Source organism: Mustelus asterias, chromosome 6 (genome assembly GCF_964213995.1).
Source record: "Mustelus asterias chromosome 6, sMusAst1.hap1.1, whole genome shotgun sequence".
NCBI classification, from domain to species: domain Eukaryota; kingdom Metazoa; phylum Chordata; class Chondrichthyes; order Carcharhiniformes; family Triakidae; genus Mustelus; species Mustelus asterias.
In genome coordinates this window covers 66,010,575-66,082,663 of record NC_135806.1, presented here as the reverse complement: position 1 = coordinate 66,082,663, position 72,089 = coordinate 66,010,575, and the positions used below count along the sequence as shown (strand labels likewise).

At 40.5% G+C, this 72,089-nt stretch overlaps 2 protein-coding genes across 11 annotated transcripts in view; one reads left to right on the top strand and one right to left on the bottom strand.

Moving 5' to 3' along the window:
• Nucleotides 1-3,105, top strand: part of LOC144494914 (putative gluconokinase) — a 12,674-nt gene extending 9,569 nt beyond the window's left edge. For all 9 annotated transcript variants that reach the window (XM_078214485.1, XM_078214492.1, XM_078214490.1 and 6 more), the window contains 2 exons: nt 194-237; nt 2,237-3,105. In XM_078214485.1, coding sequence (XP_078070611.1) covers nt 194-237; nt 2,237-2,585 — 393 coding nt within the window. In that variant the 3' untranslated portion in view covers nt 2,586-3,105. The remainder of the gene's footprint in view (nt 1-193; nt 238-2,236) is intronic.
• A 24,214-nt stretch (nt 3,106-27,319) lies between these two features.
• Nucleotides 27,320-71,274, bottom strand: ubqln4 (ubiquilin 4). 2 transcript variants are annotated; one of them, XM_078214481.1, is made up of 11 exons: nt 70,777-71,274; nt 50,153-50,304; nt 47,653-47,747; nt 45,635-45,897; nt 44,975-45,133; nt 40,807-40,996; nt 39,965-40,113; nt 31,946-32,029; nt 31,111-31,226; nt 29,049-29,196; nt 27,320-28,388 (listed from the first exon to the last, which is right to left on the bottom strand). In XM_078214481.1, exons 1-11 carry the CDS (start codon nt 70,885-70,887, stop codon nt 28,230-28,232), a joined length of 1,626 nt encoding a protein of 541 aa, XP_078070607.1. In that variant the 5' UTR covers nt 70,888-71,274; the 3' UTR covers nt 27,320-28,229. The 2 variants fall into 2 exon arrangements, with proteins under 2 accessions (XP_078070607.1, XP_078070608.1); XM_078214482.1 differs by having other exon boundaries at nt 39,965-40,110; nt 70,777-70,983.
• Between the last annotated feature and the right edge of the window lie 815 nt (nt 71,275-72,089).

Genomic DNA, 72,089 nt, shown 5'->3' with positions numbered 1-72,089 from the left:
AGAGTGACGTTATAGGAGGCCCACGTCACCTGATAAGTATTCCATTTTAAACTTGGGCACACTGCATGGAAACCCAAGGAGAGAAAATAACATTTTTATAAAGGAGTAGGTTGGAGAAATAAAATAAATTGTATAAAAATGACTTTTACACTCCTTCCAGTTTCTTAAGACATTTGTTTCTGTTGCTCATTAGGACAGAATCCCCTGGTTGTGCACTTTGCAAGAAATATTAATGAGGTAAACTCAAATTAAACACATTTTTTAATCAATACGTTAAAATTTTTATCAACTGTAGTAATGGAACTAAAGCAAACGTTTCTAAAAGTACAATTTCAGCATCTATATCAGATCAAATGTGCAATGTCAGTAAGTAATAATATTGGTTTTAGTCTGATAACCTCCGTCCACTTTTCTTTGGAAAAGTTCTTCATTTTTTTTCCCCTTTGTAGGACATGGACGTCGCTGGCTGGCCAGTATTTATTGCCCAACCCCAGTTGTCCGAGGGCAGTTGAGAGTCAACCACATTGCTGTGGCTCTGGAGTCACACGTAGGCCAGACCAGGGAAGGACAGCAGATTTTCTTCCCTAAAAGCATCAGTGAACTAGATGGGTTTTTTCGACAATGGTTTCATGGTCATCGGTAGATCCTTAACTCCAGATCTTTTTTATTGAATTCCATCATCTGCCATGGCAGGATTCGAAGCTGGGTCCTCAGAACATTAGCTGAGTTTCTGGATTAATAGTCTAGTGATAATGTCACCAGGCCATCACTTGGGTTTTACAAATCACAGTGACCAGATTTCAGTGAATCACAAGCAGCTGTTCAATAAGTGCATTTGAGTTTCAATGCAGTTGGAATCTACTGATTTCATCACCACGGCCAGGGTTCGATTCCCGGTCAGAGAAGTACATGTTACAATCTTTGTGATCAATGACAAATGTTATTTTAAACGTGATACAAAATAGTGGAGTCTACTGACGGAAAACAATGTTTGAATGTCAGATTTGTTCCACTGATACATTAGAATTAACAGCATGTTTTTTAAAGAATTCCAGAATAGGTTTGACAATTATAATGGCACTTGAAGCCACACATTTTGAATTTTTGCACACTATTGCCCCAATAATTACACGGGGTTGGATTTTCAAATAGCAAATCCTTAATTCCTGTTTTCTCAATATCCTGCAGAAATTAACTGAAGGACGTCTTTTAGATTTTCTCGATTTGTTTCGCATCCAACAGTTAATTAGTTGACAGTAGAAAATTCTGGAAATACTCAGCAGGTCAGGCCGCAGCTGTGGAGAGATAAACAGTTGTTTCAGGTCAATAACCTTTAATGAGAAAAGTTAGGACCTTAGTAAGTTTTAAGCAGGTGAAAAGGGGGTCTGGTTGTGAGGGTGGCAAAGAATAAAGGAGAGTTTAAATGAGCCAAAGGAAGCAATAATGGAATACGTTTTTTAAAAAGTTCTGTGGGTGAGGTGTGAATGGCAGAATGAACAGCTGCTGTCTGAAAGTAAAAACTGAAGAAAATTGAGTGTAAAACAAAAACCTGCAAAGAAAAAGGAATCAAAATGGGAGTTGAGATTACCATCTCAAATTGTTGAACTCAGTGTTGAGTTCGGAAGGCTATAGGGGGCCTAATTGAAAGATGAGGTACTGTTCCTCAAGCTTGCATTGAGCTTCGTTGGAGCACCTCAGGAGGCCAAGGACAAATAGGTCAGCATGAAAATGTGGTGGAGAATTAAAATGAAAGCTGACCAGAAGTTCATGGTCATGTTTGCAGGCTGGACAGAGACATTCCTCAAAGTGGTTGTTCAATTTGCATTTGGTCTCCCCAATGTAGCGCAGACCATATTGTGAACAGCCATCTTTGCTGCTTTTTTTTCCACTTCCTTCTTTTGATTTTGGTTGCAAGAGCCCCACCCTCTTGTCAGATGCTTTAACTCATTTGCCACTTACCTAGATGGCTGTTCGATTAACATCGCTTTTGGCCAATTTCAACATTACAGTTAAGTCAGATTCTGCAACTGAATGTTTGGAATAAATGTTATTATTAGATTGTGTGCTAAACGGGATCAGAAATTCATTATAATTTTGGTATTGATGTACAGTAATTCTATAATCCACAGGGAACCCGGAATATAGATAGACTTTAGTGTTAAATCTCGCATTTAAAAATAATACTGAAGTTATTTGAATATTTATAATTGCTTTAATTTTTTTTGCTCAACCATAGGGAAAAATCATTTGGAGCTAATATAATCCTTGCGTGCTCTTCTCTGAAGAGAGTGTATCGAAAAATCCTGACTGGTGAGCAAAGTACTGTCAACACAGATTCAGAACAGAATCAAGAACAATCACAGCTTGGCTGCAACAAGGAGATCTTGTTTGTGTATCTTCGTGGCTCCATAGAATTGATTACCAAGAGGCTAGAGAGCAGAAAAGGACATTACATGTCACCTTCTTTGTTACAATCTCAGTTTGACACTCTGGAACCACCAGAGGGGACGGAGAATTTCATTGATATTAATGTTGAAAAAAGCATTCCAGAGATAGTGGCTGAGATTGGGAAAAATCTGGGTTAGAATCTTTGATTTTTAAACAGAGCATCAGAAAGAAATGACTGCAAACCACTGCAGGGAAAATATGTTCCATGCCTGCAATTTGTTGTCACATAGCATTTGCATAACTGGAAACAAAAGTGGAATTAAAAAGCATTTTTGATGGATAAGACAATGACAAATTGGCAACAGAGCATTCATCGAGCAGTTCAATTTGTTACCAATAATATAGTGCTTTATAAATTAAATACATACATGTGATAATAGAATTAGTCACATCTGGCTATGACAGCAGTATTTCAATATTTATTTTTAAATAGTCTATGTTACTTTAAATAAAAGCACAATAAATGGCACGGTTTTAAGATTTATTGTACAAATGTTCAGACATAATTTATCCAAGTATGTGCAGAAAATCCACTCCTGCTGTGGTTTGCAAATCATTAGATTAATCAGAAACAAAGTATATTTTTTGTAAATAAAAGTAAATAGAAGTAGCATTGATAGGCAGTACCTCTGTGCATATAATAAAAACAACCTGTGTAAAAGATCACTGCTGTTAAAAGCAAATTACTGCAGATGCTGGAATCTGAAACCAAAAGAGAAAGTGCTGGAAAATCTCAGCAAGTCTGGCAGCATCTGTAAGGAGAGAAAAGAGCTGATGTTTCAAAGCTTTGACAAAGGGTCATCTGGACTTGAAACGTCAGCTCTTTTCTCTCCTTACAGATGCTGCCAGACCTGCTGAGATTTTACAGCATTTTCTTTTTTGGGATCACTGCTGTTAAATCTGACGTGCCTCGTGCTTTTGCTCAGATTTTAAGTTTTGCTTTGCTCATTTGGATTGTTTGACTTTACTAATTTTGAAACATTCATTATGATACCAATGAAACATCGGCTGAAGTATGGGGTAACTTGTTAATGGACATTGTGGGCACCATGATAGAGATGGAAGAAACAGATCCTCTGCAACTCGACTGTTTTCCTGTCCACTAAAGCCAAGAACATCACGAGCCTGTACACTGATCTGCTGAAAAAGCTCTGTTGCTATTAAGATCCTCAGGGGCAGAAAGTGTCAGTGCTGACCTGTGTTTGCATCTGTAACAGTAACAGTTGTCTGTTCTAGTGACAAATACTTTTTTTGGTCAGCCCAACAGCCTGGCATGCACAGCAACATGTTTGTGCCTCTGAATGAAGCTGCTGAAGAGTGCTCGCTGCAGAATTCAGTATCCCTGATCTCTTGTCTTTATTCATTTTTATCCCTTCAACCCACCCTCCCACACCCAGGAACATACCGTGAGGATGTGTAGTAATGTCACTGAACTAGTAACCTAGAAGTCCAGACTAATGCTCTGGGAACACATTCAAATGACATTGGTGGAATTTAAATTCAATTAATTAAAATGGACTTAAAAGCTAATTGCAGTAATAGTGACCATGAAACTGTTGAGTTGTTGTAAAATCCCATGTGGTTCACAAATGCCTTACCTGATCTGGCCTACACATGACTCAAGATCAGCAGCAATGTGGTTGAAAGTTAACTGCCCCCTCAAATAGCCCAACAAGCCACTCAGCTGCACCAAATCACTACAGAAAAGTCAAAGGAATAACACCATTCAGACCACCTGGCATCAACCTAGGCACCGTAATTGACAATGGTGCACCCTGCAAAACCCTCCCTACAATCATCTGGGGGCTTGTACCAAAATTGGGATTGCTGTCCCACAAAATAGTCAAGCAACATCCCTCCGCCATACTTACCAAATCCCACCTTACAGCTAAGGTACCCTATTGCTTTTCCTGGCTACGTCCTGTACCATTGGCAGGACAGACCCATTAGAGGTAGCAGCACAGTGGTATACAGTGAAAAGGGAGTTGCCCTGGGGGGAGGGGGGTCCTCAACACTGATTTCAGATCCCACGTCTCACTGAGGTGAAAAATGGGCATGCATTCTACTGCCCTCCCTCAGCTAATGAATCAGTACCTTTCCATGTTGAATACCACTTGGAAGAAGCACCGAGGGTAGTAATGGCACAGAATATACTCTGGCTGGGGGGCATCAATACTCATCACCAAAAGTAGCTCAGGAGCAACATGACAGGCCAAGCTGGCAAGATCCGGAAGGACATAGCTGCTAGACTGGACTAGTAATGAAGGAACCAAGAGGGGAAATTGTACTTGACCTCCTCCTCACCAATCCACCCATCAGTGATACATCTGTCCCTGACAGTATTGATAGGAAAGAGACATCCTCATTGCGTGCTCCTGGGTGTGGGAGAGTGAGTTGGAGGGAAGAAAATAATAGCACGATAGACAGGACACTGATAGCACTCTTCAGTAGCTTGGTCCAGAAGTACGAACATGTTGCTGTGCATGTCAGGGATTTGGGCTGACCAACAATAAGTATTTGTCACTAGGAAAGACTAAGCATGTCATCAAGGAACTCTAACAAAATTAAAGTCAAAGGGAATCGGAGAAACTCTCACTGGTTGGAATCATACCCAGCAAAGGGACGATGCTTGTTGCTGGAGGTTAATCATTTCAATCCCAGGACGTTGCTACAGGAGTTCCTCAGGGTTGTGTCCAAGGACCAATCGTGTTCAGCTGCTTCAAATAAGTGCAGAAAAACTTGCCAGAAGCAGCACGGGGCAAACCCAAAAATGAGATGCTAACTTGCTAAAGTTAATGTACAGGATTACTTGCAATGCAAACAGCCAAACCAGCATGCGATAGAGCCAAGCAACTCCACAAACAATGGATCTGATCAAGGCTCCTGCCACATCCAGTTGTGAATGGTGGTGGACAATTAAACTAACCAGGACAGAAGGCTCCAAAAACATCCCTATTCTTAAAGATGGGAGAGAGCAGCACGTCAGCGCAAAAAACAAGGTTGAAACATTTACAACTACCTTCAGCCAGAAAAGCCAAGCAGATGATCCATCTTGGCTCCCGAGATCCCCAACATCACTGATGCCAGTTTTCAGCCAATTCAATTGACTCCATGTGATATTATGAAATGGCTGAAGATACAGGATACAGCAAGGACTGTAGGCCCTGAAAACATCTTGGCTTTATACTGACAACTTGTGCTCCAGAACCAGTTGCATCCCTAGCCAAGTACTTCCACCTGCCAATGTGAAAAATTGCCCAGGTGTGTCCTGTCCACAAACAGGATAAATCCAATCTGGACAATTATCATTCCATCAGTCTACTCACTATCATGAAAGTGATTTGATTTGATTTATTATTGTCACATGTATTAACATAGTGAAAAATATTGTTTCTTGCGCACTATAGAGACAAAACATACCGTTCAAAGAGAAGGAAACGAGTGAATGCAGAATGTAGTGTTGCAATCATAGCTAGGGTGTAGAGAAAGATCAACTGAATGCAAGGTAAGCCCATTCAAAGGTCTGACAACAGCAGGGAAGAAGCTGTTTTTGAATCGGTTAGTACGTGACCTCAGACTTTTGTATCGTTTTCCTGACGGAAGAAGGTGGAAGAGAGAATGTCCGGGGTGTGTGGGGTCCTTAATTATGCTGGCTGCTTTGCCGAGGCAGCAGGAAGTGTAGACAGAGTCAATGGATGGGAGGCTGGTTTGCATGATGGATTGGGCTACATTCATGACCTTTTGTAGTTCCTTGCGGTCTTGGGCAGAGCAGGAGCCATACCGAGCTGTGATACAACCAGAAAGAATGCTTTCAATGGTGCATCTGTAAAAGTTGGTGAGAGTCGTAGCTGACATGCCAAATTTCCTTCGGCTGAAAGTGGTAGAAGGTATTGTCAATAGTGCTGTCAAGTGGCACACGGAGAGCAATAACCTGCTTATTGATGCTCAGCTCCTGACCTCATTATAGCCTTAGTCCAAACAAGGACAAAAGAATTAAATTCAAGAGGTGAGGTGAGAGTAACTGCTCTTGACATCAATGGAGTGTGGCATCAAGGAACTCTTTAATGTCCACGGGAATCAGGGAGAAACTCCACTGGTTGGAGTCATACCTAGTAGAAAGGATGATGCTTGTGGTTATTGAAGGTCCATCAGTTCAGTCCTAGGCTATTGCTGCAGGTGTTCCTCAGTGTAGTGTCCAAGGACCAACCCTCTTCAACCGTTTCAATTACCTTCCTTACAAAATAAGGCCAGTAGTGTGTCCGCTGATGATTCCAGTGTTCAGTACCAATCCCAACTCCTCAGCATCCATGTTCAAATTCAGCAAGACCTGAACAACATTTAGGCTTGGGCTGATTAGTGGCAAGTAACATTGACACCACAGAAGTAGTGGGAAATGATCATTTGCAACAAGACAAAATCTAATCATCTCCCCTTGACATTTAACCGCATTCCCACTGCTGAATCCCCAACTGGCAACATCCTGCGGGGGTTACCATTGACCAGAAACTTAACTGGGCCAGCCATTATCAGCACTGGCTACAAAAACAGGTTAGAGATTGGGAATTTTATTCTGATTCCCAAAGCCTGTTCACCATTTTCAAGGCACAAAGCAAGAGTGTGATGGATTACTGTCCACCTACTTGGATTTGTGCAGCTCCAACACCACTCAAGAAGCTCAATCCAGTAAAATGCAGCCCTTGATCAGCACTCCCTCCACGACTGGTATACAGTGATAGCAATATGCACCATCTACAAATGCACTGTGGCAACTCGCACAGCCTCCTTGACAGCACTTTCCAAACCTGTCATCTCTACCATCTAGAAGGACAAAAGCAGCAGGTGCGTGGGAACATCACCAGCTGCAGGTTCCCTTCCGATCCACACACCATCTTGACTTGGAAATGTATTGCTATCCTTTCACTATCACTGGGTCAAAAATCTCGAACTTACTTTCTAATAGCACCATGCATGTACATACACCAAGGCTAAGATCAAGTGTAGTATCGACATGCTGTGCTTGGTTGAAGTCATTAGGTTACATTTTAGCTTCATTTGAAGCAATTTTTAAAAGTGGCATCTCGGCCTATTGGCTCAGATGCAAATGAGATCAAGCCTTGGAGGAGGAGCTATGCCTACTCCAATCAGCTTGGATCATGTAGATCAAGCCCAAGACAGGAGGTGAGAGCCCTGTCTTGTCAGCTTGGATCGGGAATGTCTCAACTTGTTGAGACTCTGAATTGGACTTGATTTGATTGAATTGGAACAAAAATACAAAACAAAATGGCCTGCAGGGTTTAAAGAAAGCAGCTCGCTCCCACCTGCTCAATTAGGGATGGTAACAAATGTTGGCCTTTCCAGGGGCACTCATATCCTCTAAAGAGTAAAAAAAAATAACCCCATTTATCCAAGAGCTTAAGCACAAGTTGGCAGAACCGAGGATCGAGGACCCCTGGACTTTCACAGGATGCTGCAAAAACAGAATATTCTAGTGCAAAACACTAGGCTGGAAACCAAGAGAGAAAATGCTGGAAAATCTCAGCAGATCTGGCAGCATCTGTAAGGAGAGAAAAGAGCTGTGTTTCGAGTCCTTTGTCAAAGCTAAAAGGTGTAGAAATTGGGAGATATTTATACTGCAGGGTGAGGGAATGAAAGATGAGTCATAGTCACAGAAACCAGGGGAAAAGACTGCTAGTGGCTGTCCACAGAGAGAATAAAGGGTCTGAATGGCCAAACGGCAGAGAAGCTAAAATGGGAGGGTAAACTGTGACAGATGAAAATGTTGGGGGGCGGGGGGGGGGGGGGGGGGGGGGTGGAGGAGGGGAGGGATGGATGGGACAGAGGTAAAATTTAGAAAAGGGGTAGAAAAGGTAAGGGGAGGGAGATAAAATAGGGGGAAGAGTGGAGGGGGGGGAAGAAAAATGAAGAAAGACAATAAATAAAAGGTAGAGAACAGTAAAAAATTAAATAAAATGAAAACAAAGGGGTCGAGGTGGGGTAGAGCAAATCATCTGAAGTTGTTAAGTTCGATGTTGAGATCAGAAGGCTGTAAAGTGCCTAGCCAGAAGATGAGATGCTGTTCCTCCAGTTTGCGTTGAACTTCACAGGAACATTGCAACAAGCCAAGGACAGACATGTGGGCCTGGGAGCAGGATTGTGTGTTAAAATGGCAAGCAACTGGAAGGTCAGGGTTCTGATTGCGCACAAACCGAAGGTGCTCAGCAAAGCGATCAACCACTCTATGCTTCGTCTCTCCGATTTAGAGGAGACCACATTGGGAGCAGCGAGTGCAATAGACCAAATTGAAAAAGGTGCAAGTGAAACGCTGCTTAACCTGGAATGAATGTTTTGGACCTTGGATGGTGATCATGGAAGAGGTAAAGCGGCAGGTGTTACACCTTCTGCGAATGCATGGGAAGGTGCCATGAGTGACGGGAGAGGTGTTGGGTATAGTGGAGGAATGGACTAGGTTATCCCGGAGGGAACGGTCTCTACGGAATGCTGACAGAGGGATTGAAGGGAAGATGTGTTTGGTGGTGGCATCACACTGGAGTTGGCAAAAATGGCGGAGGATTATGCTTTGCATGCAGAGGCTGGTGGGTGAAATGTGAGAACAAGGGGGACTCTATCCTTGTTCTGGGAGGGGGTGAGGGTCGTGGGCGGGAGATGGACTGCACGCTGTTGAGGGCCCTGTTGACAACTGTAGATGGGAATCCACAGTTGAGGAAAAAGGAGCACATATCAGAAGCACCACTTTGGAAAGTGGCATCATCGGAACAAATGCGACGGAGGCGAAGGAACTGAGAGAAAGGGATGGAGTCCTTACAGGATAGCTGTGGGAGTCAGTGAACTTGTAATGGAAATTGGTAGATAGTCTATTGCCGGAAATGGAGACAGAAAGGTCAAGGAAGGGAAGGGAAGAGTCTGAGATGGACTAGGTGAAGGCGATGGAAGGGTGGAAACTGGAAGCGAAGTTGATGAATTTTGAGGTCTGGACGAGAGCATGAAGCGGCACCAAAATAGTCATCAATGCACCGGTAAAGGAGTTGCGGGAGGGGACGTGGGTAGGCCTGGGACAAAGAATGTTCCACATACCCCATAAAAAGACAAGCGTAGCTAGGACCCATGCGGGTACCCATTGCTACTCCTTTGATTTGGAGAAAGTGGGATGAGTTAAAGGAGAAGTTGTTGAGAGATAGAACGAGTTCAGCCAGGCGGAGGAGAGTGGAGGTGGATGGGAATTGTTCAGGCCACTTTTCAAGAAAGAAGCGAAGAGCTCTCAGGCCGTCCTGGTGTGGGTTGGAGATGTAGAGAGATTGCACATCCATGGTGAATAGAAGGCAGTTAGGGCCTGCGAACTGGAAGCTGTCAATATGACACAGGGCATCAGAGGAATCCCAGATGTAGGTGGGGAGGGAATGGACCAGTGGAGTGAGAATGGAGTCAAGGTAAGAGGGAATTGGTTCAGTAGGGCAGGAGCATGCTGTCACAATGGGCCTACCAGGACAGTCCTTTTTGTGGATTTTGGGAAGTAGGTAGAAGCGGGCTGTCCGGGGTTGGGAGACTATGAGGTTGGAAGCTGTGGGGGGAAGGCATCCGGAGGAAATGAGGTCGGTGACGGTGTTGAAGATAATGGCTTGATGTTCAGTGGTGTGGTCATGGTCCAGGGGGAGGTGGGAGGAAGTATCTGAGAGTTGGCGCTCAGCCTTTGCGAGGTAAAGGTCAGTACTCCAGACGACAACAGCACCCCCTTTGTCGGTAGGTTTGATGACAATGTCAGGGTTGGACCTGAGGGAGCGGTTTCAGATTCCAGCATCTGCAGTAACTTGGTTTTAACTAGGCTGGAAAAACTGTCTAATCAATCCAAAATATCTGAACTAAGTTACTGAGAAATCTACACCAGAATTTCTGCTCATTGGTTACAAAGAACATACAGCAGAGTATATAGACAGTCAGTAAATGAAAATCCCTTGTGGAATAAATTAAATTTTATATTTGAAAACTGACCGCAATTACCATCAGCCACTGCTTATGTTTGTACAAGTGGACCTTTACACACAGCTCACACTGATGCCAGCAATGAGAGCATTAGTTAATAAGATTACTTAAAAGCTGAGCTAAATGTACCCCTCTGTTTCACTATGAGACAGGCTGCTTTTATGGATCCACCTAGCTCAAGCATGTCATTTTGGAGACATCTTGATCTGGAAATAACCTCACCGAGATCCTTTCAACTTCACCACACCTTTTCTACATTAAGCAGTTGATGATGACAGTCATGTTCTTATGTGAGAAATAAAATGACCAGGGTGAGGTTAGGGCCGGTCAAGGACAGTAGTGGGAACTTGTACATGGAGTCAGAAGAGATAGGAGAGGTGATGAATGAATACTTTTCTTCAATGTTCACCAAGGAGAGGGGCCATGTTTTTGAGGATGAGAGTGTGATACAGGCTGATAGGCTGGAGGAGGTAGATGTTCTGAAGGAAGATGTATTAGCAATTTTGAAAAACCTGAGGGTCGATAAGTCCCCTGGGCCAGATGAGATATATCCTAGGAATCTTTGGGAGACAAGGGATGAGATTGCAGAGCCTTTGGCTTTGATCTTTGGGTCCTCACTGTCCACAGGGATAGTGCCAGAGGACTGGAGAGTGGCGAATGTTGTTCCTCTGTTCAAGAAAGGAAATAGGAATGACCCTGGTAATTATAGGCCGGTTAGCCTTACTTCGGTGGTCGGTAAGTTAATGGAAAAGGTCCTGAGGGACAGAATTTATGACCATTTGGAAATATGCAGCTTGATCCGGGATAGTCAACACGGATTTGTGAAGGGTAAGTCTTGCCTCACAAATTTGATTGAATTCTTTGAGGAGGTAACTAATTGTGTAGATGAAGGTAGAGTAGTTGATGTCATATACATGGATTTTAGTAAGGCGTTTGATAAGGTCCCCCATGGTCGGCTCATGAAGAAATTGAGGTGGTGTGGGATAGAGGGAAATTTGGCCGATTAAATAAGTAACTGGCTATCTCAGACAGGGTGGTGGTGGATGGAAAATTTTCAGACTGGAGACCAGTTACCAGCGGTGTACCACAGGGATCAGTGCTTGGTCCTCTGCTATTTGTGATTTTTATAAATGGCTTGGAGGAGGGGGCTGAAGGGTGGATCAGTAAATTTGCTGATGACGCCAAGATTGGTGGAGTAGTGGATGAGGTGGAGGGCTGTTGTAGGCTGCAAAGAGAAATTGATAGGATGCAGAGCTGGGCCGAAAAATGGCAGATGGAGTTTAACCCCCCTAAGTGCGAGGTGATTCATTTTGGTAGGACAAATTTGAATGCAGATTACAGGATCAACCGTAGGGTTCTGAGGAATGTGGAGGAACAGAGAGATCTTGGGGTTCATATCCACAGATCTCTGAAAGTTGCCACTCAAGTGGATAGAGACGTGAAGAAGGCCTATAGTGTGTTAGTGTTTATTAACAGGGGGTTTGAGTTTAAGAGCCGTGGGGTTATGCTGCAACTGTACAGGACCTTGATGAGACCACATTTGGAATATTGTGTGCAGTTCTGGTCACCTCACTATAAGAAGGATGTGGAAGCTTTGGAGAGAGTGCAAAGGAGATTTACCAGGATGCTGCCTGATTTGGAGGGTAGGTCTTATGAGGAAAGGTTGAAGGAGCTGGGGCTTTTCTCTTTAGAGCGGAGGAGGTTGAGAGGTGACTTAATAGAGGTTTATAAGATGATGAGGGGGATAGATAGAGTGGACGTTCAGAGACTATTTCCTCGGGTGGATGTAGCTGTTACTAGGGGGCATAACTATAAGGTTCGTGGTGGGAGATATAGGAGGGATGTCCGAGGTAGGTTCTTTACTCAGAGAATGATTGGGGTGTGGAATGTACTGCCTGCTGTGATAGTGGAGTCGGACACTTTAGGAATTTTCAAGCGGTTATTGAATATGCACACCAGAATGATAGGGAGTGGGATAGCTTGATCTTGGTTTCGGACAAAGCTCGGCACAACATTGAGGGCTGAAGGGCCTGTACTGTGCTATACTGTTCTACGTTCTATGTTAGGGGATTAAGCAAATGGGTGCGTCTCCTATGAAGCCTACTCTCAACTTCTTCAGTTGTTGTCGGCTGCAACCTGCTTACCTTTCTGCCCCTCCCATTTTTTCCATAAATGCATTTCACTATTTCACTCTGGATTCTGCACATGGGCCAAAGGGAAAAAGCTTTTCCATTACGTGGCTCAGATTTATGAGGATATGCCTTCCCCAGCACAAGCTTAACCTGCACTGGGACTTCATTGCCATTGAAAAAAGATGATCGAATGGTGTTGGCTAATTGCCAGGATGTATGGAGATTAAAACAAAAATGAATACTGGCACACGGATTTGTACAGAATATGGAAAATGTGGTTGCATCAGAACTAGAAGCAGTAGGCTTGCCTATTTGATATTACTGCGTAAATCAGCTATCAGAATTGGCTTGGTTGCTGTAGGCTGAAGTATCCACCACCCTAGTGAGCCAGATGTGAAAATCTGAACCAACTTTAAGGTCTCTTCTTCTTAGGCAGCCCCTTGGGATCGGGGATGACTCGCTTCCACTCCAATACAATGGCTTTTGAGATGGCTGATAAGTCCAACGCACGAACTGCAGACTCAGCCACACGCAGAGCAGATGGTGTTTGAAGGGCCAGGTAGGTGAGATGTTTGGAGGTTTGTGTACTGTCCAAAGCCTCAACTTCACCTCTGCATGTTCCTGATGATGTCTCCTGATATGTTCATGAATGAACCTCCTGCATTTTGATCATTCTCAAGCCAGGGATGTATGACCTCATCAGGATGGTTTCGAGACATCCCTAAAGTCACATAAATACTGTGGCTACAAGAGATCAGGGGCTGGAAATTCTGCAGTGAGTAACTCGCCTCCTGACTTACCAAAGCCAGCCTACCACCTACAAGAACGTCAGGAGTGTGGCTGGATGAGTACAGTTTCATCACCAATCAAGAAGCTCGACACCATCCAGGACAAAGCAGCAAACTTGATCGGCTCCCCATCCACCTTTTCCTATATTCACTCCCTCACCACCGACACATAGTGGTAGCAATGTTTCCCATCCAAGGCCCCTTAAACAGCACCTTCCAAACCTGCGATCTCTACCATGTTGAATGATAAAGGGCAGCAGATGCATGGGAACACCAACTACAAGTTCCCCTCCAGGCCACACACTATCCTGACTTGAAACTATATCACTGTTCCTTCAATGTTGCTAGGTCAAAATCCTGGAACTCCCTCCCAACCAGCACTATAGGTATACCTACACCATATAGGCCGCAACAGTTCATGAAGGCAGCTCCTTCTCAAGGGCAATTAGGGACGGGCAAGAAAAACACTGGCCTAGCCAGTGAAGCCCACGTTCTAGGAAAGAAATAACAAAAGGTGCCATATAGTCAAATGCTGCAAACCTGAAATGAGGGACTTTTTTAGTAGTGTTTCTTTCTTAAACATTTTATCAGTTCTCATGGGCCAGAGGAACATGTTTACACAGCCTCCAGAAACTCACTACTTTGAGTGATGAGGGACTCAAGTATTTTACCTGAAATTGTCCTGTCTTGGTTGATGCAGATTTGTCACTACTCTGGACCAGTAAATCTCTGGAGATTGTGTGAGGAGTAAGAAGTCTCACAACACCAGGTTAAAGTCCAACAGGTTTATTTGGTAGCAAATACCATAAGCTTTCGGAGCACTGCTCCTTCGTCAGATGGAGTGGATATCCACTCCATCTGACGAAGGAGCAGTGCTCCGAAAGCTTATGGTATTTGCTACCAAATAAACCTGTTGGACTTTAACCTGTGTTGTGAGACTTCTTACTGTGCTTACCCCAGTCCAACGCCGGCATCTCCACATCATGATTGTGTGAGGCACAGGGTATTCGGTTCAGGATGGTAACCGTTTGTAATGGTAGTGACCTCAACCTAAAATATTGGGCATAAAGGCCTCAGTATCAGACAGGGAACAGACCAGCTGAAAACTAGACTGTCCAATATAAAGTCAGACTAACGCAACCCTCCCTAATTTCACTGTCAGTACATGATTAAGCTCAATATGGATACACAGTTAGATAAATGGATGCAGATTTTGTGCAAGGAAATTAGTTTATTTTGGTGTAATATGGAATGTGGAGATTTGCAGAATGGTACCATATCAATTTAATTTGATTTCAGAGGTTAACATTTTCATTAATCCAATACGTTTATAGGTGGAGCTTCTTCAAATTCCTGGTGCTACACTACATTATAAACAAATCAAGCCTTTCTAAAGTATGCAAATCCTGCCCTCTTGTGTCAGCAAAACACCCACGTTATAAACTAGCATATTTCCTTGCATGTACAAAATAATCTAGACGCACACTAACATGAGGGCTGTAGTCCCTATGCTGCAAACGGAATACAAAATTACCATAATTTGTTGCCAATTATGTCAGGAGGTTGCAACTCATTTTTTCTAAAGGTCTGTTCAAATGTTTATGCATTTGGTTTGGGCTTCAGATAGCAATAGACATGGCTGTTTCATGACAAATTGCTTTGAGGTGAATGGGCTACCTGTACCTTAAAATGATAAATTTGTTCTGAAATACATTTTCTGTTTCAACTAAAACTTGCATTAAGATGTACAAGGATAGCGACTCAAATGCTCACCTTTTCAGTGATATGAAAGGAGTTCCACAAGTGATTTTAATTGAAGTACTTTAAGGAATCCTAAAGTACCTATGAGAGAAAAATATGCATCATACAATCAGCTTCATTTTTTGCCACAGAGTATGCATGATTGAAAAAGTAGTTTTCCTCACAAATTATGGCCCATATGTTACGTTAATGAAAGATATCCTCGGAAGCAATCAAACGATTCAATGAAAAGCATTCTAGGTATAACAGAATACATAAGCAGAAAAACTGATCATTTTCACTAGTCAGTAAATTAGCCAGGGGCAATGAATTTAAAATCACCACAAAAATTCTAAATTAATAAGTTAGGAGAATTCATTTTTATATATAAATGATGTAGACATGGAATGCCCTATCAACACTATTGAAAGCAAAATGCATAACCACTCTTAAAGGGATAAGAGCAAATATATTTTTAAAAGTGGATGAGGAAAGGTATATCATGGAGAGCTATGAGAATTGGCACAGCCAGTGTGTGTGCTGCAATATGATCATCGACTAATTTGAACTTAAGAAATTTAGTTTGTCCCACTCAAGTTTTGAAAGCATATTTCAGGCCGTTTTGTTGCAGTTGAGTCGTCTAACATCATCATAGGCACCCTCTACAGTCCTAGAAATGTCAGTACCAGGCAAGAGGAGCCAGGCGATCAGTATTTACATGCAGTCAGGAGAGAAGGGCATCTTGTCACTGGAGGTTGGGGTGGGGAATTGGCAGTAGGCCTCATTGCTCCATTTTCCTGCCATCTCTACAGTACCTTCTGGCTCCCCTTCTGTAGCCGAAGCTAAGAAATACAATACGAAAGCATTACATTACCCCTTCTGCTAATGTTACTGGACTAATAATCCAGATGACACAAGTTCAAATCCCATCACGGCAGTTTGAGAATTTGAATTTGGGTTAAGAAAAAAATTAAGAAATACAAAAGCTACGAGTGGTAAAAGTGACCACGTCATTGTCAAAAAAATGATCCAACTAATTTACTAATGCTCTTTAGAAAAGGAACTCACTGTTCTTACTCAGTCTGGCCTATATGAGATTCGAGTCCCACATCAATGTGGTTGACTCTTAACTTCTCTTTTGAAGTGTCCTATGACACCATTGAGCCAAGATCACCGAGGATTGGCAATAAATATCAACCTCACCAATCCACATCTGGAGAAGGAATTTTTTAAAAAACTACTTCACATTCACTTCCAGATGCAAATCAACAATTAACTGGCAGCCTGAAATGGACACCTTCCATAATCCTAAAACTGGCCTCTCAAAAAAAATCACCCCCACACTCAAAAAATCAGGAGTCATCAGGAAGACAGATGCATTTAAAAGAGAGATTTGCTGATTCACTGAGAAATTGCACAAGAGATCAGCATATTCAAAAATGTGCACCTAGAGTGCATTTCATTCATGTCTTGTTTTCACACTATAAAAAGTATTTAAACCCCAGCCACCTGCAATGTACAAAGGACAATTCTGAAGTAAAATATCTATAGCTTCCGATTGAGATTAGTTGGTTCCTTAATCCCCCAAATGTTTTTGGACTATAACTTGAAACTTACTCACAGTCTGCAAAGTTCTCTGACCAAGCAATAGTTAAATGCTCATTAATTAATTGTTTACCAAATAATTATATTTTGAGGCCTTAAGGAGACATGGATCCGATTTAACTGTTGTCATCATAAGACAGTATCCAAGTTACCACAGCATGGGGTGGGGGAAAATCTTCAGGCCTAGTGTCCCAAGAATTGCAGAGAAGAACTTAACAATCTCCTGTGCCCACCCAATTTTACCCTGGAAATGCCAGAGCAGCACAATGTTAATTTCTGAATTCATATCAACCTCATCAGGGCCATGTTGCTGTTTTCGGACTGAACTGAAGGAAGAGTGCGTCATTCACGTATCATTAAATATCAGCTGATAATGCAGCCAAAGAGCCTAAGATAATGCAGCCAAAGAGCCTATCTGGGCTGCCCATCAGCAGAATTTAGTTCTAGTTAAAGGTCACAATCTGGTACGTTAACTCTGTATTTCCAGCATTTTCTGCTTTTATTAGAGCACGATTCAGTGACCTGGCTGGCCACCTAAAAATGCAGAAAGGAACAATTTACTCCATTGTGTCGGTTGCATATCATCATTCCTTTTATATATACACACACACACTGGGAGATAATTAGCAAAAAATAATATGTTCATAAAATTATAAATTAAGCAAAGAATGATTATGCTAAATAACATAACAGCAACCATGAAAAAAAATCAATGAAGTTCAATAAACTTTGAACGAAAAATAGACAACAAAGATCAATACAAAGGTAAATCAGTCAAATCCAATACTTTGAAAACTTTGCAACTTTTTATTTTTGCACTAAGATGAGTACTTACTTCTGAAGATAAGTTCTATAATATAATAAAAGCACTAAAATGTTTGCAGAAAATTACACTAATCTTACAGAGCGCTTTCCATTGGTTAATATTATTGGTGCCATTTCCAGAGACCTGTGGTGGAGTAGCTCGAAACTGGACTTCATTTGGATTGTCCGATGGACAATTATCAGTTACAATAGAATACAGCTGACAAGCTCCCAAGGTGCACTTCTGCTTATGCACATTTTAGAAATCATCATTGAACAAGATTGGTCATTCAGAATACCTAAGACTGCTTCACATGCCAATCTATTCATAGATAATTGAGAGCCTTCTTATATAAAGCAAAATACAACTTACATTACACTCCACAGGAGCATTATAAAACAAAATATGACACCAAGCCACATAAGGAGATATTAAGTCAGATGCCAAATAGCTTGGTCAGAGATTGGTTTTATGGAGTATCTTAAAGGAGGAAAGCATGGTAGAGAGGGGTAGAGTTGAAGGGAGATAATTGCAGAACTTTAAAGCCAAGGCACCTGCAGACATGCCCATCAATGGTGGTGTGATTAAAATTGTTCAAAAGCCTTGAATCAGATGAGCACAGATATCTGAGGGTTGTGGGGCTGGAGCAGATTATGGAGATAAAAAGGAAATTGGAAACAAGAATGAGAATTTTGTAATGAAGACGTTGCTTGACCAAGACCTAATGTAGGTCAGAGGGAAGCGAGGTGATGGGAGAACAGGACTTGATAAAATTTAGGACAAGGACAGCAGAACACAAGAAACAAGAATTCGGAGGGGTGGGCCATTTGGTCCCTTGAGTCTGCTCCACCATTTGATAAGATCGTGGCTGATCTGATTGCAGCCTCAACGCCACTTTCCTGTCTGTCCCCCATAACCCTGATTTCCTTGCCAATCAAAAATCTATCTAACTCAGCATTGAATATCTTCAATGACCCAAACTCCACTGCTTTCTTGGGAAGAGAATTCCATAGACTAACAACCTCCTGAGAGAAACAATTTCTTCTTTATCTTAAATGGGATCCGTCTTTTTGAACTGTGTTTCCTGGTTCTAAACTTCCCAAGGAGAGTACATCTCTCTGCATCCATCCTGCCAAGTCCCTGTTGTATACTGCACTTGTTGGATAAAAAAAACATAAAGTGATAGCATGTGGGGTTGAGTGAAAACAACACAGGTTTATTGATAAGAAATCGACTCTACCGAGGCGTGATCTAGAAGCAGCCGATTACATCACAAACCATACACGTGACTAGACACTTAAAAGTGACAAGGCAACTACAGCCCCAAATATATAACATCCATCCCCCTTTACTTTGAAGGTCTCATAACAAATAACCATGGTATTTTACATGGTCATCAAAACAGATATCAAACAAGGGCAGGCAATGCATCATTACATAGTAATAACATTAAATAGGAAAGACGATCAGATGGGCATCTATTCCTTACTGGTTGCCTGTGTACTTCAGGGATTTGAGTGTTCTTGACCTTAGAGGTATGTTTCTACCCTGGAAGGTATAGAAGTCTCTTTTGCAGAAGAAAGACAGGTAATAGCAAGAGATTCTTCAGCAATCTCGGTTTCTGCCGATTGATTCGAAGTCGCAGATACTGTATCTGACGGTATGGATGGTGGTTCATCCAGTGGTAGTTCTGGCATACATGGTACTGGTACATTGGTTCATGTAGCTAACAGCTGATCCATGTCATCCCCACACCAGTTCATTTTCAGTTTGTTCTCGATAGGAGATGGGGCCAGTTTGAGCCAATTGGAGTCAATATAGATGCAAGAACCCACTTTTCACTGGTGGTATAGCTGCATGCCAAAACTTGCTCTCATTGTCAAAACAAGCATATTTCGGAATTACCTTCTCTGAAGCTTTGCGACTGCTGATTGCATTCTACTATCACAGATGTCTCGTGTGTTAAGAGCAGATCAAAGGTAGTTTTCAGCTTCCTCTTCAGTAATAGCAAAGCTGGGAATCTCTCATGTGTGCTGTTGTAATATGTCACCAAGAAACTGTTCAGACAGCAATCTAATGAACCTTGGTCCTTAGAGGGTTTCAGTGAATGCTTCAAGCACTGACAAATCTTTCGGCTAACCTGTCTATTGATGGGTGATAAGTGGTATCTGCACATAAAATTAGCACCTTGTCTTCAAATAATCTTCAAACTCTTAAGCAGTAAATTGTGGCCCATTCTCATTCACGACATGTTCTGGGTTCCCAAATCTGGTGAAAATCTCATCAAGCTTTTCAATGGTTTGTTGCATAGTTGATTTAATTCACACAACTATTGGCCATTTGGAATGTGCATCAACTATAACCATGAACATGTGCCTCTCATATGGACCTGTGAAGTTAACGTGTAAATGTTGCCAAGATATTTTGGCAGTTCCCACAGATGCAATGGGGATAATGGTGATGCATTCTTTACTCAGGCACATGACTGGCACAGTCCTGGTTTTTCCATGACCTGGATATCTAATCCAAGCCACCAGAAGAAGCTCCTTGCTACTCTGGATTTCTTTAACTGATTGATGTGCTTTCTCACAATCTGGTGTCCAATGCCATGCTCGTTTTGTGCACAACAAATTATGCAATGACTTAATAGGGTTGCTAGATTTGAAACAAATTTGCCATAACAATTCATTAATCCTAGGAATAATCTCAACTGTGTTACATTCAGTGTGGTCGTTGAGCCTCAGTGATAGCCTCCAACTTCCTCAGTGTCTTGTGCAAACCCTTGCTATTGATCACATGGCCTAATTATAATATTTTGAAGTTACACTTATCTTTCCTGACACAAAGACCATACGTCTGAGGGCACTTCAATGGGGTTTCTAGGTTATGTGAGTGTTCCTGTTCATTGACAATCGATCACTGCTACCAAGGTAACATTGTACGCGTGCAGACCATTGGAATAAAGCTAATGCTGAAGTTATTCTAAAAGATCATCTCTGATAGCGGAACAGCCTTCATTTGTTGCATATTATGAAACTCCGCTGATGTTACATGCGAGCGTGTTTTAAATGGTGTATTTTCTTTGGATATTAGCAAGAAATGTTTGTAGAAACAGAGAGAACTCAAACCTCTCTTTTAAAGTGGAATAAAGATTTTAAAAATTACAGAGAACAATCTTATACTTCATCAAATTAACAGTAAGCATTTAGTCCCTCAAAGACTGAAAATCCTAAAGCATATTTTCCCCCATAATCCTAAACTCTGCTGAGACCCAGTTTCCCGAACCATAACCATAAACGTATTGGTCAAATCTAGCCAGTGATTACCACACCATACAGCTCAATTGATCAGGACTTGGGAATGGTCTTCGGTTCAGCAAAAAAAAATTATTTTGCACAAACTGGCTTGCCTTTAGCTGAGTTGTTTCCTGAAGATGGCTGCCTCTATTTCATTCTGCTGCTCCAAGTGGCAGGCAGTGACTAATGGGGTACTGCAAGGATCTGTGCTAGGACCCCACTGTTCACACTGTATATAAACGATTTGGATGAGGGAACTAAATGTATTATCGCCAAATTTGCAGATGATACAAAGTTGGGTAGGAGGGCGAGCTGTGAGGATGTAGAGATGCTTCAGTCTGGGCGAGTGGGCACACGCATGGCTGATGTAGTGCAATGTAAATAAACGTGAAGTTATCCACTTCAGTAACAAAAATAGGAGGGCAGATTATTACTTGAATGGATGTAAATTGAGAGAGGTGGAGACTCGGACCTTGACGTCCAAGTGCATCAGCCACTGAAAGTGAGCAGGTACAGCACGCAATAAAGGCAGATGGTACATTGGCCTTCATAGCGAGAGGATTTGAGTATAATAGGGATGTTTTATTGCAATTGTACAGAGCATTAGTGAGGCCACATGTGGAGTATTGTGTGCAGTTTTGGTGTCCTTATCTGAGGAAGGATGTTCTTGATATAGAGGGAGTACAGCGAATGTTTACCAGGCTGATTCCTGGGATGGCAGGATTATCACACAGGGAATTACATCAGTTAGGATTATATTCATTGGAGTTTAGAAGAGCGAGAGGGAATCTCATAGAAACTTATAAAATTCTAACAGGATTAGACAGGTTAAATTCAGAACATTCTCAATGGTGGGGGAGTCCAGAACTCGGGGTCATTTTTAGGACGAAGCCGAGGAGAAATTTCTTTACCCAGAGTAGTGAATTTGTGGAAATCACTACCATAGGATGTAGTGGAGGCCAAAATGTCTGATTTTAAGAAGGAATTAGAAATAGCCTATAGGGCTAAAGGGAGCAAGGGACCATAGAAAGCATTCTTTCTGGTTGTATCTCAGCTTGGCATGGCTCCTACTCTGTCCAAGGCTGCAATAAACTACAAAGGGTCATGAACGTAGCCCAATCCATCACGCAAACAGCCTCCCATCCATTGACTCTGTCTACATTTCCCACTGTCAGCATAATTAAGGAGCCCACACACCCCAGACATTCTCTCTCCCACTTTCTTCCGTCGGGGAAAAAGATACAAAAGTCTGAGGTCACATACCAACAGACTCAAGAACAGCTTCTTCCCTGCTGCTGTCAGACTTTTGACTGGACTTACCTTGCATTAAATTGATCTTTCCCTACACCCCAGCTATGATTGTAACACTACATTCTGCACTCCCTCGTTTCCTTCTCTATGAATGGTATGCTTTGTCTGCATAGCGTGCAAGAAACAATACTTTTCACTGTATACTAATACACGTGACAATAATAAATCAAATCAAAACCAAACATGGAGAGGGGGAAATCAGGGTATTAAATTTGATGACCAGCCATGATCATAATGAATGGCAGAGTAGGCTCAAAGGTTGAATGGCCTACCCCCGTTTCTATTTTCTATGTATATTTATTTCTTCAACACCTCACCTGTATCCAAACTGCTCTCTGGCTCACAGCACTCTTAATTGCATCAATTGCAAATACCCTGTACCCTATTCTTTCCTTTCTCTTAAGTGCTGCCCAGACATAGTTTACAAAATACAAGGCAGTTTGATTTTATTTGTACAAAAAAATGCATTTTAATAAGATCCTATCATTTTGTGACATAGGATGGTGAACAGGTAGAGATTCAGCTGCAATATTAATTTGCAGGTAGGCCTGTGATAGGTTGATTTTACTTAACTTCTGTCCTCCTGCTAGGTTGGCAAACAAATAGTCAATCAAAGGTAGCAGGTATTGATCTGCACACAGAACCAAACTCATTGTTGTTTTGAAATCTCCACAAATATGTATAGGTCACATTCTATTTCATTATAGGCACAATTGAGGTTGCCCAGTCACTAGCGATGACGGGTTCTAAGACTCCTGTATCTAAAAGTTTCATCAATTCAGATTCAACCTTTAGACATATGACTTAGGGTACTGTTTTTGCCTTGGGCCACTTAGGTTGACTGTTTGATCTTAAGTGGCACCTGTACTCTTTTCATGGATCCTAGAGTGAAGTTCTCATTTTCCCACATTGTACTTCACCTGACAGAATTTTGCCCACTTACTACTAAATCCCTTTGTAGACTTGATATTCTCTCGACAACTTACTCTCGTACCTTTGTGTCATCATCAAATGTAGCTTTCATGCATTCATTATAGATCGTAAATAGTTGTGACCCCAGCACTGATCCCTATGCCACTGCACTAGTTACAGTTTGCCAACCTGAATATTATCCATTTATCCCCAATCTCCGCTTCCAGTACTCTATTCACGCGAATATGTTACAGCCTTTACTTACTTGTTTTAAAGTAATCAGTAATAAAAGTCAAATGCCTTTTGGAAATTCAAGTACACCATACCTAGATTTCCCTTTACCCATTTGTTACTTCCTCAAAGAACTTTAATAAATTAATTAAACATGATTTCCCTTCACAAAACCATTTGTCTGATTGTATTATAATGTTTTAAATGTCCTGCCATTACCTCCATAGTGATAAGACTCCAGCATTTTGACAGGTGTTATGCTAGCTGGCTTATAATTTCCTGCTTTCTCCGTCCTTTCTTGAATAAAAGGTGTCAAATTTGAGATTTTCCAATCCATAGGGACCTTCACAGAATCCTGGGAATTTTGGAAGATCACAACCAACACACCTATCTCTGCAACCACTTCTTTTAATGTCCTAGGATGCAGGCTCTCAGGTCAAGGGGACTGTCAGCCTTTATTTCTACTAGTGCCCTTTCACAAGTGATTGTTTCTCCTTCCTCCCTTTTACCTGATATTCTTTGGATTTTTGTGTTTTCTATAGTGAAGACAGACAAAATACCGGTTCATCGCTTCTTCCATTTCCTTGTTTCTTATCAAGAGCCCTGTATCACCCTTTAAGAGAACACTCATTTTAGTTGCTCTTCTTCCTTTTTAAAATACTTAGCTCTACTTTCCCCAATATGGGTGCCTATGCCCCATAAATCAAAAACTTTTTCACCCATACCTTTGAGTCACGCATTCAATTCTAAGCCTATTTATGCTACTCCAGTCCACTTATGGTTCCAGTAATAATCCAGAGATTACCATCTTGTCCTATCGATGTCATTGGCACCCACATGGACCACAAGATTTTCTCCAGCCTCAAGCAGATGTCCCTAACCCTGGCAGCGGGCATGCAATACAGCCTTCTGGACTCATGCTCTTGCTTGCAGAGAACTGTGTCTATCCCTGACTATACTATTCCCTACTATTTTCACCTTCCTATTTACTCCCCCACTTGAATAGTTCTCTGCACTACGGTACCATGGTCAGTTCACTCGGTCACAGAATGCAGTGCAGAAGGTCATCATTCGATCCATTGTACCTATGCCAACTCCTCCATTCCACACTCATCCATATAAACTGCAATACCTCAAATCTATTGAACAATTGCAAGGGTTGAGGGCCCTCCACTTCCACCTTCCTAATCTCCATATCTGCCTTAGTTGCAGGTACGTCCTTATGTCCCCGACCACAGACCAATTCAGAAGTATCTAGCCAAAGGGGTGTGACTGTCTCCTGGAATAAAGTGTTCAGGTAACTTTCCACTCCCTGATGCATCACCATATCCCAAGTTCAGATTCCAGCTCATTAACTCTAAGCCCAAGCTCCTCGAACTGCAGACTTGCTGCAGATTGCCATGGATCACATGGTGTCCACCAGCTGCCACATACAACAGCTACAACACATCAGCAGTCTTGCCACCTTTAGTGTTTCAATTATTTTAAATTATTGCCTCAAGTCCTTCTTGTGCTTATATTCTTAATTTAAGTTAATATTCTACCTACTCCAATTGAAATTCCTTCATTTACAGAAGGCAAAAAGAGAAAATACTTTATCTGTTTTCCCATGATGCCACACCTTGATTTTTCTTTCTGATCATGGGCTCTGAAGTCTTGTCTCAGGGTTTTGGATGATCTCAAGCTTACAGAGGATAGAATGTAGGAGTCCAGCCAGGAGCGTACTAGAGATCAAGGCTAGCATAAAAAGCATGAATGTCAACAGATGAGCCAAGATGAGTAAAATCAGGCAATGTTACTGAGGTTGAAATAGGCCATTTCAATGTCAGTGTAAATAGGTCAGAAGCTATTCTTGGGGCCAATAAATAACCAAGGAGACAACAGTATAGTTTAGTCTCAGACTTTTGCCAGGAAGAGGGATAGAGTTGGTAGTTAGAGAATGGATTTTGGATTGGGGACTGAAAACTATGGCTTCAGTTTCCCCAATATTAAATTGGAAGAAATTTCTACTTAATTGATAATGCATGTCAGATAAGCAGTGAGGTAACTTAGCAACAGGAGGAGTCAAAAGAGGTGCTGATGAGATATAGCTTGGTGTCTTCAATGTACTAGTGAAAATTAAATCTGCATTTTTGGAAGCAACGGGTATATAAGAAATAGGAAGGGGCCAAAGGTAGAGCCTCGAGGGACACTAGAGGTAGCGATGCAGGAGGAGAGAATCATTGCAAATGAAATTCTGGTTACGATATACAAGAATGGAAACAGGTAAAAGCAGTCTGACCAAGCTAGATGACAGTGGAGGGGCATTGGTGAATGTCAACCGGTCAAGGAGATCAAGGATGGATTGCTTACCTTTGTCAGAGTCATTAAATTGCCATTTGTGACCTTAAACATCACTTTTTGTACCTTGGCAAGGGCATAAACATGATTGGAGGGATTCAAATATGGAGTTCTGGGAAAGATGGGGACAGATTTGGGAGGTGACACATAAGAATTTGAGAGAAAGGGGAGCTGTAGCTTGGATGGATGTTTGCAAGATGGGGAAGGATTGTTCTTTTTGAGGAGAGGGACAATATCTGAGGAAAAAGAACAATGTCTGCTAAAATTGGAGCCAGAAGGGAAGTTGGATGATCAACAGTTTAGTGGGAATAGTTTGAAGGAGCAAAAGATGGGTCTCACAGACACGATGAGCTCAGACGGCATATGGGGAGATTGAAGAGAAGAGAGAAATATGCCAGTTCAGGGCTCGGGCTGACAAGCCAAAACATTAACTGCTAAAGCTGTTCAGATCATTTTCAAATAAAAAAATATACATACTAAAAAGACAATATCCCATAACTGTCAAGTCACCATGCTGAAAAGAGACACAGTAAAGAAAAAAAACTGCCACGTTGAAAAAGACTCAGATCATGGGCTGGATTTTATGGCTTCGTTTGTCCCAAAACCAAAAAATCCCGCTGAGGTCAACAGACATTTCCATTGTCCGCCCCTCGCCCACTCCGATTCCGTGGCGGGCGGGACGGTGAAATTCCGGCCCAGATATTTACGTGTTGTAATGCATTCTAAGTGGCTATAATAGTTGAATTTGTGTTTATATGAACGATCACAGTTTTGAGTACAGGCAATTGCAAACACTATTATGTGGTGTTGTTCTGAAATGGTGGCGCATCTCTAGACATTTCAATTTATGATAGTACTGAATATTGTTGCAGCGATAGTAGAGAAAAAATGCAAATTACTTGAGCAATGCCTACAAAAAGCCCTGACACTGCACAGATGGATAGTAAAGAGCTTAAATGTAGAGTCATTTACACAAATGTAGTAAGGAATAAACATTACCCACAATAAGAAAAACGCCAGTTTGTTTCCATTAATCTCTTAATATTTACTTCATCTTCTTGGAGATCTTTTGAAAACTTCTTTCCAACCGTGGAAATATGCTCATTTTTATAGAATCACAGAATAATAGATTGCAGGAGGCAGCCATTTGGCCCATTTAGGCTATCTTAAAGAGTTGCCCTAAAGCTCCCACTTCCCATACTCTTTCCCCATAATATATAAATATATGAACTAGTACACAGGAGAACTGTTAATAAAGGATATATAAACACGTTGCATTTAGCACATCACACTCCACCTACATGAAAATTACATTGTTAAAAATCTAGAACAATTAAAAAAAATACTCCGTACCTATCTGGAGCTTAAAACACATGATACAAATGTGCGCTGACTGATTTCAGCAGTTTAGTAGTTAAAATTACCTTGATTTACCTACAAGGCCCCAAAATGGAATAGCCAAGTTAGCAGCCCAATATTACGTATTATATGGAGGAGTCGATCCTTCCATTATGCCAATGTTAATTCCAAACTTGAGCTGTCTTCCCAAGCCCCAGATAATCAACACTTTCCTCTGTGTTTATCTTAAGTGTCATGACAGTAATTTTCAAAAGCCACATAATCAAATGACAGCTGCAAGATTACTGACCATAAATCTTCTCACAGGAATAGTTAAGAGATCGAATACATTGTTTTTTAAGAAACGGCACAAAACAATTTATTTTTAATTTGGTTTTAATGGTCTGTGCACTTAAGTAATTACTACTGATAAAAACAGACAGGTTAAATATTTTGTACAAGGCAGTTCAGAGAAATAATTAGATTAATATCACAAATGACACTTGGAAAGAAAAAGTGACATCCCAAATTATAATGCACATACAGTATGCTAGAATTTTACTGGCCAAAGCCAATCTGCTGTAGTTGAAAGCACACTGTTTACAGTAAGGTGCTTATTAAAGCTGCACAAAGAATTGAAGTCATCCAAAATTAGGAAGCTCAAAACCACTGCAATTGCATTCAACAAGACTAGAAAGGTATTGAATAATTTTCAATGAAATAATATGTAATGAAGTACATTTCTATGCATTTCATTTTGCATATAAAGCAAAGTAATAAATATTAGATTCAGTGGTATTCTGCATTTAGTCTTTTGGATGTATTTGCTTTAATGCATGCTTCGTTTACAATATGCTATGGGCTGTCAGACACTGCAGCTTTGATCAGTTTTGTCTGCATCTCTTGCAAGTCTTCTTTGTTCTATACAAATTGCTATCAGAGGCTGCTAGTTAACAGCAAAACTTGAGATTTAAACAGATTTTCAGGTCAGACCAAAAAAAACTATTCACATGACTCATCTAAGTTTTCAAAAGTTACAAACGGAACAGAAAATTTCTACGCATGCAACATCTTGGCCTGACTCAAAAAAACATTAAATCCCAATGCTCTTGTACTATACAAATGCCTCTGTGTACTCACTTATTATAATGCAATTATCTCCATCTCCAACTCCAACTGCAAGACTGAACCTCAAAAGTCAAGCTGAAAAGAGCATTTGTTTTTAAAGATTTAACTGCTGTTATATCAAAAATAAATTACAATTTATTTGCAAGCTGCAGAAAGATTGCTAAGACGGTTGAGAACCCAGTAGCCTTTCTATGGCTGCATTGACATCTCCACCAGTTGCTATTAGAGCTTGAAGGTTGGCTTCACGATTCAGAAATCCCATTGCACTGAGCTGATCAAGTTGTTGCTGAAACTGTACTTCAGGATTTGGAGTCAAAGTCTGCTCAGCAGCGACATGTAAAGGCAACAAAAAAAAAAAAATCACTGCATCACTGGTGTTCTGTGAACAATTGATTATTTTTATTGAAAACAAGAGCATAACATTTTTAGCCCTTCAACCCTCTGGCACCAGGTCCCTAAGGCATGGAAGATTGTGGCCAGAACTTCTGCAATTTCTACTCTTCCCTCAGCAACCCAGGATGCATCCCATCCAGACCGGCTGTCCTTTCTACTTTTGAGGACATTTAATCACCTCTTCTTCAGTCTAATCCTAACCAAATTCTCTAATCCCACCCCCCACACTATAACATTGGCACTATTCTCTTCTCGGGTGAATACAGACACAAGTGTGCTATATGGCATGACTCGCTACAAAGTTCTATTCCTAAAATTGCCCGTGTTGATCTCAATAAAGGTGTTGTGAAGAAGCCACAAAGAACTGCCAGGCTTTTCCCAACTAGGATTTCATCCTAGAAATCCAATAATGCTCCAATATTAAAGGTAATTATAAAATTATAATTATGATGCAATTGTTTTATGAACAGCTGGATTTCATTTTGATACCATAATTACAGCTATCCTTCCTTGAGACTGGAATTTGGTGCATATTATGTCACACCAGAATTACTGACCAATTGAAGTTTCACTCATTTCATACTACCTGGGAGTTTGTTCCAGCTAATGCTTGCAACATCTGCTGCACAAAATGCTGCTGTCCGCTATCAGTTCCTGTTGTTCCACCTGCTCCGCCAGTATTTTCATTTGCACTGGGGGGAACTGTGCCAATTCCTCCAATACCACTGCCATATCTTAAAAGAGAAAGATAGAACAGAATACTTTGAACAAACCTGCCAACATGGGACAAGTGAGATATTAACATTCAGTTCACAGTACAATGTAGAACATTTCCCAAAGCTACATCACAAACAGTGTGCCTAGAATAGAACCATAGAAAATTACAGCTCAGAAACAGGCCTTTTGGCCCTTCTTGTCTGTGCCGAACCATTTTATGCCTAGTCCCACTGACCTGCACTTGGACCATATCCCTCCACACCCCTCTCATCCATGAACCCGTCCAAGTTTTTCTTAAATGTTAAAAGTGACCCCGCATTTACCACTTTATCCGGCAGCTCATTCCACACTCCCACCACTCACTGCGTGAAGAAGCCCCCCCTAATATTCCCTTTAAACTTTTCTCCTTTCACCCTTAACCCATGCCCTTTGGTTTTTTTCTCCCCTAGCCTCAGCGGAAAAAGCCTGCTTGCATTCACTCTATCTATACCCATCAAAATCTTATACACCTCTATCAAATCTCCCCTCAATCTTCTACGCTCCAGGGAATAAAGTCCCAACCTATTCAATCTCTCTCTGTAACTCAGCTTCTCAAGTCCCGGCAACATCCTTGTGAACCTTCTCTGCACTCTTTCAATCTTACTTACATCCTTCCTGTAACTGTGCCACTTTTAGGCTAATATTTGTAATAAGCACAAACTCTTCAGTAAAAAACAACTTTGGGATATGTTGCCAAGAGTTCAGAACATTTTCTAATAAACTTTGTTATTCTGCATTCTACCAACTGGAATTTCTGATGTTTCCCTAATATGAACAGTCACTTAATCAACTGGAAGCAATTACAAAGTTATCTGGAACATGTATCTGTATCGTGTATTATTTTATATTTTGATGTACTGTTAAAGATTTAAAAGCAAAAAGAATATTGATCTTCCAGAGTACTTGCACATTAGTTCATGCTGCAAGTATTGCACATTAGTTCATGCTGCAAGTATTGCACTGTATTCCATTGGTAATTGTAATTCTTTATTTACTGGCATTTTTGATTTACCAGCACAATCCATTCTCTGCTCATGCCAGATAACGATTTGACTATATATATTAATGAAATTGAAATGGCAGCTGTTAGAGTAACAAGTTAAACATAGCAGAAATTAAATCATATCAAATCATTGAACAATAAAAACTTTAACAGAGCAAAAGCAATATAGCAAGCTTTTTTGCAAAAATGGTTACAAACGCACGAGCAGAACAATGTCCTGTGAAGGCATATACAGTAACATATTCACAACTCGCATTAAAATCCTCCAAAAATAATCTTCACTGAAGGTGCAGGGCACTTGTATCAAGGAAGTGGACAGTTCCTTGGTTGTTTTTTGTTCTTTGCTAAAACTCATGATAAGTAATCGGATTTGTTAAATGATGCAAATCAGCTATTTTCTAACCAAGAGAAGCAATACAAGGCGGTGTAGGGGCCATTTTTGAACTTTTTAATGTAATGACTGCCTATATTAGTTAGATGCACAATGGACTAACCCAACCAAATCTGTAGCTGTGGAAAGGGAAATTGTAAAAAACTAAGAGGATTGATTAAAAGCCAAAATTGATGTCTGTTCTTCATATAATACTTTAATTCAAACCTTATTAACCTCCAGTAATCAATGCACTTGCTGGATACATTAAAGATAACTGGCACATTTGGAACTAACACGAGGCAGGAAGAAATGGGAGCATGTGTTGATGGAGTTAAATGAAGGATGGGAGAAGGCTCATGGGGAGCATAAACACCAGCATGATTATGCTGGCTTCTCAGTATTACATAATATTTACAACACAAAGTAAAGCAGCGACAATAGTATGCTAAGGCCTTAACATCCCATTTTTATTTATGTAGTAAATGCGTAGCTACTATTTCACAACAAAGCTCTTACCCTGGCAGAAGTCCTGGGGCCTCAGTAGACAATGTCTGCAGGCCTTGCTGAATCTGTAGTAAAGCCTGCATGGCTCTTGGGTTTGACATAGCAGACAACGTTTCAGGGTTCTGCATCTGGAATTATGAGAACATGGTACTTTGGGGTTCATTTATTTGCTACATCACAAACTTTAAGACCACAGCACACTAACAATTCAGTAAAACATTCAACACTGACGCTAGATTGCACATCTTCACACAAGCTGCTCAAGTCTACCAGAGTTTAAGTAAATTTTTCCTCTCCAGGACTCAATGAAGGAAATGCAAGTAACCATATTTCGTATTACACAAGGCAGTGGGAAAGCTGAAGAAAGGAAACCCCAGAATGAGGTGATTTAGGTTTCAGAGAAACAGTAGATCTACCCAGAGGCTTGCAGATGAAAATAGACAGAAGTTGGATTGAAGATGATACCACAATGTTTTGAGAAGGATTAAACAAAGTTGTGGATGTGAGACTACAGTGAATTGAATGTTTTTATTTGCATATTGTGAAACATGCAAAGCACAATATGAACAAAACTAATTATCTAATTAATTTAATCTTGATGCATTAGCAAAGATTAAACTGTTACAGAACAGCTCCAGGTTTTTGGTGTAGCTATGCCATAACAGACCATTTTATTCTGGAGTATTCACACAACTTATACAAAATCAATACAGCCACATATTTACAAATACAAACAGCTTAACACCTTCCAATTGCTCTCAAATTACAACTTCCAAAGTTCAATGTGAATGTAGCAAGTGATTCAGTAAATAGGGAAATGCGTAAAGCCAGAAACAAACTTACTTACCTGCTGCAGAAAGTTAGGGATCTGTTGCCTCATTTGGTCTTGCAGCTGGGGGTTTCCTGCAAACAGTGGATTGTTCAGCATGATCTGCAACATACGAGAAAGATTTGCCTTAGTTCATTTGTTTGAAAAAAATGTTTGTTTCCTGATATTCCTGTTACAAGGGAACCTTGTTAGCACAAATCCCACTTGACAGAAATCTCAACACTATGGGGAAGTTCACATTTCAACTTCAACCTGGAAAGAACCACTTCAAATTTGATTGCATCTTTAATAATATTTTCATTACAATTTCATTTCTATGATTTAAAAAACTATGGGGGAAATTTTCTGGCTTCCCCATAGCATCTTTCTCACAGTGGGAGGTGGCGTGCCAATTGCTGGTGGCAGGATCTTCTTTTCCCACCGCTGTCAGTGGGATTTCGCATTGACTCCACCCCACACTGCCAGCAACCCACGGTGGGGGTGCACCATCGTGTATCAGGATTAAATTAATTAGGCAATTAGTTTTGTTTATATTATGGAACAGAAGATTCTACTGGCGTGAACAGCTGGAAAACTCTGGCCTATATTTCCCACTGTTCAGCTTTGGTGGCATCTTCCTCTTCAAATCAAGTTACCCATCGTATACCAGAGACACACTAAACAACTTAATGAAAATGTCACACAGCATCTGCTCCCTTCCAACTAGTACCACATATTTTATGCCCTCTTCAAATCCCTTACACTTGTATACTCTTTTAACACAAAAACATTTCAGGGCGCTTCTCAGATGCGTATTCAGAAAATAATAGATGCTGAGCTAAAGGAGATATTGGTAGGAATTACTAAAAACTTGGTCAAAATGATTGCTTTAAGGGGATTCTTAACTAAGCGTCCCCATTGGGTCTAATTTCAGTTTGTTTTCAATGAAGTAATTACATAAAATCAGGAAAGGAAGAACCACCTGGTCACTTGAGGTCTATGACAAGATCAGCTCCAAATGGACATCTTGTTAGTCTTACTTTGAACCTTTTGACTCCTACAAAGACACTGTTCAGGAGAATACTCCTCACAAATTATCGAGTTTGACAACAATAGATACTGGTATTTATATAGCACCTTTAATGTAGTAAAACATTGCAAGATACATCACAGAAGAGTTAAAACACAAAATTTAACACCAGGCTACATAATAAAACATAAGGGCAGATGACCAAAAGCTCAGTTTCAACAGTAGGTTTTAAGGAGCGCCTCAGAGGACGAAAGAAAGAAAGAGAAACAGATTTAGGGAGAGAATTCCAGAACGTAAGGCCCAGGTTAGCTAAAGGCATGATTGTGCATGGCTGCCAATGGTGGAGACACACCAGGTTAAAGTCCAACAGGTTCCAAACGCCACTAGCTTTCGGAACTGGCTGTTCCTTAGTCAGGTGGGTGGGAGTTCTGATCACAAACAGGGCATACAAAGACACAAACTCAATTTACATGAATAATGATTGGAATGCGAGTCTTTACAGCTAATCAAGTTTTAAAGATACAGACAATGTGAATGGAGAGAGCATTAAGCACAGGTTAAAGAGATGTGTATTGTTTCCAGACAGGAAAGTTAGTGAGACTTTGCAAGTCCAGGCAAGTTGTGGGGGTTACAGATAGTGTGACATGAATCCCGGTTGAGGGATCTTGAGGAGTCATTACAATCAGGGATGCTCAAAAAAGGTCAGAATTGGAGCACAGGTATCTGAGGGTCGCATGGCTGGAGATTAGAGATAAAATGGGATTTGAAAACAAGAATGAGAATTTTAAAACTGAGCCATTGCTTGACAATGTAGGTCAACAAGCATGCAGGTGATGGATGAAGTGAATTTGGCAAGTTAGGACACAGGCAGACCCCAAGTTCACAAACAGTAGAATGTGCATGATTGGCCAGAATGTGCTGGAATTGTCAAGTCAAGAGGTAACAACATAAATCAGGGTTTCAGTAGATGAGCTGAATGTTACAGAGGTGGAAATAGATGGCCTTGTTGATGGCGTGGATTATCTGGCTGAAAGCTCATCTTGGAGTGAAATAAGACCCGCAAGGTTGCAAAGAGTTTAGTTCAGCCTCACACATTTGCTAGGGTGCTGAAAGTCTCTTGAAGGCTACAAGTTTGTGGTAGGGACCAAAGACAATGCTGCCAGTTTTCCCAATATTTAGTTGGCGGAAAGCTTTGTGCAATCTGTAATGGATGTTGGACAATCATTCTGACAATTTATAGAAACATAGGAGAGGTCAAGAGACCCGATGGTGAGAGAGATGGATGTGGTGGAAACTGGCACTGCATTTTCAGGTGATGTTGCCAAGAGGCAATATGGAGATGAGAAATAGGAAGGGATCAAGAAAAGATCTTTGGGAAGTATCAGAAGTAACCAAACGGGAGCAGAAAGACAGTCTATTGCAAGTGATTCTCTGGCTGGGACAAGAATGCAACGAAAAGAGCGCAGTCCCACCCAGTTAGACGATAGTGGAAAGGTGTTGGAGGAGCAGGATGTGGTCAACCTGTCAAAGGCTGCAGGCAGTGGAACTCCTTGCTTAAATCCCTCGAACCAGATTTCTGCCCTGACAGTATCAAAAGGCTTATGTCAAACTTTCAAATGACATTCTATGTGTCTCTCAACTATCCCTCCTGGTTCTTCACAACCTTTATAGCCTTTGCAACATTGATCACATCTCCATTCCTCTCCCTCCTCATCAACTGGAGGAGACTGCATTCACTTCAATCTTTATGTACCTAATCATAGTCGAAGTATTTACAATGGGTTCTCCTCCTGCTCCAGCAGTTACCTCTGGCAGGCACAAAGGATATATCCTTGGCTCCATTCTATTTCTCATCTACATGTTGCCCCTCAGTAGCACATTCTGAAAACAACACCAGTTTCCAAATGTATACTAATGACATCCAGTTTTATCTCAAATCACTTCTCCAAACCCCTCCAGTTTCCAAATTGTCAGATGCATTGTTCCACATCAAGCACTGGATAAGCTGAAAATTTCCTCCAACCAAATATTCGGAGAGCTGAAGTTATTGTTTTCAGTCCTCACCACAAACTCAATGGACACCAAAAGACAATCCCTCCTCCTAGCAACTGAGTTTTACAATTTGGTGTCCTAATTTTCTACGCCATCACCAAGACAAACTTTTTCCAACTCTATCACATTGGCCAACTCTGCTCTTGCCTCAACTCATTTGCTTCTGAAACCCTCATCCATGCTTTCGCTAGCTCTTGACTGTTGCAAAACATTCCTTGCTGGCCTCCCAAGTTCTGCCCTCTGTAAATTTGAGGTTATCTGAAATTATGTTGCCCATGTCATAACTCACAACAAATGCCATTCACTCATTATCCCTATGCTCACTGATCTACACTGGCTCCCTGTTACACAATGCCTCAATTGTTAAATTCTCAAATCTATCCATTGCTTCTCCTCTCTCTATCTTGAATGTCTTAGAGCACCAGAACCCATCAAGATAAATGTACTGTTCTAATTCTATCCTCTTAAATATTTTCAATTTTAATTAGAAACATAGAAAATAGGACTAGGCCATTCGGCCCTTTGAGCCTGCTCCACCAATCAATACAATCATGGCTGATCATCTATCTCAATGCCATATCCCTGTGCTCTCCCCATACCTGTTGACACATTTAGAGTCTAGAAATCTATTTCCTTCTTAAATATATTCAATGACTTGGCCTCCACAGTCTTCTGTGGTACAGAATTCCACAGGTTCACCACCCTCTGAGTGAAGAAGTTTCTCCTCATCTCAGTTCTAAATGACTACCCTGTATTCTGAGACTGTGACCCCTTGTTCAAGGTTTCCCAGTCAGAGAAATCATCCCTACATCCAGTCTGCCCAGCTGTCAGAGTTTCAATGAGATCCCCCCTCATTCTTCCTAATTCTAGTGAATACAGGCCCTACCAACCCATAATCCCATATAACAAGACTGCCACTCCATGAATCATCTGGTGAATCGTTGTTGCACTCCATCAATGGCAAATATATCATTTCTTAGGGAAGGTGATCAAAATTGCATACAATACTCCAGCTGTGGTCTCACCAAGGCCCTGCACTAAGACATCCTTGCCCCCGTACTCAAATCCTTTTGCTATAAAGGCCAACATACCATTTGCCTTCTTTACCACCTGCTGCACGCTTGCTTTCAGTGACTGGTGTACAAGGACACCCAGGTCCCTTTTATACATCAATATTTCCCAATCTATCACCATTTAAATAATACTCTAATAATAACTGCCCCACCATTGGTGGGCATGCCTTCAGCTGCCTGGGCGTTAAGCTCTGGAATATCCTCCCTAAACCTCTCCAACTCAGTTTCCTCCTTTAAGACACTCCTTAAAACCCACCTCAATGAACAATCTTTCGACCACTTGCCCTAATATTTGCATATATAGTTCAGTAACCTATTTTACTTTATAACATCTGTGAAACGCCTTGGGACTTGTTATTACATTAAAGACATTAGACAGACACACATTGTTGTATTAGCGGTAGCTCAGTTGATAACCCTCTTGCAGCATGAAAATCAAGGCTGACATATCATTGCAGTACAGAGGGAATGCAGCACCGACAGAGATGCCATTTTTTTGGATGAGACCCTGTTTGCCCTCCAAGGCAAATGTAAAAAAAAAATCCCACAGCACTATTCTGAAAACGGAATAGTAGTATCCCCAGTGTCCTGGTCAAGATTTATCCCTGAATCAACATCACAAAAGAAAATTGTCTGCTCATTTTCACTTACTAGCTGCTACATTTCCTACATTATGAGAGTGGCTACACTTCAAAAGAGTATTTCATTGGTTACAAAGTGCTGAGAGATATCTGACGATAGTATAAAAGCAAGTATTTTTTTAAAAAATGTGTCCCTTGGCCTTGAGGGAGATGAGGGCCCTAACCAGGAAGACAAAGTAATGGGTTCAATTGAGTGGGAGACATCAAAGCTTGAAGTTAGCCTGTAATTAAACAAATTGGTAGCTGCAGAAATGTTGGGACAGAAGGCCAAAGGCTAGATGGTTGAGATTTTCAAATTGCTGTTGTTAGGAGAGAATGTTTTTCCAGAAGCAAGTAGAATTGAGAGAGAGAGGGGGGAGGAGAGTGGAGAGCAATAAAGCAAAGACAGCCTTATCGGTGATTGACACGAAAAGACAAGGAGGCCACATGAGATGGAAAGTTCAAGGAGGTTGCTGTGCAGATCAGTTGGGGAGTTTATTTGCAGGGAGAGATTAAGGGAGGTTAGGGGGAAGCGGACTCAAGAGGAGGGCGGCACGGTAGCGCAGTGGTTAGCACTGCTGCTTCACAGCTCCAGGGTCCCGGGTTCGATTCCCGGCTCGGGTCACTGTCTGTGTGGAGTTTGCACATTCTCCTCGTGTCTGCGTGGGTTTCCTCCGGGTGCTCCGGTTTCCTCCCAAAGATGTGCGGGTTAGGTTGATTGTCCCTTAGAGTCCTGGGATGCGTAGGTTAGAGGGATTAGCGGGTAAAATATGTGGGGGGAGGGCCTGGGTGGGATTGTGATCGGTGCAGACTTGATGGGCCGAATGGCCTCCTTCTGCACTGTAGGGTTTCTATGAGGAATTGAGAATGGAGGTGGAAATCACCAGGAATAAGTCACTTGGTGCAGAGGTTGAGGAAGGAAAGCAGTGAGGATATTTCAGGGTGAGAACATTTTTAGATAATTGAGTGGGTGGTAGAAGATAAGAATTTTAAATGAGAAAAAGGTGAAAGCATGCAAGATGCTTCATAGGAGGAGAAAATGCCACAGGGGTACAGGGGCAGATCAAGTTGTGATTCAATAATAAAAGCTACACCGCCACAATCTGGGCAGAAAAAGTAATGGAAGGTACAGCCAAATGGAGAGGCTTCACTTAGGGGAAAAAGTATTACCTCAGCCAGTTACTGTCAACGTCAGGATGTTGATGCAATCATGCAAAACAAACTCTTGGATGGCGAATGTTATTTGGCATCCAAGTAGTTTAGGGTTGAATGCTTGGAAGCATACAAATTTCTTCAAATATGACTGGCAACCTAATCTGCAACTGTGGTACCTATACCTTTTTAGACAGTAAAGACATAGGTTTTTAGCTCAATGGCAAGTTAAACATACACAAAAGTGTTTACCATTCAAAGTGAGCTTGGAGGTAGCAATGGACACTACAATCTGTCCTCTTCCCAGGCCAGCATAGATAGGGGAGATTACAAAAAGTGGATTCTGCTCTTATAGATATCCAGTGACCGCTGCAGAAATATGCGCGTTCACCGACATCGGATTAGAGCAGGATCAAGTTTAGCCATGATGGGCCTCCACCATCAAATAACCTGTGGATAATTCTCAGCTGATGCATGAACTATGGACATTTGGTCAATTGATATTATGGGGGAAAAAGGGTGAAGGGAGAAAAAGGAGTAAATTAGGTGTTGATTGCACTGCAAAAAAAGCGATTATAAAGTCAATATAAAACTGGACATCTTAAAACCACAGCAGCTAAAATAATTTTATTATTTCAAAAGGCAGTGGGCATCACTGGCTAGGCCAGTATTTGTTGCACATCCCCAACTGCCCTTGAAAAGGTGTTGGTGAGCAGTCTTCTTGAACCAATGCAGTTCATATAGTATAGGTAAACAGTTGTTAGGATGGAAATTCCAGGATTTTAACCCAACGACAGGGAAGGAGCGGTGACATAGTTCCAAGTCAAGATGCTGTGCTGAGGGGAACTTGCATGGGGTGGTAATCCCATGCATCTGCTCTCCTTCCAAGTGGTAGAAGTCTTGGGTTTGGAAGGTGTTGTCAAAGCAGCCTTAGGTTCTTGCTGCAGAGCATCTTGTAGATGATACACACTGTTGCCACTGTACGTCGGTGGTGAAGGGAATGAATGTTTAAGGTGGTGGTGGATGGGGTGGCAATCAAGTGGGCCGCTTTGTCCTGGATGGTCTCAAGCTTCTTGAGTGTTGCTGGAGCTGCACTCATCCAGGCAAGTATTCCATCACATTCCTGACTTATGCCTTGTAGATGGTGGACAGGCTTTGGAGAGTCAGGAGGCAAGTTACTCGCTGCAGAGTTCCTAGCCTCTGACCTGCTCTTGTAGCCACAGTATTTATATGGCTAGTCCAGTTCAGTTTCAGGTCAATGGTAACCCCCAGGATGTTGATTGTGGGGACTCAGCAATGATAATGCCATTGAATGTCATGGGACGATGGATAAATTCACTCTGGTTGGAGATGGTCATTGCCTGGCTCGTGTGGTACAGGTGTCACTTGCCACTTATCAGCCTAAGCCTGAATGTTGTCCAGGTCTTGCTGCATATGGACACAGATTGCTGCAGTATCTGAGGAGTCGTGAATGGTGCTGAACATTGTGCAAATCGAACATCCCCACTTCTGATCTTATGATGGAAGGAAGGAAGGAAATAATAAACATCAGGTCTACGCAACACAATTTTGCAATACAATTCAAAGCTCATGCTCATTACTCTGGACCTTTGAACACTAAGGTTTTAATAAGTGACCAGTTAGTTACCAGCATTAAAAAAGTAAGCTGTTAACCAGTATAGCTTGAAATGTCAGTTAGTGACTTTAATGCTGGGCTATAAAATGGTTTGAAATTCCACACTGGCACATCACAACTTAGGCTGACACGACACTGCAGTAGTGAACAAGTGCTGCAGAGTCACTGGTGCTGTTGTTTGGATCAGGCATTAAACAGAAGCCCAAGGTGGACGTTAAAAAGCTTAGCTGTATTACTAGTTAGGATAGGAAACTCTCCTAATTCTCATAGCCCAGACCCTTCCCTCAACTAACATCACCAAAAAAATGTTAACTTGTTAATTTATCTTGATATTGCTTATCGGATATTGCTGGAACAGAATGGTGGTCAAATTCATGTTTATTGCTGTACTTAAAAAGTGAGAAATAGATATTTCAACATGATAAATACTTAAATACAAGCTTTGTTTGGTACAGTTAAATTATAGTAAATACATTGAGATATCTGGGTCTGTACCTGTGCTGCAAGGTCAGGGTTCTGACTCAGAGATTGCATTATACTCCTCATGTAAGGCGCTGAGAGCATGTTCTGCATTAGCTGTGGGTTTTCTGTGATCTGCTGCAGTAGGCTCTGCATGCCTGGCGTGTTGAACATACCAGATCCTGCTGTGGAATAGATTATTTAATAAGATTAGGACTTCACAAATACAAGCTGGTGACGGGTGCTCCAATAGTTTGCCTATGGCACTGAGCTCCTACTCCCAAGATGAGTACAAAGGTGGTGGGGGCATGGGAGAGGTAAAGAGGAAGAGAACAAAATAGGAAAGAACAGAGTAAAATAAAATAAGAGATTAAATGGGAAATAGAAGAAGAAAAATAGTCTTCCTGTCAGGAGATGCCTGACATTAAAAAATACCAGGCTTCCACTTGGCACTTCTGTATATATCATTACAGCATAGTACAGGAAAGTTCTCAATGGCAGCAATGCCAATTTAGAAAAAGGTGCTATATTGAGCTTTTTTTATGCTGCATTGTCTGCCTTTGGAAACTTCTCTTGAGAAGCATCAAAATATTACAAACTATAAAAAGGTGTTGTACAAACAACCAGCCACTTTCCATGCAGGATGGGGTTTCCTTTGCAGAACACAAAAAACAACAAATACTCAAATGCAATTCTACCATTGTCCTGGACTATTCCTCAGTACGCTAGTTACCAATCAGTAAATTGCACCCACTAATGAATTTTCAGCAAATACTGCATTTTCTGATTTTAAACTTATGGAAATATATAAAGCTACCAAATTAAATTATGTTTATATTCTCTTCAGATCTTAAACCATTAGACAAAAAAAACCTTACCTCCCAATCCAGCTCCAAGGCCTGACATTGTGGGCTGACTCGTGGTTCCACTAGTTGTTGTACTTGTAGGTGTCTGTGAACTCGACAGTGGCGCCCAGGGGTTGGGCAAGGGGTCTCGGTTCTCTGTTCGTGACGGCTGATTGCCTGCATCAGGGCTACTCACCAAAGATGCAAAGGGGTTGCCACCAAACTACAGTGAAAATAAAGTTGATATTATTTTCTTTATAAAGTAATAAGCATCAGTTTCCTTATTCTATCTCAATGATCCTGGATTCTTAAAATGCATGTAGGTCACCATGTGCCAACAATGTCAAAAGCCTGGCTTAAGTATTAACATTCATTTAAATTGTGCCAACATTCCTGAATCATTCCATCCAAGTTTTGAAATTTTGAGAAAAAGAGTGCAAGAGTCAATTTTCACCTAAACTGACACAATGGCAGCCACATTTTCACTTTTGGAAGCTAATTTAACTTTCCATGCAATATACAAAAGAGATGGGATAATATAAATCTCAACACAACTTCAGAAAATTTGGTGGCCAGATTTTTTAAATTTGAAGTGATTTTCAAATTTCATGTACAGCTTTGTGATTGTTGCAAGTCATCACGCAAACTGTGAACAAAGCCCAGTCCATCACGCAAACCAGCCTCCCATCTATTGACTCTGCCTACACTTCCCGCTGCCTCGGAAAAACAGCCAGCATAATCAAGTATCCCACACACCCTACTCTCTTCCACCTTCTTCTGTCAGGAAAAAGATACAAAGTCTGAGGTCACGTACCAACTAACACAAGAACAGCTTCTTCCCCGCTGCCATCAGACTTTTGAATGGATCCACCTTATATTAAGTTGATCTTTCTCTACACCCCAGCTATGACAATAACACTATATTCTGCACCCTCTCCTTTCCTTCTCCCCTATGTACTCTATGAATGGTATGTTTGGTCTGTCTAGCATGCAAGAAACAATATTTTTCACTATACCCCAATACATGACAAAAATAAATTAAATCTTATTCAAAAGCCCAAGTTGAGGAAATTGTTTTCGTGAAATATTACCTAGAAAACCCTGTTTATTCTTAACCATTAAAAATTATGAAAATTTAGCATTTTGCTTGCAAAATAGATTTACTGACCTTGCTTTTATGATGGCCTCTCACCAGTTATGAGGTTAGAGCACCAGGATAAATTTGCTCAGCAAACTATGCTGCTTGTGCATTGCAGCACCAAGTGGATGACTACTTTTGAAATAACACAAGTCATAATAAATCAGGACAATTACTTCCCCTTCAGCTGATGGGGATTTACCGTTGCCTCAACATTAAGCATTCCATGTGGTCTCCTCCACATTAGCGAGACCAATCACAAATTGGGTGATTTTTTTTGTTGAGACACCAGTCTCTAAGCACATACCGGAGCTTAATCACTTAGGTAAAAGCAAATCATTGTGGATGCTGGAATCTGAAACAAATAGACTAAACGCTGGAAAATCTCAGCAGGTCTGACAGCATCTGTGGAGAGAATAGAGCTAATGTTTCAAGTCTGGGTGACTCCCATCCCGATTTGAAATGTTAGCTCTATTCTCTGTCCACAGATGCTGTCAGACCTGCTGAGATTTTCTAGCATTTTCTGTTTTTGTTTCTTAATCACCTGCCATTTTGACCTGTCGTCTACCTTATACTGTTCCAATAAAGCTCAAGGAACAGTTTTTCTTCTTTGATTAGGTGTTTTACAGTCTTTCAAAAGTAGTGAATTAACAATTTCAGATCATAATGACTGTCCCTATTTTTTCAGACAGCAATTGTTAATAATGATTCAGTTGCTGCTATTTATAAAACTTCTCTGGAGTCATCTTTTTCTTCTTTACTTTTTCCAATATCATCCCCTTTTTCCTTGCATCATTTATTCACTCCTACCATCCACCTAATCACAGTCTCTCCATTTTTCTTGTCCTCGCCCCGTGCCTCAGCATCTACTTAAAAATTAGTACATCTCTAACTTTATCCAGTTCTGACAAAACATCATCTGCCCGAAAGATTAATTTTGTTTTATCACTCAGCAGATCAGACAGCATCTATGAAAAACTTGCAGCATTTTGTTTTTATTTCAGATTTTACAGCATCTGCAGCATTTTGCTTTTATTTCAGATTTTACAGCATCTGCAGCATTTTGCTTTTGAGTTAACTATTTCATATGTATAATTAGTTTTTTTACATTGTAATTTTTTATGCTCAAGGTCATCGAGGACATAGTCACTGACATAACAGGACAGAAGGAAGCCATTCAGCCCATCCAGTGCTGAGGAATAGAACATGTTATACTTCAAACACCCAGCTTGAATATCAAAAGCTCTCAGGGTCAGATGCGATGCGGCTAGATGCAGAATAAATCTCTTTGTTCCACTCCAAGAATAGGCCTCAGGCCAAATTTTAGAAGGGCACCATTAACTTTTCCATTTAAATTTGTTTCCTACACAATCCATCCTCAGGCTTATAGGAGGCAGGATTGGGAATGAGTGCCAAATTCAGTACGGTTTTCTGTTGGGGGGATCCATGCATGTTGAGAGATTGCCTAAACTCCTATTGCAAAAGACTCAATATAGGGAGACGATAATTTCATCCCATTAATCTCAGCTAAACAAGCTCCAAAGGTGAAAATCAGTATCTACCCTACTGCACAATCCACTGCCAACATTTTGATTGCTTTCCATCAGGAGTTTGGGAAGGCAGGCTATACTAATATCCATCATTATTTGATCTAGTTATGAAGAATGCAATGAGACTGTCAAGCTCCAGTGTTTCTACTCACGAGAACAATAGTGAACAGTCATTAAAAGAGCAAAAAAAATGTTACAGAACTATAAGAGGAGGATTAGAAATTCAGGAATAAAAAATCTTATGAATGAAAATAAGAGTGATTCTTTTCAAAGGAAATCGAGTGTTTAGTGTTGAGATGAATATTTTGGTGTAGAACATGTTTGAACCATGCATCAAAAATAAATAAACAGCCATCGTTGATAGCTGATTCATAAATAGTATAGCAAATGTTAACATGAATTGATTACATTGTGCTCCATTACACCATATGTACCATTTTGACGTTAGTACCCACTTTAGATTGGTGGGGACTAATATATGCTGGCTCCCAATCACTCTTTGGTCATGCTCCATCCATGTGCTAACTGACATGTAATAAAGCAAAGTTTCAATCACAGACATCAGCTACTTTTTGTAAATTAGCAAAGAGCTGACACCAAAGAGCTTAAAAATTAATCTTGAAATGTTCACTTTTCATGAATAGCAATGGTACAGTGTGTAGCAACCTCTTGGAAACAATCACATGGCCTTTGGCCATACTACACTTTTTAAATTGTAAAAAAGCTGCATTACATTAAAAAGGCATAAAATCTTTTGGCTGGAAGAAAAAGTCAGTGAGGGCGAACGTAGATTAATAATTCAGGTTAAATGGAGTTTCATTTTAGATGACTCATCCACTATGTAACTAACAAGTAGTCAAGAGTCAAAGACCAAAAATTCAGTAAAAAGAGAGAACTTCTTTGAAATGGCATTATAAATACTTAAAATCTTACATCATCATCCAATCAGGATTTAAATGACCAAGTACAAACCTTTTTGTTTCAGGAAATGTTTCCAATGATGATTCTAAGTAATCTCTATTTTGTTGGAATTTACACTGTCTGCATTTGAATGTCAACCAAACAAAATGCAGATATAATTCATATCAGAAGAAGTCATTGATCCTCCTCTATTTGTTGGTATTCACAGAAGCATGAGGGGAAAAACAAGAAAAATACTTTCCTTTTAATGAAAAGAAATAAAAAGTAAACAAATGCATAATCAAAATAGAGAAAATAAAATGTGCAATAAGAACCAAGCTTGTAAATTTATATTTTAAGGGTGATATACAAATAGCCGAAGGACAAGTCTCCAGATTCCATTCAAAATCCTTTAATCCAGGTTGTAACACAAGCATGTTAAAAATCTGGTCATAGTTTGCATAGCTGGGGTCAAATTTGCAAGCACTCTTTACTAGAAGAAAAATTAGGACGTCACTGCAATTTTTCCTAAAATTTGGACAGCGAACTGGAACAGAAGATCATTAAGATTGTGTTCTTTTTGGTGAAGGACTAACATTGGTTGCCCACCTACCTGTTCTTGGGCAGCATTCAGCATTGGCTCCTGGATGTCAGTATACATTCGTCTCAAAGCATTGTAGCCGCCTGGAATACTTTCTAGGTTGCTAAGTGCTCGGTCTTGGTTCCGCATCATTTCCTGCATCATAGCTGGATTTCGAGCGAGTTCTAAAGTCTAGTTCAAAAAAGGACAGTATTTAAACTAATCAGGTAGATAATAATACACAATATAAAGCTCAAGTCAAAAAAAATTAAAATGAGCAGCTCAAAAGGCACAGAATGTACATTTTATAAAATTACATTTGTATCAATATGCTTGCTAAAAAAAACACTGAAAATGTTTTGATTGCATGTCATCTCTTAAACATGCAAGTCTTTCACATAGCGCAACAAAATTTCAAAAACTTAAAAGCTGAGCAGAGGTCCAAATGCAATAACTTCTCGTCTCCAAAACATTTGAAGTACAGGCTTAGAAATCAGAACAATGCAGAATGAGAAAATGTGATTTAGCCATCAGGCCTGCTCCTGTCACCTTTCTCTCTAGAAATTCACATTTCAACTCATTGCCGGTGTGGGAAAGGAACCTCAAGTGCTCGATTTGGAAAGAACAGAATAGCTTTTACAATGCAATTTACGCTGCTTTCAGTTAAACAAATGCTTGCTCCTTCTGACTTACTTGTCTCATTATGTCTGGGTTATTTAGCATGTGACTAATTTCTGGGTTTCGCTGAATCAACTGCTGCATCTGTGGGTTGGTCACAATTAACTGTCTCATCATGTCTGGGTTTGACAGCATGTTCTGCACAAATGGATTTTCCATGATCTGAGACATCATTTCTGGATTCGACATTAGCTGGCGCTGCATCTGAGTCTGTAACTCCAGGAAGTTGGATGAGTTCAATCCCAAGCTGCTCAAACCTGCAAGTCCTCCTAATCCACCTGGAGCATACAAGATATTACGGCAATGGTAGAATACAAAAATGCTTCAAATAAATTTAAAACAAAAAAAAACAAAATCCATTTGTTTTAAGGTCAGCTTCATCAGCAGGTTCAGATATCCAAGTGTTTCCACACTCAACTCACTATCAACCTTCAGAGGAATCTGTTGCACACTTCCAATACCAAGCGAAAGTGGAGGGGCCTGAATGTGATGGGTCTCGGTTGAGACTACACATGAAGATCATCCCCATCATCACCTCCCAAATTTATGAAAACATATCCAATCTGAAGCTACTGCATTTATGAGAGAAGAGAAATACATTTAAAGATTTTCTCCTAACTTGCACTCTACTCTCCTCCATGTCAGGAGATGCTATTGGATTGCACCCTATACCTTGGCTAAGCAAGCAGGAAGGTGATTGCAACTAGGTCCCTGTTGTTGACTTGAGCTGGTTACTAGAAACTACTTTAAATTTTCCCTCCATGATAGCATCGACCTGGATGTTGGATCAGGGTGGTGAGATACAAAACGTGGCTCTGCTATCAGCATCTTTATTTTCCCCGATGCAAAATTTAATAGGACAAATCGGTGAAGAGAACAGAGCATAATGTAGTTTTAATAAATAGATTTCTCTAGGGAGTGGACCAATAAGAGAAAAGATTAGCTTATCCCAGACCAGTCCCCTACTGAAGGGCTACCAGGCAACATTAACACAAGAGCATATTATTCAATAGTTATCATGGCCAAGAAACAACATAATGAGAGAAGAAATAAAGTAATTCTCAGAGTTGTCAAGCCACAAAATTAAAAAGCAAGATGGATGGGTTAACTGGGATCGGGCTGAAGTCAACATGGTCTCCTGCAGTTTGCCTGATTGTATTTGGGGGATCAGCAAGATACATCCCAGATATTCATAAATTAGTCAAAGTTTTCCACACATTGGCTCTGGCCTATCCTGAGAGACTGTATGATGGTGCTTATAGATTGCATTATGTCACGATGCAGTAGGTTTGAGGTGGCCTTTTCAGGACTTCATTCCTATGCTTGTACATTTTTTCTTCTCTCCCTACCTAGTCAAATATGATCTACATTAATTTTTATGGTGTGCTCTAAAATACAGTGCTCGCTGTGAAAAGACTAATACAATCAAAAATAACAAAAAAGGCTTGTCTCAATGTATTAACACATCCTGAAGTGGACGTCAGGCTTGTATCTGCTGGAGTTTAGAAGAGTAAGGGGTGACTTGATTGAAATATATAAGATCCAGAGGGATCGTGACAGGATAGATGTGGAAAGGATGCTTCCTCTTGTCGGAGAATTTAGAACAATGGTTCATGGTTTAGAATATCCCATTTAAGACAGATGAGATTTTCTTCCGTGTTGTGAATCTTTGGAACTCTTCTTCAATAAAAATGGTGGAAGCAGAGTCTTTGAATATTTTTAAGGCAAAGATAGCTAGATTCTTAATAAGCAAGGGGGTATCAGGGTAGGCAGGATTGTGGAATTGAGACTACAACCAGATCAGCCATGATCTTATTGAATGGCAAAGCAAGTTTGAGGGGCTGAGTGGTCTACTCCTGCTCCTAATTTGTATGTTGATATGAATTAACCAATTTTAATGTATAGCAAGAAAGTTTGGAAATAAATTTGGGGCATAAGGTTCTGAATGGACTCCTGGTATTGTGATCACCAAACTTAATAAGCAGATGGCCCACTGGTGATGACCAGTTTAACTTCCTCCTAATGACACTTACCAAGGCTGCTGGTAGATGAGGCTGTGCTGCTGGATGTTGCTGAAGTAGTAGCAGCATTGCTTTGGCTGTCAGGTTGGCTCTGCTGCTCTGGAGGCCTAAATCAAAATGGGAAATTATTTAGAGCAATTTTATTTTGATCGTTTTTGGAATGTGAATTTTTCATATTGGTGTCGAAGCATGAAAACAATGCATCTCAGAGATTTGATTTCAGCATCAAGCATGCCCCAATTTAACAGTAAAGGTCCCTTAAGTTTGTGCCTTAGCCCCACATCCGACCTCCTATTATTCCAGCAACACACTTCTGTTGCTCACACCAGTGAGCCTATGATCTCAAGAGAAGTCACCAAAATAATGCCAAATTCTGAGCAGCTGGGTGTTCTGGGTTCATGTCACCTAGTCATCAAATGTTCAACTCATTGCTGGTAACACCCCAACTATAAGTACGCAGTGAACACTTGTATTCCATCAGGATTGGATTTGATCCAAATGACAAAGATGAAAGGTCTCCATCTGCTTCACTTTCAGCAATTAAGTTGAATCCTGCATTCTCTTTTTAAAAATCCTGAATTCCTAATGGCGTTTACACCAGAGGTTTTAATTCCTCTAAATTACAATAAAACGCAACTTTCGTACATTCACATATGGATTCCAATAGAATAGGGGCTGAAAAGCAAGGTCACCTTATTCTACCTTTTGATCAGGTAGAGCCTTTTTGCAAAGGCTGATGATGGGAGAGTGATTTTATTGCATGGATGGATTTTCAAAAGTTGTTTGATGGGGTATCACAGAATTAGCAGGATGAAGTCCATGGGATTTAAAGCGACAAGTAACTGCATGAATGCAAAATCATCAAAGGGACAGAAAGCAATGATTAACAGCAAATTGTTTTTTTCAGGATGCAAAGAAGCGTACAAGAATGTCCCCAAAGGACAGTGTTAGGATCACTGCTCTTTGAATAATTTGGACTTGGGTTTACAGGGAATACTACATCTCTTACTGAAGGGAATAGAGTAAACGATGAAGAAAATAGTAACAGACTTCAGGAAATCAGGCTGGTGCATTGGGCATGACAAAAGAAACATAGCGAAGAAAAGTGTGATGTTGTTTTCTTTAGTAGGAATAATGGAGACACAATGTGAAATAAATGGCACGATTTTAAAATAAGCTGCAGAAACAGAGGGAACTGGGGTTCTATATACACAAATCTTAGAAGGTGGTAGACCAAGTGTGGAAGGCTGTTAAAAAGGCATACTGGATCCCTGGCTTTATAATTAGAGTAGTACAGTAAGAAGTCTCACAACACCAGGTTAAAGTCCAACAGGTTTATTTGGTAGCAAATACCATAAGCTTTCGGAGCACAGCTCCTTCGTCAGATGGAGTGGATATCTGTTCTCAAACAGTGCAAACCAGACACAGAAATCAAATTACAGAATACTGATTAGAATGCAAATCTCTACAGCCAGCCAGGTCTTAAATGTACAGACAATGTGGGTGGAGGTTTATAATTAGAGGCAGTGCGTACAAAAGCAAGGAACTTGCGTTTAACCTTTATAAAACATTTGTTCAGCCCAAACTGGAGGAGTGTGGCTGATTCTGCATCCCAGACTTCAGGAAGGACGTTAATGCTTTTAAGTGAGAATGCACAAATGATTTACGAACATGGTACCAGGGATGAAAGGTTTCAGTTAAATGACAAGACTAGAGAAACTTGAGGATGTTTGCCTTACAATGGAGGTGGTCAAGAAGAGATTTGATAGTGTTCAAAATTATGAAGGGTATCAATAGAATTCACGGAATCTGTTTTAAGTGGAAGGCGCATCAGTAAACTGAGGACTGAGATTTTAATATTTGCAAATGAACCAATGGCGACAAGGAAAAACTTCATTTTATTTCTAAACATAAACATTGCTAAGATCTGTAATGCACTACGTGACAGGGTGGTGGAAGCAGATTCAATAATAAAAGAAAATTAGGTAAATACTTGAAAGGGAAAACTTGCAGAGCTACAGAGGAGTACAGGAATAGGACTAATTGGACAGTTCCTTCGAAGAGTCAGCACAAGCACAATGGACCAAATAGTAGTCTTCTGTGCTGTAACTAATAGCTTCATTGACATACAAGTCATCAAAAGTGACCACATCACAAAATTTGGATCATTAAAATGTTTTCCAGCCAGCCAATCACATCTCCTACCCAACTGAGATGCAATCTCTGAAGCAACTTCCATTACTACAAGCTATCCATTAATACACTTCGAAGCATCATCTCAGCTACTCAGGTCCATACCATCTATGATAAGTGTTAATCAGTTATGTCTGAATGGTATTCCATGTCAATGTAGCAAATTTCTAAGTTGGACTGTGCACAATAGGAAAACAGAACTGCTTCCAGGGTAGTATAGGTAATTCGAACATTTCTTTAAAATTCCTGGATTGTACTTTGACCTAGCAATTCTCTTTTGCTGTGTTTTGTATGTTTAGTAGTACGACAGGGTATTCACCTGTTTTGAGTTTTGATAACCAGATGAACTGTGAGCCCATCCTGTATTCCATGTTGGGCAAGCGTGTCTGGATCTTTAAGGATTTTTCCAGCAAATATTAGCACAAGCTGTTCTGGTTGGACCTTGAATCGTTTGGATATATCTTCCTTGAACTATTTAAAAAGAAAAAAAGAGACAAGTCACTACTTTGCAAATAATATTCTCGAATACTACTGCTACTTCAGACACAGGGGAAGCAAAATATAAAGCTAGCAAAGTACTGCAGAAGTTTGCACAAGTCTCGAAATATATCTTGTAGTCTTTCTCAGATATCAACTTTTCCACATTGAGGAATTCTGCAGAAAGTGTTCCAAATCGACTCATGTGGCTGCATCTTCTTCCCTTTTCTCAGATCTAGCCCCAAATACAGGGCAGACAGGTGAAAATTTGAATCTCGACATTTTCGAAGACCTTTCATGTTCTGGAGAGTACAACAAAATTTGTGGGGAAAAAGGGCATTTGTAAGTTACAAGAAACATGTGTGCAGCTGTTTAGGTTAAGTAAAGTTAATCACCCTAGTTCAGTTCATATGGTAGCCTCATCATACACACAGTAAGTGACAGAGCTTCCATGCATAGTGGAACACAATCATGATTTTTAGCTGAAAAGACAAGAGCTGTGTTCAAACTGGCCTGTTATTTTAAGGCAACTGTTCCCAAGCATTGGTTAAATAGAAACATCCAGGTATTTTCCATTACCTGTACACGCAATTAAACAACAGTTTTGGCTGACATTTTTGGAAGCTGGTGAACAGCAAAAAAATTGGCCCACTCACTTCCTTCAAAAATAAACATATTGTTTGTGTAACAGGGCAGTGAAAAGCACTGATTCAAGAACAGAAAATGCTGGAAAATCTCAGCAGGTCTGACAACATCTGTGGGGAGAGAATAGAGTCAATGTTTCAAGTCTGGATGACCCTTCATCAGAGCTAAGAGCAAAGAAAATCAACAGATTTATACTATGAGCGTGGGGGAGGGTGGTGGAATAGGACAGAGGAATGTAAATGAGGATAGAGAAGGCACTAAAAGTGTCCATTAAGTGATCAGGATGTGTGAATGGCAGAACAGAGGTACAGATGGTTAAGGCTGCCTGGGGATTATGGCAGTTGCCCGAACGGGGACGGGGACGAAGGGGGGGGGGGGACGGCGGCAAGAAAGAGAGCTGGAATGGAGAAGTGGGAAAATGGAAGTGAAAAAGGGCAATAAAATGGATGAATGAGATATGAAATTAAATTAAATGGAAATGGGGTGAAGGTGGAGAAGAGTGTTCATGCTCTGAAAGTTGTTGAACTCAATGTTCAGTCCAGAAAGCTGTAAAGTGCCCAATCGGAAGACGAGGTGCTGTTCCTCCAGTTTGCATTGGGGTTCGCTTGAATATTGCAAAAGGCCAAGATGGACATGTAGACAAGAGAGCAGGGTACGTGTTGAAGTGGCAAATGACAGGAACGTCTCGGTCCTGCTTGCGGACAAACTGAAGGTGTTCAGCAAAGCGGCCATCCAGTCTGTGTTTGATCTCTCTGATGTCGAGTAGACCACATTGGGAGGAGCGAATGCAATAGGCCAGGTTGAAGGAGGTACATGTGAAGCAGTGCTTCACCTGACAGAGGTGTTTAGGACCTGGGATGGTGAGCGGGAAGGAGGCAAAGGGGCACGTGTTGCACCTTCTACGATTGCATGTGAAGGTTCCGTGGGCAGAGGGTGAGGTGTTGGGTATGATGGGGGGGGGGGGGGGGGGGGGGGGTGATAAAGTGCTACAGGAATTTTGGATGGTGCTGATTGACGAGTGTGTGAAGACATTAGCTAATTGGGACTGGCGGTAATACTCTGTTCCTCCTGGCCCATAAGTAGGACTATAAATGCACTTAGATTATGGATCTGGTCTTTCTCAATTCCTTTAACTTGCCACGGTCCAGGAATACTGGCCCCAATAGAATAAAAAATAAACATTGCTAAAACAGATTAATGAAGCCACCTTAAAGAGAGTCAATGACCAATCCATCTCCCAAGGATGGATTGGTCATCTGAGACACGGCCCCCAACTGGTCTCCTGAACACAATCTGGTCACCTGCACTTCCATCTCAGCCACCCCTGTTAAAAAGCAGAAGTGGAAGGATTGGGGTCAGATTTTTCAAGTTTATACCTTCCATTCGTCTTAAACCTACCATCCTGGAGGGTTAAAATTCCACCCCTCACCCCCAGGATGAGGCATTTTGAATGCTGTGGGGCCTGCGTACTAGATAGAAAACAAGAGTTGGATAAATGGGTCCTTTTCAGAGTGGAAAGATGTGACTAGTGGAGTAGTGCAGGGATCAGTTCTTGGCCCGCAATTGTTCATTAATGACCTGGAGGAAGGAACAGAAGGTAAAGTTTCCGAATTTGCTAATGATACAAAGTGGTGAGGATATTGTAATTCTGCAACGGGATATAGATTGAGTGACTGGGCAAAAACCTGGCAAATAGAGTTTAATATGGGGAAGTGTGAGGTCACGCACTTTGGCAGGAGGAATCGCAACGCAGATTATTTCCTAAATGGAGACACTGCAGGTGTGTGAAGTACAGAAGGATCCAGATGTTTTCGTCCAAACAGTTAAGACAAGCAAAATTTTGACCTTTATCGCAAAGGGGTGTGGAATTCACTTTCGGAAGTCGGATCAAAAACTAATGATCACGTTAAAGAAACTGCTAATAGGTAATTGTGGTTCTGGCTTTGGAGGGCAGGGCCTTATCGATTGGCCTTTTGTTTTTGAGAGCAATCTAATCAGAAACTTTAATAGCCATGTCCTCACGTGGCTATCGCCTTTTGTTCTTGAAAGTAATCTAATCAAAATGTAGCAATACAGCTATGCCCTTATTGGCTAACAGAAGTATGTGGATGTATCTCCGTCGTGTATAACTGAAACTGTTTTGTAAGCCAGACAGAGACTCACGAACCCATGCTTGATGCGCATGGTCCAGCGATCTCTCCTCCGATGCAATAAAGGTTTGCGGAGAAACCGGTGTCTCATCAGTTTTTGATCCGACTTCCGAAAGCGAATTTCACACTACCTCAATCTTCACAGTAACTGCTTAACGAAAGGCCATGCTTACAGCTGAATTTAAGTTTTTTTAATCCAAGGATACTATAGTGGAATAGCATTCTGCAGATCAGCAAATACCGCAATGAGAAACATATGAAGTGTACGTAAAACTATTGCATACAGAGAAAAATATAGTTTCTCCAAACCAGGGACCTGTAATTAGCCTCAAGTTTGTACATGACGTCAAAACAAAATAAAACAGGACAATTTAAGGGTGCCACAAGTGTCACCTCTCTAACTTTAATGAGATTTTATGGTGGGTATGCGAACATTATGAATGTCACTTAAACTGAAAAGCACCGAGCAATGTAACTGCACACGTTAAATTGCATTTGTAATTAGCATTTTAAGCTATAAATTAATACTGGAAGTGGTGAAACAATTTGAAGTTATGGCTTAAGGTTCATCACACAGTATTAACAAGTACAAGAAATTTGCTTTCTCCCATATCATACTGGTAACAATATATTGATTAAGCCTAATGTGACATAGGAGTAAACCAAACAAAATAGCTGATCACAGGAGGACAAAACCTTGAACCTCTGGTGAACAACAAAGCCATTCTAATGTTGCACAGTGTAAACAAAGGGTAGTCATTTTAAGTGTTCTAAAAATTGCTAAGAGTTAGTTCATGGAAACTTCTACATTACTGCAAACTGTCAATACCAATAAACACGCAAGAGAGGATATATACTGTGAAGTCTGTACAAGACATTCAAATACTGGAAAAGCTGTGTATATAAACATGATCAAATGTATATTAGATTAACATTTTAAAATGTTAAAAGCACCAGGTGAAGTGGTGTTTTCCAGACAACTTTTTTCCCCGCGAAGCATCTTCTCACAAAAACACCCCCACCTCATTTACCGAGATTAATAACACCACCCCCAATTCTATTTCAGCACAAAACAGCTTGATGATCAACACCCCTCCCCCATCCCCTTCACTATAGTCCTAACAAAACTATCATTGCCCACCCAGTTCAACAACCAACCCATTTTGTAAAGTTTTATTAAACACTGGTCCTTAGTTCAATGGGGTGTCAACTAAAATACAACCTTCTATACGCCTACCCATTACAGTGAACTAAATCATTCGGAACACAAATGAATCCACTTCACTGCACCAGATATATCTAGTGCTTTCTGCTTGTTTTGTTAAACAAAATGAAAGCCTTTCTTACACATTGAATTCTGTACTGTTATTCGCATTTTCACAAAAACACACTAGTTTCCAGATTTACACTAGCAAGCCATTCATCATTTCAATTTATTCCAACAATGGGCTATTCAAAGATTAGTGGGCTGGCACTGCCCTAAGCCAATCAAAATGAAAGGTACAGTATCCTACTCTCAACGATCACCATGTCAATTTTCAGGCTGTTTCATTCCAAATCAACCAACTTCTGTGTAATTGGCAAATAATCTATGAATGACACTGGTCAGCAAGTAGAAACTCAGAACTTTTTAAATATGAATTCAATGAAGTACTTGCAGAAATGCATTTCAGGGCAATGAATTTCAATAAGCATTCTGAACAAGAATGTTGCAATTCATTTAAGATTTTCCTTACATGTAACAAAGAAAAATAAACATTCCACAAAGGTGGAGTATTTTACAGTATAAAGAAAGAGGAAAAAAGGCAAACTATGGAAATCCAATAAAAACATAAATGGAAATGAACAGCAAAACAATGCTGATGGGGAGATTTTGAAGCAGTGGTATTGGCATTCACAGAACACTACCACCAAGTTCCTCTCCAAGCCACACACCATCTTGGCTTGAAACTATATTGGTGTTAATTCAGTGTTGCTGGATGAAAATCCTGGGATTCCCTTCCTAACAGATCAGGCAATATCTTTAGAGTTATAGAAGTCAGTCAACTTTCAGGTTCAAGGACCTTCAGACCAAAAGAATCTGCTGACATGCTCTGGCCTAGAAATGCCACCAGGTGTTTAATACTTAATGGTCCCTGAAGACTAGCAAGGAACACAACTGTAAAAACAGTTGCCAGAAGGCCGCCAGTCAGAGCTACTTGGATGGGCAATAAACACTGCCTTATAAAATCTGCAATATCAATTTCTTCTATTTTTATTTCAGATCCAGATCTCTATTTCCCCACTCTGTTGCTGTGTGCCTCCTTTTTTTAATCCTCTCAATCAGTTGTGTACACTTAAGGGGAAGCGAGATAATCATTTGAATGAGAAAGAAATGAATGACCATGATGGCAGACTGCAATGAGAAATGATGGAGGAGACAGGAGTGAAGCATAAACACTGGCAGGGATTGTCGGGATATTTCAATTGCCCATCACGTTTTCCTCACAACAGCAGTGGCCATATTTCCAAAGTACTTACTTGGCTGACTGGTTTTCCACAAGGAGGAAGCTGGAGCACAGTCAAATGGTTTTCCACAGTGCGGGCAAGGATGAATTGCCATAGGATTTTCAAATGTCCATCTTAACCAGGCAGAAGAAATTTAGTTCAGTTTCCTCAAAGGACCAGTGCTGACAATGCAATATTCCCTCAGTGCTGCAGCAGATTGAAAGCCTCTGGAGTAGACCTCAAACACTCAACATCCTGACCCAGAGATAAAAGTGCAACTAACGCAGCCAAGATATACAGAATAAATCACAGTAGCCTCGACACCAACTCCAGTATTACATGTAAACTACACCTAAATCTCCTGTCCTCTAAACAGATCGATAAAGTGGAGAATGGGGAAAGCATTAAAATAATTTAAATCAACTGTATTTGGTTTTGCTGTCTCTTCAGTTATGAAAAAGAGAACATTAACATAACCTTCTCAGTGTGGGCAGCATAGTGGCACAATTGTTAGCACTGCTGTCTCATAGTGCCAGGGACCCGGGTTCAAATCTGGTATTGGGTGGCTGTGTGTGGAGCTTGCACATTCTCCCAGTGGCTGCATGGGTTTCCTCCAGGTGCTCCAGCTTCCTTCTGCAGTCCAAAGACGTGCGGGTTAGGTGGATTAGCCAGGCAAATGCACAGAGTTACAGCAATAGGGTGGGGTGCAGATTCTCTTTTGTAGAGTTGATGGGCTGAATGGCCACTTTCTGCACTGTAGAGATTGTATAATTCTGTCATTTTACTCATTACTCAGCCTCAATTATTTGTGAAGAAAAAAGCTAACAATATAAAAGTTGCAACAAAAATATATACTTTTAACATGAGGTACAAAAATCTTTAGAAAATATAGGAAAACAAGTTGCTGAAGCTATGAAAAAGAGAGACAATGTCGCAGGTTTTATAAACAGGGGCATGGAGTGCCAATCATGGCTTTCAAAGAGAAAGGGATAAGGGGAAAAGGCAGTGGAATGGGACTAGGCAAGTTGCTCTTGCAGAGAAACAACAAACCACAGTCCTCTGTGCTGTAGCCATTCTAAAAGTATGAAAGCAAAATGATAATTCAATAGTCATTTCAACTGTTGGTCAGGTTGAAATCAGTATGTTAGTCCAGTTTTGGTGTCTTACTTCTGGAGGTCAAATGAAGACTAACGCTCCAACGCAGACAAAACACATCTGCATTTATAATTACAGTACATCCAAAGCACTTCACTGCCTATGGCTTCTGAAGGTTCATGGCTATTATGACACATGAAACAATACAGCCAACTTGCACACAGAAATATTTCAAAAGCAGCAAGAGTTAAATGACCACTGTTTTCTGTTGTGGCAGTAGTTGAGGGATCAGTGTTGGCCATGGCATCAAAAGAAGTTCCTGCATCTGGTGGCATAGCGCAATGAGTTCTTGCATTCATCTGAACTTGCAAAGTCTCAAACTAAACATCTCATTTGAAATCCAGCACATTCAACAACTTAAATGTTCTCTAAATAACATCAATGCACTCAGTCCTGGAGTGGGACTTGAACCTATGATCTTATGTTTCAAAAGCAATGGTGCTACTACATGCATAATAACTCAGAGCTTCCAATCTAAAAAGAGGTGAACACGGAGATGTTTGCCACTGAGGGCTGCAACAGAATTCCAAACTCCCAGTTAGTTAGAAAATGCTTTGTGGGAGCCATTCACTTACGATCTCGCCAGGATTTGTCAGCATGTAAAGTTCATAGAATCATAGAAACCCTACAGTGCAGAAGGAGGCCATTCGGCCCATCGAGTCTGCACCGACCACAATCCCACCCAGGCCCTACCCCCACATATTTACCCGCTAATCCCTCTAACCTATGCATCCCAGGACTCTAAGGGGCAATTTTTAACCTGGCCAATCAACCTAACCCGCACATCTTTGGACTGTGGGAGGAAGGAAACCCACACAGACACGAGGAGAATGTGTAAACTCCACACAGACAGTGACCCGAGCCGGGAATCGAACCCAGGACTCTGGAGCTGTAAAGCAGCAGTGCTAACCACTGTGCTACCGTGCCGCCCTGAGTTGGACTGTCTACCTGAGACTTATGTAGTTCATTTGTAGGAACTGAACACATGGTAGATAAATTTACCAATGACACCAAGATAGGTAGGAAAGCAAGTCATCAAAAGGAGGTAGCAAGTCTGAACAGAGGAATAAATAGGTTATGTGAGTGGGCAACAAATTGGCAAAAGAAATATAATGTGGGAAGAGGTGAGCTCGTCCACTTTGGCAGGAAGAATAGAAAAGCAGATAACATTTAAAATGAGAAAGGTTGCAGAACTCGGTGATACATAGCGGTCTGGGTATCCTCGTAATAAATCACAAAGTTAGCTTGCAGGTACAGCAAGTAATTAGCAAGGGAAATTGAGTTTTGGTACTTATTGCAAGGGGAGTGAAATATAAAAGTAGGGAAATTTTATTGCAGTTGTAGAGAAGCCGTGGTGAGGCCACATCTAGAGTACTACTTTGGTCTACCTATTTGAAAAAAGGATATAATTACACTAGCAGTTCTAAGGATGTTCACTTTACTCATTCCTGGGATGAAGAAAGGTTAAACAGGTTGGGCCTCTACCCATTGGAGATTAGAAGAATGAGTGGAGATCTTATTGAAACGAAGTGAATCCTGAGGGGACTTGATATGGTGAATACTAGGAGAATGTTTCCTCTTGTGCAGGAGACAATAACTGGAGAAGGCAGTTTAAAAATAAGAAATTTCCCTTTTAAGATGGAGATGGGGAATTTATTTTTCCTCTGAAGATCAAGAGTATGTGGAATCCTCTTCTCCAGAAAATAGTGCATGCTGGGTCACAGTTTATTCAAGGCAGAGTTAGACGTTTGATCAGCAAGAGAGTCAGCTTATGGGGGAAACAGACAGGTTAAGTGGAGTTGAGACCACAGCCAGGTCAGCTATGGTCATATTGATGGCCGAGCAGGCTCAAAGGGCTGAAAGGCCTAACCCGGACTTCACTCTTATACTCTGCACTGATTCATTTCAGCTGCTAGGAACAGCACTAAATTAGGAGGGTCTTCACACTGCTGCTAACTCACCCTCACAAACCTCCCCCTCCCCTCCAGCCCAATCTCATACATCCCACCCGTCACCTGCTCCTTAATTTTTAAATTTTCTGCCTCAACTAATGATCCCTGAGAGGAAGGTCCTGTTGCAGTTGGGAGAGGAAGGTAGGAATGCAGGAATGCAATTTCAAATGCAGATTCGCCACTGACAGCAAGATCCAGGCCACTGTTACAGGCTACAAATACTGGACATATTAAGTTACTCTTTTCTGTTGAAATGCTTCCGTTTATTTTAGGTCTGTGCATTTGTATCTCAGTGATTATTACGAATGCACTTCCTCACATTTCACATCTCAGCACTAAGCTGGTGAAGGCCATTAGAAATAAACCTTATCATAGTGCATCGCACAAGAGCTGGAAGAGCAAACATGAACAATAATAACAAAACTTTAACATAAGAACATAAGAAATAGGAGCAGGAGTAGGCCATCTAGCCCCTCGAGCCTGCCCCGCCATTCAATAAGATCATGGCTGATCTGACGTGGATCAGTACCACTTACCCGCCTGATCCCCATAACCCTTAATTCCCTTACCGATCAGGAATCCATCCATCCGCGCTTTAAACATATTCAGCGAGGTAGCCTCCACCACCTCAGTGGGCAGAGAATTCCAGAGATTCACCACCCTCTGGGAGAAGAAGTTCCTCCTCAACTCTGTCTTAAACCGACCCCCCTTTATTTTGAGGCTGTGTCCTCTAGTTTTAACTTCCTTACTAAGTGGAAAGAATCTCTCCGCCTCCACCCTATCCAGCCCCCGCATTATCTTATAAGTCTCCATAAGATCCCCCCTCATCCTTCTAAACTCCAACGAGTACAAACCCAATCTCCTCAGCCTCTCCTCATAATCCAAACCCCTCATCTCCGGTATCAACCTGGTGAACCTTCTCTGCACTCCCTCCAATGCCAATATATCCTTCCTCATATAAGGGGACCAATACTGCACACAGTATTCCAGCTGCGGCCTCACCAATGCCCTGTACAGGTGCATCAAGACATCCCTGCTTTTATATTCTATCCCCTTCGCAATATAGGCCAACATCCCATTTGCCTTCTTGATCACCTGTTGTACCTGCAGACTGGGCTTTTGCGTCTCATGCACAAGGACCCCCAGGTCCCTTTGCACGGTAGCATGTTTTAATTTGTTTCCATTGAGATAGTAATCCCATTTGTTATTATTTCCTCCAAAGTGTATAACCTCGCATTTCTCAACGTTATACTCCATTTGCCATATCCTCGCCCACTCACTCACCCTTTACATTTAGCATTATTTGCAACCACAAGCTAAAAAATAATTAAACTGTTAACTGGTGACACTCATCTTAAAAATATCAAAATCTTTGCTTCAAAACCAACTTACTTGCCAAAATTTTATTTCTTGTTCATATTGAACTCTTCCTTTACAGTTCATTAATAATTAAGCAATCGCAGTGTTAACAAAGTTGTCAGCCACACCTGCACTATTTACAAGAATGCTGGATGTTGGGGAGACAGAAGCTTGGAAAGTATAATTTTCCAAAAGAAAAGATCATGCACAAATTAAGCACAGATGCAAATATGAAGTATAATTTAAAAAATGTAAAAGGAGCAGAAATAAAAGTCAGAAACTTCCCGTTACTTATGTGAAGTAACAAACTGAAAGTTTTAAAAGGGCAAACAGTGATAACAGATAGTCAGAGAACTAAAATTTTAGTTTTATTTGTATTAGTCTGCCACTAGGTAAGATTTCAAGACACCACAGAATATAAAAGTTCAAGATTTTCCCTCATTATATATTTGATACAAAGTCTCAGGTGTTTTAATATAAAAATACATGTACTTTTAGAAGTCTTCACAAATTCAAGTTACTAATACACACACGTTGGCTATTGTAATCTAGTTGTCCATCTCAATCAAGGGGCAAGTTAGAAAATTGTTCTGAAAATATTCCTTACTCCTTAAATTCATCATCCTGCGATTATTGGACCGAATATTGAACACATCAAAGAATAGCTTAAAAAGTACGCAGTGAGTAATTAGAGTATGAAAGAAAAACACCTAGAAATATAAAAACAGATAGTAAAAGTATCTACAGGTATTTAAAAGTGAAAAGTGCAAATATAGCAATTACTGGTCCTATACAGAATGTGCCTGAGGAATTAAGGGAATGGTGGAGGAATTGAACAGATATTTGGCATCTGGCTTCACTGTACAGAATACAAATAACTTCCTAGAGATAAGAAACTCTATGGGGAATTGCATGAAATATCAGGTACCAACATACTGTCATGTACCAATGATTCTGTTCAGTATGTTAAGCTTTTGAACCAAGCACCTACCATTGCAAACACAATACGGTTTAACTTCCATAAACACAATGCTGTATTAAACCAGATTAAAGCTTTGGTGGTCAAACAAAAAAGTAACTGTTACTTTAGAAAAACTAGTCCATAAGTACACCATATGAACATGGTATTAGTTAATGAATGCAGGTCAAAAGTTGTACAATTTCCCCATGCTCATATTTCAATTATTTGCAAGCAACAAGCATGGCAAAGAGCCTTCTGTACACCATGAAGTAGCATTAGATAAGGACAAGCTGAAAATATGCAGTTCCCTTTTAACTCAGCCATGTTAAAAATAACAACCACTGCAGTTAAAAGCAATTCAGCTTCAAAACAAATGTTCTTACAATCTCAGTGGCAGCTAGAAGCAAATCATAAATGATCTTAAAAAATAACAAGTGGATAGTTAAAGAAAAAGTAAGGCCCTCCTCAGGACCAGAAGAGTATATGTGGAGCCAGAGGATGTCGGTATGGTTTTTAATGAATACTTGGTGTCTGCGTTGAAAAAAGAGGGACAATGCAGACACTGCAATCATTCCAGCATCCTCCAATCTTCTTTGTAATTATTTTTTGGAGGAGTGTGAAATGAAATGAGCAAAAGAGAGAAAGTATTAAGGGGTTGAACATCTTTAAATGGCTAAATTACCAGGCCCGTGCAAAATGTATTCTAGGCTTTTAAGGGAAGCAAAAGAAGAAATAGCGGATGTTCTGACCATTTTCCAATCCTCCCTCTCCAGCTACAGTTGTGGTAGCACGGGACATGGGCGTCACTGGCTAGGTCAGCATTTGTTGCCTCACCCTAACTGCTTGAGAAGGTGGTGGTGAGCTGCCTTCTTGAACCACTGCAGTCATACGATTATAGTTATACCACATTGCTGCAAGGAAGCTAATGTACCATTGTTTAACAGGGAGAAATGGATAAACCACGCAATTACACGCCAGTCTGCCTAATTTCAGTGGTGGGAAATTTATTTAAAAATATTGAGGGAATCTTCATTTAGAAAGAAGCGGATTAATCAATGGCAGTACACACAGACTTTCTATAGGAAGGCCATGTCTGCTTAACATGATTGAATTTTTGGGGGAGTTAACAAGGAGGGTTGATGACAGTAATGCATTTGATGTAATCTATATGGATTTTAGCAAGTCTTATGACATGTTTCCACATGGTAGATTGGTAACAACGTAATGAGAGCCAAGGGAAAAGTCACAAATTGGATCGAGGCAAGAAGCAAAGAGTAATGGTTGAAGGATGCTTTTGTGACTGGAACGTTGTTCCTGTGAAGTTTCCCAATACTAGGCCCCTTGCTTTGAATGCTACACATCAATGATTTGGACTTGAATACATACGATTAAAATGTTTGCAGACACTACAAAAATTGCCCTGTGGTTGATATTAAAGAAGAAATCTGTAGAAGAAAAATATGAACTAGGCAGATGGGCAGAACAGTTTCAAATTAGTTCAATCCAAAGAATCATGAGGTAATGTATTTGGTTGGAAGGAATTAAGGCGAAGGAATATACAATAAATGGTAAAATACAGAGATATGTGGTGTGCATGTCCATAGATCCCGGAAGACTGGAAAGGAAGATAAAAGGTGGTCAAAAAGGCAAATGGGATACTTGCCTTTAGTCCTGGTCTGATATATATAGGAGCAGGGAGGTTGGGATTGAATTGTATAAAACACTAGTTTGACCACAGCTGAAGTACGACATGCCGTTCTGGTCACCACACTATTGCAAAGAGGTGATTACATCAGGGAATTACAGAAGAGATTTACAAAGATGCTACATACTGTGTGTGTCCAAGGGGCCTTATAAGCAATGGCCTGCTCATGCTAAGAAGTTCTATATTTTGTTTTGTACTTCGAAGCATACCAGAAAGTACCAGGTCATTTCAGATGAGTTTCTCACCGAGTTGTGAAAAATAGAGAATGGAGCTCGGTGTGATTCCATGTGGTGGGGTGGCATGGTGGTAGTGGTTAGCACTGCTGCCTCACAGCGCCAGGGACCCAGGTTCGATTCCCAGCTTTGGGTAACTGTCTGTGTGGAGTTTGTATGTTCTCTCCGTGCCTGCATAGGTTTCCTCCAGGTGCTCTAGTTTCCTCCCACACTTCAAAGATGTGCGGGTTAGGTTGATTGGCTATGCTAAATTGCCCCTTAGTGTCAGGGGATTAGTAGGGTAAATAAGCATGGTTATGGGGATAGGGCCTTGGCGGAATTGTGGTCGGTGCAGACTTGATGGGCTGAATGGCCTCCTTCTGCACTGTAGATTCTATGATTCTATGTCACCTGAGAATTTTAGTTATGAGGAAAGGATTAGATAGGCTATAGTTATTTTCTTTGGAAACAGAGGTAACTGAGGGGAGACCAAATGAAGTGTATAAAATTATAAGCAGTTTAAGTAGAGTGGATAGGAAGGTTATATAATGGAATATAGTGTTCAATTCTGGTTGCCACACTACCAGAAGGATGTGGAGGCTTTGGAGAGGGTACAGAAAAGATTTACCAGGATGTTGCCTGGTATGGAGGGCATTAGCTATGAGGAGAGGTTGGAGAAACTTGGTTTGTTCTCACTAGAGCGACGGAGGTTGAGGGGAGACCTGATAGAAGTCTACAAGATTATGAGAGGCATGGACAGAGTGGATAGTCAGAAGCTTTTTCCCCCAGAGTGGAAGTGTCAATTACTAGGGGGCACAGGTTTAAGGTGCGAGGAGCAAGTTTTAAAAGAGATGTACGAGGCAGATCTTTTACACAGAGAGTGGTGGGTGCCTGGAACTCATTGCCAGGGGAGGTAGTGGAAGCGGATACGGTAGTGACTTTTAAGGGGCGTCTTGACAAGTACATGAATGAGATGGGAATAGAGGGATATGGTCCCCAGAAGCATAGGGGGTTTTAGTTAAGTCGGGCAGCATGGTCGGTGCTGGCTTGGAGGGCCGAAGGGCCTGTTCCTGTGCTGTAATTTTCTTTGTTCTATAACCATTTGGTTGAGGGGTCTACAACCAAGGGATATAGATCAAGGACAAGGGGTGGGAGGTTTAGAGGGAATTCAATGTTTGACTCAAGAGGATGTAGAGGTTTGGAATTCACTGCCTTAAAAGGATGTAGAAGCAGAAGCCCTCTTAATATTTAAAAGTACTTAGTTTTGCACTTGAAATATAACTTACAAGGTTACTGACCAAGAGCTGGAAAGGAGGATTACGGTTGGGTAGCTGGCATGGACATGAATAGCCTCTTTCCATACTGCAAAGTTCTAGGATTTCTGTGAACACTTGCCAAATGGCTCCTTCAACATTGGTGCATAATTTTATCTCTGATATGATTCTTATTAATTGCATTTCTGTTGACTTGGCTAGAGAAATTCTATCGTTTTCTTCAGAATCTTCCATGCGCAAATACTCAAATGTGGTGCATGTTCTTTTACTGTACTACACATATTAAAAGTATCACCTTGAATTTCAATTCTTATTATGTAAACAGAATGTAAGATCTTCCCAGCAGTGGCCTTCTAAGTCAAGTCATTTTGGACCACATTCATCCAGTTTCTAAAAGAGTTAACAACTCAATTCCAGCTTCAAGTTTGGCACGGTTATCATAATCTGATAACCTCACAAGGGAAATGATCAAGAGCAAATGGCATCAGAAACAGATCCATATGAACAAAGCAGGAAGAAGCTTCTGAAGTTGAGGTCCAGGCACATGTCAGGTGAAAATATGCCTGTGTTTCAGACTTTATACCAATTGACTTGGTGCTGAATGGATGCCATCACTGGATGGAAAGTGAAAATTACCAAGTTGGGAATGGTGGTTCCACATTCCTTCTTTTGTAAATGCCCAAAAGCAAAATGAACGTGATGGATATTATCATCTCAATAGTGATCTAGTAACTCCACTTAAAGCCTACTATGGTTACTTTTGGAGAGCATCACTAAATTGATCCAATGCAGAAAGATTAATTTATTGAAGTGACATAAACAATGAAGGAAATGAATAATAGGCAAAGGCAGAAAGAAGTATTGTTTTACAAATCATCTCACCAGAAGACTTGTGTCTTGATCTTTCTTTGCCTCAGCATAAACTTAATAGATGCTTATTCTCTCAGCTTGTTACTAATTATAACCCATTAAATCCATGACATGGGGAAAAAATATATCAAAATGAAATGATGACGGTCATTTGAAATTCAATCCTATAACCCAAGATTGTAGGTTCAATTTGCTGTTCCTTTTCACTCCATGACTATACCTTTGATGGTATTTGGATGGACTAAATATCAGACAAACTTTGTTTTCAAATTTGGTGCATGCCATCAAAAATGTGTATCTGAAACAAATGTGATATAATAGTTCTCTTTGTCCGTGTTACATTGCCCATTCACATCTTTTGTAGTTCAGGTCCAGTAACAAGATGACATTATGTAAAACAAAATAATCCCCCATTCTGCAATTATTCCAATAACCTTCATAATTTATAATAGATAAATATTTTACCTTTCAACCCAACATGAAAATCTCACATTTTAAAGTGAATTGTTCCATCTCTAAAGCTTTTTTAGATGTATTTGAAACTTAGTCCAAAACTCCTCCATTCTTTTTCTATGCCAACTACAGTCTATGCAATTTTGAAATTAGAATGCGCAGTGGTTTCTGACCCAGTCAGGAATTTATGAACCGTACATACAATTAGAATGAGGGAGGGGGTTATGAAAGTGACGTGGAAGACACAGTATGCCACTTAATAGAAAGAAACTCACTGCTCTTTACCAAAACACTTTTACCCTGTGTGCATAAGCAATGTCTACTGAACTTCAGTAAATTTATTTTAATATAAAGTTTCTGTGCTCTACCAGTTAACAATGAAAGCCCCTATGTAATTGCATTAATTCACAGATTTCATATTCTCCTGCTGGAATTAATATTCTTCTGCTTCATCAACAAGACAAGTTCTTTAAGACAGCTTTGAGCTTTCCAAAATTTATAACAACCCAAGCTTCAATATTTGCAACTGAAATCATGAAACAAAAAAATATTAATGCAATAAAACAAGGTTACAAATACACAAACTGCAGAAGTCAGTCCAACATGCACAGCAAATTGATAAGTGACTGAACGTACAGTACTGCCATGCCTGGAACTAGACAACATACAATTCTCAATGCACACTTAAAATTTTAATTGCCGCACAGAAGCTTGCGCAAACCATTTAGAGGGTCACAGGTGTCATGCAAATATTCCCCAAGCAGTTGTTCATATCCTTAGGAACAGAATTCTGAACATCGACAACAACTGAATCATTAGAACAATACGGATGTAATAAGCTATTGACACACGTCAATCAGCACAGCAATGCATGTGCTAGTTTGGATAGTTAGAGCTTAAATTTTCAGATATTTCAGGAATCTATACGAAAGAGTACTGGTCTCACTTGGACAAAGTCATTTAGTTGTTTGGAATTCATTTCATTTTCAACATTTAAACAGAAACATTCTTCCAGATTATGAAGCAGCAGGGCAGATGAAGGATTTTCCCGATGGTGAGGGAGTCAAGAATCGGGGTCATAGTCAATGGATAAAGGCTGATTTAAGACATTTAAGACTGAAATGAGAAGAAATTTCTTCACTGAGTGGTAAGCCTATGGAATTCACTACCATAGAAAACAATATTTTCAAGAAGGATATAGATATAATCCTTGGGGCGAAAGGGATCAAAGGATAAGGGGGAAGGCAGATCAAGCTATTGAGCTGGAAGATCAGCTATGACACAAATGGCTCGAAGGGCTCTTCCCTGCTCCTATTTTCTATGTTTTTATGTTTCTATATCAAAAATCCAAAAAATAACCCTAACTGCATGTCTGGAATGATTCAAGTAATTAGCATAGCCCAACTATTTGTTCCAACAGTCAGCACTTGGGCATTTAACTGGATAAGAGCTACTACCTTCTTCCCATAGGTTGACTTAAGGTTCGAAAATTAGCCGTTGTCCACAAAAGATCATTGGCATCTCTGTCCAATAGGCAGAGACAGTTGGTTAATAAGTAGCTTGAGGGGCACCGCTCCACAAACATTGGTCAACGCAAGGAGGCAAATCTCCAACTACCACAACCAGTAAATCGATTGAACATGTGCCATTGGCATCATTCTGTATCCCACACACGTCATCTATAACTAACTGAGCAAACTGATACACCAATGTTTCTACCCAGTTGAACACTTAAGCACTGACGGTGTGCATTTAAATTACACACATACACCTAGTTGCATGATGCTCAAACAAATCTTTTTTAAAGACTTGCATCATTCTCTCAACTAATACAATACACTCCAGATCAGAAATTTGCAGGTCCTAGGTATGACTTTAAGAGCACCAAACATGCAAGGCTGAAAACAGTAATTATTTTTACAGACTATATAATTTGTTGACACAAACTGTGAGCAAGTTCAGATTCTGCTCGTGTTCAGTAGCTATTAACAGAAATACAATCCATATTGATGTTAAACTGAGCAATCTAAATTCCCCCCACCCCAAAGAAACAAATCCAACTCAAAATACATTTAACATTGGGCACACATCACTGTATGATTCAAAACCAATTCAGATGTGTATTTTAACATTAAATCTTGCAATCCAACAGCACTGTCAGGAAAGATCACAAATCACAAGTTGACAACAGAGAAGGAATATCATTCATTTCTCTTAGCTCATTTACTTGAAAAGAAAAATGCCAAGTTCTTTATTACATCAGATTGAGACATGATCTTTTCACCTCCATTACTCCCTGATGAAAATCTATTTCTAATAGTAATTATTTTTTGCCTGGATAAGTCCTCCCAGTCATCCAGTAATTTACAAACCCATGCCCCTCTATCCTACTATCATGATTTACCTTAAAAGTAATGGTTTAACTATCAGTCTGGCCAGATAAACAAGTGTTTCATGATATAACAATGTGACTGTATGTCTCACATTTTGCACCCAAATTCTTCTAAATCTAAATGAATATTGCTTTCGTTTATTAAAAGTAATGTTCTTTGCCTACAAAAGCAACATCAGACTTGCAAATAATTAAGGTAACTACAGAGCAATTGGAAATGGCAGCCATTTATACTGTTTGCAGCAGAAATAAATCAATTATTGAACTATTTCTATAAAATATTTTCAAAGCTTTTATGGAAAACAATAACGTCAAACACTGTTGATTCTGTGAAACACAAGATGCCATTATAACTACAGCAGAAACAGAAGTTGGATTCAAATTCTATTCTTAACCGTGTAATAAAATATTTTCAGCTTTCTATATGTTGGAGTGATGAAAATGTTTCTCCCAAAGGAATATTCCCCAAACTGATTAATTCAGCCTGCAGCTGATAAAAATGGTTGTCATTTAAATACGTAAATAAATATTTCCTAGAGAATCAGCAAACAATATTACTTTCAATCAAGTAATACTAAATTAATGTATTGTGAAAATCCAACACTACCAATAGCAATGTGTAGATCAGAATATCGCATTGTCTTAGAACATTATTGCATTACTGATTCGTACCTTATGGCAGTGCTTTTCCAAGACTTTTCTGATTCCTTCAAATATAACACATTTCCAGATATTTTATTTTAACTTTTAGAAGATTCTTCCAACTACACAAAGGAAAAACAGCTCTTGCCTAGGAAATATGTTAATATACAGAACAAGAAATAACTTGCTTGCAACTTGACTGACTGCTCTCCCTTTCTAGCTCACCTGCTGCTGAAACCTTCATTTATGCCTTTGTTACCTCTGGACTCAACTATTTAATACACTCTTGGCTGGTCGCCCACATTCGACCCTCCATAAACTTGAGGTCCTCCAAAACTCTGCTGCCCGTATCTAACTTGTAGCAAACCCCATCCCCCTGCATGTATTTACATACCTACACTGACTCCTGTTCAAGCAGCATCTTGACTTTTAACATTCTCATCCTGGTTTTCAAATCCCTCTAGGCCTTTCCCCTCCCTTTCACTATAATCTCCTCCAACGTCACAATCCTTATGAGATATCTGCACTCCTCTAATTCTGACTTCTTGTGCATTCCCAATTGTAGCTGTTCCATCATCAGTGGCTATGCCTTCAGTTGCCTAGGCCCCAAGCTCTGGAATGCCCTGTCTACACCTGTTCCGTTCTTCCTGCTTTAATACACTCCTCAAAACCCACCTCTCTGACTAAGCTTTAGTCATCTGACCTGACCTCATATACAGTTGTGTCATACTTTGCAAATTACTTCAAAGAAGCGCTATCAATGTTTCATTATGTTAAACAATGCTACATAAATAAGTTGTAAATCAATAAATGTAGATTTAAAAAATACATAATACTGATGATCTTGAGAAGCCCAGACATTCTCTTAAAGCTTCTGAGTCCTGGGACCCCAGTTTGAAAACATATGCAAAAAAGACTGGATAAAAATCCACAACTACATTGGCAACTGCTTCTGGAAGCACTATTAATAAGTAATTGTTTATCTTATATATGTCCTTTAAATCTATTTAATTACAAAAGAGGTCTATTATTATACTTAATAACTGCAAAGAAAGCTGGAGTAAATTCGAAATGAATCATTGCAGTAGCTTCACCGTTTCTATTACAGGATGCCACACATTTTGAAGAATGATTCATCTATAGAAATCATTTTTAAAAAATTCTTTACACCTACTGACCAATAAAGATTTTAAAATGGACAAAACAGATCATGCATTGCTTAGTGTCCAACATTGGAAAAACAAACACTGTTAATGTGCTTGGTAAAGATTTTCAAACCCCACCAAGTAGCTCCCATGTCCCAGTGAACTCAAGTTAAAATAGTCACTAAGTTCTTCTACGGCCTTCCCAAACCTAACTTCAGCTGTCTCACTGAACCATACAATCATATTTGCAACCTGAACTCACCATACTGCACTCCTATTGCTCCACCTTTGATGGCTGTCCTCTTAGCCTCTGTGCCCTCTGTAAATGTCTTCCTAAATCCATTAGTTTTGTCACCTCCTTCCCCATTTTGGAAATCTCAATTATTTATAGCTGCCTTGCTGATCCTCAATATTCAATTATGCCATTTCATTATTATGGCTCCAAAGATGTATTTAATGTAATGAGAAGCACTTTGGAAATCAAGCCCATCACAATACCTGTGGGCAGACCCCAGAAACGAAAACATGATTCAGCAAAAATCAATTTGAAGTCAATAGTTTCTGTATGGAGACGAGCCACAGTACATGAATAAAACCCCGAGTGATCATGATTCACGCTCACTTTGATTTGTATTCCTCAAAAAAGGTTACAATAAATACATTAACCAGAATCCAACCCAACAGAAACACAGGGTTTGGAATCACGATAATGACATTGTGTAAATCTAAATCACCAGTCACGCATAACATTAATTTGTTGGATATTCCAGGAACCACCTCGGTTGATGAAACTGCTGGGGTTATAATAATGATGCTGACGCTGTTTAAAGTGTGGGGTAACACAGCGTGACTGAAAATTTGGGGAGATTTATTCCTCTGGTTTTTGGGCTGGACCAGGAGCCCGGGGGGGGGGGGGGGGGGGTGGTGACACCAGGAGCCCGGGAACGACACTGACAATGCTGCCTGCCTGCCTGCACAATGCTGTCTCCCGGCTCTGGTTGGTGATGACAGTGGCTGAGGGTAATCCCTGCCCCCCCTCCCCCGCCGGCCCGCCCGCCACTCGCCTCTTTAACGGTGCAATCCGGCGCCAGCTCGAAGTCCTCTTTGTCTTTGGGGGTTTTGACGGTGACCCGGATGGTGCCAGTGCTGGAACACTGTCCCGCGCTCTCCGCCATCCTCCAGCCCACTGTCAGCCAACGGCCGCTTCCTCATTGCAGCGCGGCACCATGGGAAACCCACCCACAAAAACCCATCCCCTCAGTCACCGCACAAAATATAAAAACAACACAGCCCACCATCAAACAATTACCGTATCACCTCTAAACTAATACTTGTTCCTCAAACGCTGACTGAGCTGGCTTGTGACGTTTCACAGTAGCCCCATAAGGTGCTGACGTATTGGACCGGAAGTTACCGGAACCGGAAATGGACGGGGTACCATTTTTTAAAATTCCAATTCAATCAAATCAAGTCCATTTCAGAGTCTCAACAAGTTGAGACATTCCCGATCCAAGCTGACAAGACAGGGCTCTCACCTCCTGTCTTGGGCTTGATCTACATGATCCAAGCTGATTGGAGTAGGCATAGCTCCTCCTCCAAGGCTTGATCTCATTTGCATCTTAGCCAAAAGGCTGAGATGCTGCTTTTAAAAATTGCTTCAAATGAAGCTAAAATGTAACCTAATGACTTCAACCAAGCGCAGCATGTCGAAACGACACTTGATATTAGCCAAAAGGCCGAGAAGCGATAGAGAAGCTCATGTATCAGTTGATTATGTGATGAACATGCTGGAAATGTTAGCTGACAGGATTAGACCATATCTCTACACACTGTATCCATGCATTATACACCCCTCTTGGAGAAAAGTCATGTTTATTTACTTTAAATAAGAAACCATACTTTCCATATGTATTTCTATACATTCAGAAGGTGACAAGTATAAAACCAATTTATCACTGTGAAAACATGCCTCTCACACATAATATTTTGCACTCTCTATTCCCAATATATACAAGACATGAATTTATTGTTTCAAGTTCTTACTCAACCAGTCTTATTTCAACTTCTTTATTGAATGAACTTTAAACTTAATGAATGTGTTGTATATGTATTTATGCACTTCACAACCTAACCAACCAGAGTTGGTGTGTTTCAAAGTAAATAAACTATTTCCTGCTTCATTAATAGTACTTCAACACTGAGCGGCAAATGGAAAATCTTTATGAATATGGACACTTAGTATAATTACAACTATTCTTTTTTAAACAACATCCACAAATCAAGTTTAGTCACCAAAAAGAAAATGCTGGAAAATCTCAGCAAGTCTGGCAGCATCTAAGCAGAGAAAAAAGCTGACGTTTCGAGTCCAGGTGGTCTT

Coding starts and splice junctions, on each gene's coding strand:
- ubqln4 (XM_078214481.1), bottom strand. CDS start 70,887: ATGGCGGAGAGCGCGGGACAGTGTTCCAGCACTGGCACCATCCGGGTC. Junction 40,997..44,974: donor TGAATGCTGCCCAAGAACAG/GTAGGTGGGCAA, acceptor TTTTCACTGTAG/TTTGGTGGCAACCCCTTTGC. Junction 32,030..39,964: donor ACCCTGACCTTGCAGCACAG/GTACAGACCCAG, acceptor CGTATGTTGCAG/ATCATGCTGAACAATCCACT.